Below are 72,089 nucleotides of genomic sequence, written 5' to 3'. Positions count from 1 at the left end.
CATTGCGAGTCTACTGACTGATGTAAGCTCAAACTACACGGTGCTTTGTGTTACAAATGGCAAGAGCGAAGGATGCATGTACGAGCCAGTCTTCCCCACGACAAGAGGATAGAGAAAAAGGAGCTTATTGACTACAGCGCCGGACTACAACAGTGGGGCGGCATGGCTCAGATGGTAGAGTAGCCGGCCAGAAACTTGAGGGTCCCTGGTTTGAATCCAGCTTCCACCATCCTAGTCGCTGCTGTTGTCCTTGGGCAAGACACTTCACCCACCTTGCTCCCAGGTGCCACACACACTGCTTTAAATGTAGCTTAAAAAAATGTAAATAATCCATCCATCCATCCATTTTCTACCACTTGTCCCTTTTGGGGTCGCAGGGGGTGCTGGAGCCTATCTCAGCTGCATTTGGGTTTCAAAAAATATAAAGTGCTTTGAGTCTCTAGAGAAAAAAGTGCTATATCATACCTGCCAACTTTTGAAATCAGAAAAACCTAGTAGCCAGGGTCCAGGGGCCGCAGGCCCCGGTAGGTCCAGGACAAAGTCCTGGTGGGGGGTTCAGGTTCGCCCCCCGACGCAAAATGATTATTAGCATTCAGACAGGTTAAAATGTTGCTAAAACCATCACTTTTCTATCAGTCACAGTGACTTTTCAAAACAAAAATATTACAGCAAAAATCATATGGGTTGATTGACATGTTTATTCTGTAAGCTAACTTCAATAGTTTGAAATTATTTTGACAGTTAATGCCAGTTATCCTGTCAACCTTTCACAAGACTTCAATTTGTGAATTGAAAGTATAAACACTTTTTACAGTAAACAAATAGTAAAACAGTACTAAACAATTCCATTAAAAAAAAAATTGGTGTCATTATTAACTTTCTGTCCAAGCTTGTATAATCTACTGCCTTGTTCAATTGTAAAAAATATTCTGTGCCTAAAATTCACATTTCTATCACAATTATCATACTGTAAACATGGTAAGCTAACTTCATTAAAATTAATAGTCCTGTCAATAGCATGGAATTACTATTCAAATGTAGTTTTTTTTGTAAGCCTTTCAAAAGAATTCAAAATATGAAAAATTAATGAAAATTAATTTGAGCCATCAGACACTTGAAAAGTGGCACATCACATCTCTAATGTAATCATTTGAACTTTTCAACAGAAATAGCACTGCAAAAATATTAAGGACATACTTCTGTATTTTGGTAGTTATGCTGTCAACATTTAACAAGATTTCTTCAACTTGGACTTGAAAGCATAAATAGTATAAACACTTTTAACAGTATAACAGTACTAAACAATTCCAATAGATAACATTGGTGTCATTACCTTTTTGTGGCTAAAATCCATCGCTAATTCCTCCGTGTCCGATCGAAAAAATCTTGTCTGCACAAGGTGCAATTTGCGTAGTTTTCACCCTTTTTGGAACGGATAATTATTCCCGGATAGGCTTTTGAATATTCTTCACGGAATGACTGCAGTTTTCTTTTCGGTTTAAGACTTGTTTGCGATTTTTCTCCGGCTGATTCCATGATCGTTCGCTCGTTTGGAAACAATGGCAACTGGTGCCTCGTGCTTGGCAGCGGTGCTATAAATAGCCTCGCACATGGCATTCGGAATGGCTCGATAGGAAGTTACGGGAAGCAGTGTCGATTGTCATTGTTACGCGATTTCGTGAATAAAACTTTTTTTTAAATATTTTTTTTAACTAATGAAAAAACTTATTTTTTATCACTGCAACCGTAATCCGGAATAGGTTGATGAAAACCGTACTAATTACGGGAAAACCGGAGTAGTTGGCAGGTATGCTATATAGATATAATTCTCTTCACTCGCGCAAAGCATTTTGGGAAATGTTTTACCATATATGGAGATATCCGCTGATGTCACACTTAGGAAAAACGTCACAGGTTGTGCAAATTCCAAACGGCTCGTTTGGAGGAAGTATGAAGGAACGCAAGATTGTTTTATAAATATCTCCTTCGTGTTTTGATTTTACATTTTCGGGACTTATGCAGACTCCAAATACACAAAAGTAAAGTCATACCTGCCAACTACTCCGGTTTTCCCGTAATTAGTACGGTTTTCATCAACCTATTCCAGGTTACGGTTGCAGTGATAAAAAATACGGTTTTTCATTAATTTAAAAAAATATATTTTTTAAAGTTTTATTCACGAAACCGCGTAACAACAATGACAATCGACACTGCTTCCCGTAACTTCCTATCGAGCCATTCCGAATGCCATGCGCGAGGCTATTTATAGCACCGCTGCCAAGCACGAGGCACCAGTTGCCATTGTTTCCAAACGAGCGAACGATCATGGAATCAGCCGGAGAAAAATCGCAAACGAGTCTTAAACCGAAAAGAAAACTGCAGTCATTCCGTGAAGAATATTCAAAAGCCTATCCGGGAATAATTATCCGTTCCAAAAAGGGTGAAAACTAGGCGAATTGCACCTTGTGCAGACAAGATTTTTCGATCGGACACGGAGGAATTAGCGATGTAAAAGACCACGTTGGGACAAAAAAACACAAGTCTAATGCCGTTGCTAAATTTGGATTTTAGCCACAAAAAGGTAATGACACCAATGTTATCTATTGGAATTGTTTAGTACTGTTATACTGTTAAAAGTGTTTATACTATTTATGCTTTCAAGTCCAAGTTGAAGAAATCTTGTTAAATGTTGACAGCATAACTACCAAAATACAGAAGTATGTCCTTAATATTTTTGCAGTGCTATTTCTGTTGAAAAGTTCAAATGATTACATTAGAGATGTGATGTGCCACTTTTCAAGTGTCTGATGGCTTCAATTCATTTTCATTAATTTTTCATATTTTGAATTCTTTTGAAAGGCTTACAAAAAAACTACATTTGAATTGTAATTCAAATGTAGTTTGTAATTTTTTGTGGTACTGCATGAGTGCTGCCAACACTATTGAGCAGTTCATTGATGGAATCATGAATTCCAACATGTATTAATAATAACAATGGACTAAAAAGCTCCTCGGTGGCAAGGCTCCGGGGGTGGATGAGATCCGCCCGGAGTTCCTTAAGGCTCTGGATGCTGTGGGGCTGTCTTGGTTGACAAGACTCTGCAGCATCGCGTGGACATCGGGGGCGGTACCTCTGGATTGGCAGACCGGGGTGGTGGTTCCTCTCTTTAAGAAGGGGAACCGGAGGGTGTGTTCTAACTATCGTGAGATCACACTCCTCAGCCTTCCCGGTAAGGTCTATTCAGGTGTACTGGAGAGGAGGCTACGCCGGATAGTCGAACCTCGGATTCAGGAGGAACAGTGTGGTTTTCGTCCTGGTCGTGGAACTGTGGACCAGCTCTATACTCTCGGCAGGGTCCTTGAGGGTGCATGGGAGTTTGCCCAACCAGTCTACATGTGCTTTGTGGACTTGGAAAAGGCATTCGACCGTGTCCCTCGGGAGGTCCTGTGGGGAGTGCTCAGAGAGTACGGGGTATCGGATTGTCTGATTGTGGCTGTCCGCTCCCTGTATGATCAGTGTCAGAGCTTGGTCCGCATTGCCGGCAGTAGGTCGGACACGTTTCCAGTGAGGGTTGGACTCCGCCAAAGCTGCCCTTTGTCACCCATTCTGTTCATAACTTTTATGGACAGAATTTCTAGGCGCAGTCAAGGCGTTGAGGGGATCCGGTTTGGTGGCTGCAGGATTAGGTCTCTATTTGCAGATGATGTGGTCCTGATGGCTTCATCTGGCCAGGATCTTCAGCTCTCACTGGATCGGTTCGCAGCTGAGTGTGAAGCGACTGGGATGAGAATCAGCACCTCCAAGTCCGAGTCCATGGTTCTCGCCCGGAAAAGGGTGGAGTGCCATCTCCGGGTTGGGGAGGAGACCCTGCCCCAAGTGGAGGAGTTCAAGTACCTAGGAGTCTGGTTCACGAGTGAGGGAAGAGTGGATCGTGAGATCGACAGGCGGATCGGTGCGGCGTCTTCAGTAATGCGGACGCTGTATCGATCCGTTGTGGTGAAGAAGGAGCTGAGCCGGAAGGCAAAGCTCTCAATTTACCGGTCGATCTACGTTCCCATCCTCACCTATGGTCATGAGCTTTGGGTTATGACCGAAAGGATAAGATCACTGGTACAAGCGGCCGAAATGAGTTTCCTCCGCCAGGTGGCGGGGCTCTCCCTTAGAGATAGGGTGAGAAGCTCTGTCATCCGGGGGGAGCTCAAAGTAAAGCCGCTGCTCCTCCACATCGAGAGGAGCCAGATGAGGTGGTTCGGGCATCTGGTCAGGATGCCACCCGAACGCCTCCCTAGGGAGGTGTTTAGGGCACGTGCAACCGGTAGGAGGCCACGGGGAAGACCCAGGACACGTTGGGAAGACTATGTCTCCCGGCTGGCCTGGGAACGCCTCGGGATCCCCCGGGAAGAGCTGGACAAAGTGGCTGGGGAGAGGAAAGTCTGGGCTTCCCTGCTTAGGGTGCTGCCCCCGCGACCCGACCTCGGATAAGCGGAAGAAGATGGATGGATGGATTATATTTATACAACCCTTTCACTGAGATCCCACCATTCATTTGCTCCACATTCACACTTTGATGAAGGTAAGCCACATTTGTAGTCACATCTGCCCTGGGGTAGACAGACTGATTCATTCACATTCATACACCAGTGGGAGCGAGGTGGGTGGAGTGTCTTGCCCAAGCACACAACAGCTGTCACTCGGATGGAGGACGCTGGAATCGACCCTGGAAACCTCAAGTTGCTGGCACGGCCACTCTACAATCAGAGCCACGGCGTGTGACATTCTGAAATATACTGCAACTTTTGTGAGATAACCTATCCAAATAATACGGCGACATACCTCGGAGTCCAACGCCCTCTGTGCTGACAGAGTAAGGGTCTCTGATGCAGTACGAGTGAAACATGGTGCAGTCAACCCCTTCTTTTTGCAGCGCTGACACCACCGCGTCATCCCTCTCCTTTAACCAGGGCTCATACAGGCCATTGGCCAGCACGGTTCTTGCCCCGGTCTCCTTCACCAGCTCTTTAAGCGTGTGCAGAGTGGATCCGACGTGGCACCCCGCTCCGTTTGCCTCACGGAAGATAAGACGGCTGCCGATACGCTCCAGAGATGAACAGAAAGACACCAACCCTTGATGAAGCCAGTATTTACCTGCCAATAGAGTAAAAAGAGGCAGTGAATGTCAACAGTGACACAAAGATTCATAAGGAGTGATTCATTCAACTTACAGGCTCCGCCCATGGCCACGGTGATCCCGGGCCCCTCCTCCTCTTGGGGACTCCAGATGAAGACTGGTATGACAGGTGCACCTACCTCCAAGGAGCTGATGAGAGCAGGGTTGTCACACAGTCTCAAGTCCCTGCGGAACCAAAGCAACACAGGTGGTGTTGCTGATGGAGAGCAGGGCAGACCAACTACCTGCTGGGCGCCTGCTTTCCGCCTTCTGGTTTTAGAACGCTTGGCCTTCTGCTGTGAAACCTTGTCCTCCGTTCCATTGCCGACATTTTTGTCCGTATTCCGCATGGTAGAAACTGTTGGACTCGCGTGCGACATGTTCAGCTCTGCATCCTTCTGATGCTCAGGCTTTCGTGCTTTGCATAGCCCTCCTTCCTTTGTGTGACCACCCGTGGATCCTTCGTCTTTCTGAAGCAGGGTTTCTTGCATTTCAAGTTGTGACACGGTCAGTGCAAGTTCCAGCTCGTCATCTTCCACCTGACAATTAAAAAAACACAAATAAAGTTGATATATGTGAGCATAAACTGTCCAACCTTATGAGATCAATACATCAGCTGACTGTCTACCCTGCAGGATGAATTTTGAGGATCAGACAATTTAGAGTGAAAAGCAAATTTTATTTTCACTCGCATACAAAACATTCTAATTTGGATTGTTTCCCTGGCTTGGAGACTCTCCCGAAGGACACAACAAACTCCCTTCTTGTCTCTCATGGACACACACCTGTTGTTGTTGACTTTGGACTAGCGACTGCACGACATCAAGGCCGTGGAACAGAGACACGCGGCAGGCTTACACACACACATGCATCCACAAAAAATATACGCCACACACACATACCCCACCCCCCCATCCAACGCCCTTGACGCAAATCCCTTAGGGGTGATGGACGGCTGGGCAGTGCCTGAAGAGCTGCAGCCTGCCACCGTAGCCCCCACTCCCTCCCCTCTGTTGCAAGTCTCGAGATGAATGTTGTAATATGTATATGTGCTTCGCTATTGCGGTTTTTTCCAAATCCAGACTGGGCCCAGTCTAGATTGTATTATTTTTACTCATCCTTCCCCCAGCGTTGACCTTTTTCCCCATCTTTCACGGGGCGCCTTGTGGCGACCCATCAGCGTTGCTGTTCTGTAACCCTGTACACTGTTTGTGCGTCTCATCTTGAACGGGTTTGTGCTGAAAACAAAGTTTTGTTGTACTTGTGCAATGACAATAAAGACCTACCTACCTAATGAGAGTGCTGATATAAAAATAATTTAAAAGTTAATGATTGACCCTCTTGATCAGGGGTGCTCATTACGTCGATCGCGATCTACCGGTCGATCTCGGAGGGTGTGTCAGTCGATCACCAGCCAGGCATTAAAAAAATAGTCCTAAAAATGAGCGATCATAAATCTTCACTATGACGTCACTTTGGTCACTTGATTGACATTCACGGCACCCGAGGGTCTTCTGAGATGACGCTGGCTGCTGCCAGCTCATTAAAATTACCGACTGGAAGGCGAGAAACACTTTATTTCAACAGACTCTGGCGCCGTACCTGTCGTCAAAACTCCAAAGACCGACTGCACAGTTGCACAATAAAAGCTCTGCTTCATCCTGCCTGCGCTACCAAAATAAGAGTCTCAGAAAGCTGGCGTGCACAAGCTAGCAAGCTACGGAGTTTGCCGACAATGTATTTCTTGTAAAGTGTATACAAAGGAGTACGGAAGCTGGACAAATAAGATGCCAAAAACCAACCACTTTCATGTGGTATTGGACAGAAAGGAGGACTTTTTTTCTCCTCCATTTGAAAACATGGACGTTATCATCACTACTGTCTGATTCCAATCAATGCAAGTCATCACAATCAGGTAATACACCAACTTATATTCTTGTCTTCATGAAAGAAAGGAATCTATATGTGTTAAACATGCTTGTATTATCTTTAAACACCTTTAAGTTAACAATATTAACTATTTGTGTTAAACATGCTTGTATTATTGTTAACCAACTTTAACTTGTTAACAATATTAACTATATGTGTTAAACATGCTTGCATTATCTTTAAACACCTTTAACTTGTTAACAATATTAACTATATGTATTAAACATACTTGTATTATCATTAAACACCTTTAATTCCTTAAGGCTCTGGATGTTGTGGGGCTGTCTTGGTTGACAAGACTCTGCAACATCGCGTGGACATCGGGGGCGGTACCTCTGGATTGGCAGACCGGGGTGGTGGTTCCTCTCTTTAAGAAGGGGAACCGGAGGGTGTGTTCCAACTATCGTGGGATCACACTCCTCAGCCTTCCCGGTAAGGTCTATTCAGGTGTACTGGAGAGGAGGCTACGCCGGATAGTCGAACCTCGGATTCAGGAGGAACAGTGTGGTTTTCGTCCTGGTCGTGGAACTGTGGACCAGCTCTATACTCTCGGCAGGGTCCTTGAGGGTGCATGGGAGTTTGCCCAACCAGTCTACATGTGCTTTGTGGACTTGGAGAAGGCATTCGACCGTGTACCCCGGGAAGTCCTGTGGGGAGTGCTTAGAGAGTATGGGGTAACGGACTGTCTTATTGTGGCAGTTCGCTCCCTGTATGATCAGTGTCAGAGCTTGGTCCGCATTGCCGGCAGTAAGTCGGACACGTTTCCAGTGAGGGTTGGACTCCGCCAAGGCTGCCCTTTGTCACCCATTCTGTTAATAACTTTTATGGACAGAATTTCTAGGCGCAGTCAGGGCGTTGAGGGGATCTGGTTTGGTGGCTGCAGGATTAGGTCACTGCTATTTGCAGATGATGTGGTCCTGATGGCTTCCTCCGGCCAAGATCTTCAGCTCTCACTGGATCGGTTCGCAGCCGAGTGTGAAGCGACTGGGATGGGAATCAGCACCTCCAAGTCCGAGTCCATGGTTCTCTCCCGGAAAAGGGTGGAGTGCCATCTCCGGGTTGGGGAGGAGATCTTGCCCCAAGTGGAGGAGTTCAAGTACCTCGGAGTCTTGTTCACGAGTGGGGGAAGAGTGGATCGTGAGATCGACAGGCGGATCGGTGCGGCGTCTTCAGTAATGCGGACGCTGTATCGATCCGTTGTGGTGAAGAAGGAGCTGAGCCGGAAGGCAAAGCTCTCGATTTACCGGTCGATCTACGTTCCCATCCTCACCTATGGTCATGAGCTTTGGGTCATGACCGAAAGGACAAGATCACGGGTACAAGCGGCCCAAATGAGTTTCCTCCGCCGAGTGGCGGGGCTCTCCCTTAGAGATAGGGTGAGAAGCTCTGTCATTCGGGGGGAGCTCAAAGTAAAGCCGCTGCTCCTCCACATCGAGAGGAGCCAGATGAGGTGGTTTGGGCATCTGGTCAGGATGCCACCCGAACGCCTCCCTAGGGAGGTGTTTCGGACACGTCCGACCGGTAGGAGGCCACGGGGAAGACCCAGGACACGCTGGGAAGACTATCTCTCCCGGCTGGCCTGGGAACGCCTCGGGATCCCCCGGGAGGAGCTGGACGAAGTGGCTGGGGAGAGGGAAGTCTGGGCTTCCCTGCTTAAGCTGCTGCCCCCGCGACCCGACCTCGGATAAGCGGAAGAAGATGGATGGATGGATGGACCTTTAATGTATTAACAATATTAACTATATGTGTTAAACATGCTTGCATTATCATTAAACACCTTTAACTTGTTAACAAAAACATATATTTCATAAATAAGTAAATATAAATGATATATATGAATGAGGTAGATCCCCACGACTTGATCAATTGAAAAGTAGCTCGCCTGCAGAAAAAGTGTGAGCACCCCTGCTCTTGATTGTATGGAATCTGTGTATTGTGACACCATGTTGTAATTATCATTTTAAGGTTAACTCATCTGCCTAGCAAAATGCTTTAAATGATGAAAAGTACTAGGGTGAAATAATGTCTAAACCACGGATTCACGATATTTACAAATGGTTGGATGGATGTATTAATAACTTGGTACAGGTGTTTTCGCTGGTTAATTAAACCTGTGTGTACAATTAGGCTTAATATAACTAATAATTGTGTTATTTGTAAATACCCATTATAAAAAAAACGGCTTTATTATTACAGTACTATCGTATATTTTGTACAATTAACTAAAAAAATTGTTTATGAAAAAAAAAAAATGTTTTGGCTAATGCAATATGGACACGGGCAGTCAGGTGAGTTGTACAGCAGCCTCTCGTTAACAATGAAGATTAGTATTAACTACATGAATTCACCTAATTGTTTTTCACCTTAACATTTTATTCAGGAGGTATAAGAGCTAATTATTTGTTAAGGTTTTTCACGAAAGACACTTCAAGTAAAGGTGGGAAGTCAGAATTAGCTACAGTTCAGCTAGCGGTTAGCTAAAGGCTGTTTTGAAAACAATTTTACAAAACACTATTTTGTAAAATTGTTCCGAGAAAATGTTTGTTTTATTCAACAGACAATTTATTGTTAATCAACAGCTGTTAAATGTACTTTAAACAACGCCAATACTGACCTGGGTGAAATATTCCTGATAGATGGAGACGAGGGCGGAGTGCAGGGATGTGTTGGCCGATAACAGAGGCTTGATGACGGCTAAAAAGTGCCGTCTGGTCTCCTGGTGCCCCAACACGGACACACACTTCGCAAAGAAAACCTCCGGATCTTCTCGGCCCAGAAGCACTTCTCTCAGAAGCTTTCTCACCACAGCTGTGCCGTCTTCTCCGCCGGTAGGCATTTTCAGCTTTTTGTACCAATAGTCTGTTTCTACAGTGGCTTTAAAGCACACATCAAAAGTGCCGCATGGTCACAGTTCTTGTTACCTAACAGCTGATTGAAACTTACACAAGTCAGTTTTGTAACTTGTAATGAGCCAACGTCACCGCTAGATGGCGCTCAAGCCTAACAAAGCACACCAACAGACATTCATTAGTTAGAAAATAAGGCTCCCAGATTACATACAACATATGATAAATTGCCCTCCCTCTTCTCCTCCCTCTTGGCCATCCCTTAACTACTTTATTTATAAAGCACATTTAAACAACAAAAATGTTTCCAAAGTGCTGCACAAAAATATTAAAAACAAGATTCAAATACTATCCTTAGCGCCACCAATGACTGAATAAAAACAAAATAAATATTAAAGCTGCAAGCAGCATTGGTCGGGCCCGCATATTTGGCAGGTGCTAGTCCTAAATGTCCCAATACTTTTGTCCAGTGATAGTCCTAAGTGTCCCAATACTTTTGTCTACTTTTAGTCTGAAGTGTCCCAAGACTTTTGTCTAGTGTATCTACCTTGTCTGCATTGTGTGGGCACGTTGGTGCTTCCTGCTTTTAAGCAGTCATCTTAAAAAAAACAGCAGCGCAGCAGCATCAGCGCAGCGGGTCTTTGAAGGGTCATAAAATCAAAACCGGAGCAGTTAGGAAAAAAAGCGCTTCTGTCATTGTAATCACAAGGGTTCAATCTCTCTCCTGTGTTAGTTTGAAGGCGAAACGACAAATGCGCTCAGAGGAGATAGTTTTTGAAGGAAGGTGACCGGTTTTTACAAAAAATTTGTTTTGAAGGGGGAATAGCAAACTTCCTGTTGATTTTTGCTGGGGGTTGTCAATTTATGAAATGTAGGTCTAAGTGAGGTTCCCTCCGGGTACTCCGGCTTTCTCCCACTTCCAAAGACATGCACCTGGGGATAAGTTGATTGGCAACACTAAATTGGCCCTAGTGTGTGGATGTGAGTGTGAATGTTGTCTGTCTATTTGTGTTGGCCCTGCGATGAGGTGGCGACTTGTCCAGGGTGTACCCCGCCTTCCGCCCGATTGTAGCTGAGATAGGCTCCAGCGCCCCCCGCGACCCCAATGGGAATAAGCGGTAGAAAATGGATGGATGGATGGAGGTCTAAGTGAGACCTACATTGAGATTTTTGTTTCATGTCTCTCCGACCTTCCCAGTGGGAGTTACAGGCAGTTTTGTCATTTTTTTTCTTCCGAGGAGCAGTTTTTTTTGCGTTTTATTAAAAAATTGCAGTAGAGCGCAATTTTGAGATTTGGGGTTAGGTTTTTTTTTTTAGATCGCAATGTTTGCCAGTCCTGATGTGTGCGTTCAGTTTGGTGAGTTTTGAAGCATGTTAAGGGGGTCAAAATACAGCTCAAAGAGGCAAAAGTTACTGTTTTTAGTACTTTTTTGTCTTGAAGGGGGAATTGCCAACTTCCTGTAGATTTTTGCCCGAGGAAATTAATTAAGGAAAAGTAGGTCTAAGTGAGACCTACATATAGGTTTTTGTTTCATGTCTCTATGACATTCGTACTGGGAGTTAGAGGCAGTTTTCTTTCTAGGGGGCGCTAGAGCGCAATTTTGAATTTTGTGGTTCGGTTTTTTCATTAAAAGGCAATTTTTGGAGGTCCTGATGTGTGTGTTAAATTTGGTGAGTTTTGAAGTATGTTAAGGGGGTCAAATTACAGTGCAAAGCTGCAAAGTGCGGAAGAATAATAATAAAGAATAAAACCTTACAATTTCAATAGGTCCTTATGTCCCATTGCATAAGGACTCCCTTTGGGAGTCCTTATACAATGGGCCATGCGGGCCCTAATAAAACCAAATACATAAACAACCAGATTCAAATACTATCCCTAGCTCCACCAATGACTGAATAAAAAATAAATAAATAAATATAAAAATAAATATCATTAAAAAAATAAATAGAAATACAAATTTAAAAACACAGAGGACCACACAACTCATGTAGCGTTACAAGCCAGAGAATAAAACTGGGTCTTAAGACGAGACTTAAACAGAGGTGGGTAGTAACGCGCTACATTTACTCCGTTACATCTACTTGAGTAACTTTTGGGATAAATTGTACTTCTAAGAGTAGTTTTAATGCAACTTACTTTTACTTTTACTTGAGTATATTTATAGAGAAGAAACGCTACTTTTACTCCGCTACTTTTATCTACATTCAGCTCGCTACTCGCTACTCATTTTTATCGATCTGTTAATGCACGCTTTGTTTGTTTTGGTCTGTCAGACAGACCTTCAAAGTGCCTGCGTTACTGGTGACGTTTGACTCCGTTCCACCAATAAAATGCAGTCACTAGTGACGTTTGACTCCGTTCCACCAATCAGATGCAGTCATTGGTGACGTTGGACCAATCAAACAGAGCTAGGCGGTCACATGACCTGACTTAAACAAGTTGAAAAACTTATTGGGGTGTTACCATTTAGTGGTCAATTGTACGGAATATGTACTGTACTGTGCAATCTACTAATACAAGTTTCAATCAATCAATCAAAAGTGTGAAGGAAAAAAGACACTTTTTTATTTCAACCGTACATCCCGTCACAAGCCTAAAGACTGACTGCACAGTTCCTGTCTTCACAATAAAAGTGCCGCTCCATCGCGCCTGCGCTTTCAAAATAAGAGTCTCCGAAAGCCAGCGCAAACAAGCTAGCAAGCTACGGAATTTGCCGCCAATGTATTTCTTGTAAAGTGTGTGAAAACGAATATGGAAGCTGGACAAATAAGATACCAAAAACCAACCACTTTCATGTGGTATTAGACAGAAAGGAGGAACTTTTTTTCTCCTGCATTTGAAAACGTGGACGTTATCATCACTACTGTCTGATTACAATCAATGCAAGTCATCAGAATCAGGTAATACACCAACTTATATTCTTGTCTTCATGAAAGAAAGGAATCTATATGTGTTAAACATGCATGTATATTCATTAAAACACCTTTAACATGTAAACAAAAACGGCAAAATAAATAAATATAAATGATATACTGTATATATCAATGTATGTATATATATATATATATATATATATATATATATATATATATATATATATATATATGATATGTGTGTGTATGTTACTCATCAGTTACTCAGTACTTGAGAAGTTTTTTCACAACATACTTTTTACTTTTACTCAAGTAAATATTTGGGTGACTACTCATTATTTACTTGAGTAATAAATCTCTAAAGTAACAGTACTCTTACTTGAGTACAATTTCTGGCTACTCTACCCACCTCTGGACTTAAAACACTCCACTGTGGGAGCAGTTTGAACATGGAGGGGCAGAGTGTTCCAGAGCTTAGGGCCGACCACAGAGAAGGCCCCGTCTCCCCTGGTTTTAAGTCTCGTCTTGGGCACCACGAGCTGGAGCTGGCTCTCGGACCTCAGAGCACGCGCGGGAGTGTAAATTTGGATGCGGTACCAGTCCATGCAAAGCTTTGAAACCAAACTGCCATGTTTTAAAATCAATTCTAAAATGACAGGGAGCCAATGCAAAGTCTCAAGAATTTGAGTTTTATATGCTGGCGTTTCCTGGCCCCTGTTAAAAGTCGTGCTGCCCCATTCTGGACTAACTGCAACAGGGAAGAGAGCTTTTTGGCCAATGCCAGCATAAAGTGCATTGCAGTAGTCCAGGCCACTTGAAATAAAAGCATGCACGACTTGTTCAAAAAGGTTAAAAGATAAAAACGGTTTTACTTTTGCTAAAAGACGAAGATGATACAAACACAATTTTAAAATGGCATTGACTTATTAAGTTTAAAATCACTGTCTATAGTGATGCCGAAGCTGGTGACTTTGGGACGCACATCATTTTGCTATGGTCCCGAGTCGAAGAGGGCGGGACCAAAAATTAAAATTTCCGTTTTTCCCTCATTCATTATTAAAAGGCCATCCCTCAACTACTTTATTTCCAGCTTCACAAAATAAAATTAATGGCAGGGGGCCCCCCCACTAGCTAAATGTGATCAAACAAGAGAGCCTTGTTTTCACTTGAATCAATGCCTTCATCTCGACAGGTCCTTTTCAAGTGCACACTGTGATGTAAGGCTGCAAAACAAAAGGCAGGAGACACAGTAACAAGAGGTGAATGTTTAATCACGATATGCGTATTCTGCACAGGGATTGATTTTAATGAGACCGTGCACCCGCTTTTGACTATGTGCCACAGCAGGGGGGCGAAGGCGTTGAGGCTCCTGTGTTGCAAAGTCTTGAGTTCCTGTGAGCCGACCGCTGAAAGGATCATTCACACTCTTGTTTGTGCGTGCTAAAGCATGCTCCAAACATCCACAGAGTGACTCATCCACTGGGCAATATACAATCCATATTATTCAGTATTATGAAGAGAAGTGCGTTGAAAGCTGCGGTATGCGGAGGCAGGGGCCAGACGGAGAAAAGAGGGAGAGAGAATGAGATTGAGAGAGAGGGGGAATCAATAGTGTTTAGACAGAGAAGTGGAGTCTAAGTGTGTGATCAATAGAGAGCAGAGAGGAGAGATTAGCTGCTTTTCTCTCTCAAACTAACACTGACAAATTGGTGAATTGGTGTATCGGCCCCTGGGCTAAATGGATTGACCCGCTGTTTCCATGTTCTGCTGTGTACTGTCAATAAAAATCTCTGTTCTGTTCACTGAAGCTCTCTGTGACGGGAAGGGACGATGCACCGAAAGAGAGAGCAAGTAAGAAATGACAGAAAAGATGAACACAGTTGACAACTGGCCATCTTTGTTGTACTTCGGACACACCAAGGAAAAGGTCTGGTTGCCCTCATTTCAACTTTCTTTACTCACTTAGGCAGTGCAGGAAAATGCAGGTGCCATTAAAACCTCTTTCCCAGCGGGCACAAGACGTTGATACAACGTTGATTGGACCTTTAAAACTGGCTTTGAAACATCCAGCCATCCATTTTCTACCGTTTATCCCTTTTGGGGGGGAGCGCCTATCTCAGCTGCATTCAGGCGGAAGGCGGGGTACACCCTGAAAAGTCGCCACCTCATCACAGGGCCAACACAGATAGACAACATTCACAATCACCGAGGGCCAATTTAGTGTTGCCAATCAACTTATCCCCAGGTGCATGTCTTTGGAGTTGGGAGGAAGCAACATTACAAAATACCGTATATTACCAAATAGTAGCCCGGGCGTTTATTTCACAAAATGGGGTCAGACCCCGGGCGGCTATTAGGACATGGGCGGTTATTTGCACAAGGCTTTTATTTATTTTTGCACCAGCCTGCACCAGGCCATTATTTGGTTACAATGGTTAGTGTCCAGTATTTTTTTTCGTACTAAAAACTTTAAATGTAAAAGCTAATGTAAACATACAAACAAAAAAACAAGACTATCAAAAGACAAGAGATCAACAAGGCCTCAACATGACAGTAGTGCAACAATTGTCAAATAGAATACAAATACTACAAATAAATAAACTTTTTAAATAAAGCAGCCTACCGGGAAAAATAAAATGATGGTACCAAGTACTCAAGTATAAAACCCACCATCAAAACAGAACAATAATACTGTCACTGTCCTTTGCCTTAATGCGGATCATTTTGCGGGACACATGGTGGTTCAGTCCACGAACGTGATGTATCCACTGACACAAATTAGCATCAAGCTCGTCGCTCACTTTCTTCCTACCTCCACCAGATAAGCGAGCCCGTTTTCCATCGATTGCCGACTGAGATTGTAGTTCTCCCTTTTTTTGTTTCCATTCTCGTACACGTTTTGGGTCAACGTTAAACTGCCTGGCCGCTGCCAAACCAGAATTCTGCTCCGCATACTTCACAACCGCTAGCTTGAACTTTAAGTCAAACTTTCTGTTCCTCCCCCTTAAAGTATTCCCGTCCATCAGTTGTGGTGTACCGGTATCCTGTTCATTCAACTCACTGCTGCTGTTGCTTGCCATGTTGAAACTTTTCCTCGTGGGTTTGTTGTTGTCGTTGAGTGTGTGTTACGCTATATGCGGTCACCCATTGCAATATGTTGATTACCCAGAATCCCCACGTAACGTCTGCTGTTACCGTAATGACCAGAATTATTGCACCTTTGCTTTTCCTTTTAGCTTATAAATTGGGTTTAATGAAGTCAATATGATTTTAATCTAAATTATGCAAATAACAGCCCATGGGCGGCTATTTGGACATAGGCGTTTATTAGGAAGAGGCGTTTATTTCACAAAATGGGGTCAGACCCCGGGCGGCTATTAGGACATGGGCGGTTATTTGCACAAGGGCGTTTATTTGGTAATATACGGTAGTTGTATTTGTAAATTGAAACAATGTTGGTTTCTAACGTAGGATCCGCGTTGTTGGTTGGGAAATGACCAAGTTTCAATGGTCAAATCCTCGTCACAACCGGACATTGGGTCGGTGTGGCTCGGTTGGTAAAGGGTCCGTGCCAGCAATTTGAGGGGTTCCAGGTTTGATTCCCGCTTCCGCCTTCCTAGTCACTGCTTTTGTGTCCTCGGGCAAGACACTTTACACACCTTCTCCCAGTTAAATGTAGCTTAAATATGTAGATAATGCGATACACTATGTAAAGCTCTTTGAGTCTTTAGAAAAAAGCACTATATAAATATAATTCCCTTCACTTCAATTTGAATAAACGTCGTCAAAAAGCATGTTGTTTCAACATTATTTGTGTTATAGAATATTGTCTGGGAAAGGTCCAAATTTCAATGGTTTAGTTTAGTTTATTAAGGATCCCCATTAGTCTACACCGCAGTGGAGACTATTCTTCCTGGGGTCCAGGCAAAAAAACATCACACAATCACAAAACAAAAGATTACAATGCAGTATGCAATGATCAAATAATAAAATGTTGTAATACAAAAATAGCAACGACAAAGAACCAAAAAAAACCCACTAACTTTGAGTTTACATAATAATATTCGTACCAAAGATAAAAAGAGCAATATAAAAATATATATATATATTTTTGAAAAAATAAAACAAAGAACCAATGGCCTAAAATATACACATTAGTGTACCAAAGACAAACTAAGTGATGAAAAAGTACCATCCATCCATTTTCTACTGCTTGTCCCATAATCAATAAAATAGTCAATAAGCAATAAAACCAGTCATGACATTAGGTACAATCTAGAACAATCTCTTTCCGCAATACTTCTCCTATTAATCTATTCTTAAAACCCACTATGCTGGTACCAGATATCGTGGAAGTGGATTCCAGTAAGTGATTGCCCTATACATAACAGCCTTTTTCAAAACATCAGTTTTTGGTTTAAGACGGGTGAGAGCACCTCTTAGGGCGAGCCTGGTACCATAGTTGTGACTGTCACTAGTCAAATTAAGGTCAGAACCCGACACTGAATAAACATTGTCAAAAAGCATGTTGTTCCAATGATAAGTATTCCAATGATAAGTTTTGTTGCGCGCGACCAGTCTTCCTCTCAGGGAATAAAACACACTGGTCACTCCCAAGTTCTTTTGAGTGACATATATGTTGAGTAAAAAGGACCCCAGAGACAGAATGGTACAATACCAAGTTTTACTGAAGCTTCAGGAGACCAGTCCTTACAATGCAACCATAGCATTAGCAAGAAGAGGTCTAAATCCAAACCAAAATAGTCAGCTTATGTATAGCGAAAACAGCCCCTCCTGCCCAGAAAGAAATGCGACTGCTACTTCAAAACAGATAAGGAGCTGGCCAAAACAGCTCTGTGAACCGACAAATAGGAGCCCTTAAGACAAAACAAAGAGTTTACTAGCGCACATACGTTTAAAGCAAGGAGGTCACGAGAAGACACACTACATGGAAAAATACTAGCTGATTTAAACATGACTATGGACTCAGAAAGAACACTTAAAAATATCTAATCCGCACAGTTTATAATAGTAATAATGGATTAGAGTTATAGAGCACTTTTCTAGACACTCAAAGCTCTTCACAGAGAACTGAGAACCCATCATTCATTCACTCCACATTCACACATTGGTAGTGAGCTACATTTGTAGCCACGGCTGCCCTGGGGTAGACTGACGGAAGCGCGGCTGCCAATTTGCGACTACGACCACCACCAAACATTCATACACCAGTATGAGTGGCACTGGGAGCTAGGTGGGTGAAGTGTCTTGCCCATGGACACAACGGCCGAGACTAGGGCTATGTCTACACTAAGCCGGATAACCCCTTAAACAAATACTTATTTAGCCTAAGCCCCGTTTCAGCCACACTAAACTATCGTTTAAGGTCCCCCTCCTTGGATAGTTTTTTACACGGGTAAGTGCGCCGTGTAGTTCTTGAATCTCCGGCTCTTAGCTTTGTATGGACTCATTGATCGTTTACAAACTGAGTTCGGAGAGGAAGTGACGTTAGAAAGACCGCACCCCACACAGGAAGTGACGTCAGAAAGAACGCTCCACAGCCAGTTTCATAATAAAGCGGTTTTGTAACTCTTGGAGCTAACCACTGGAAATATGAAGGCGAGTCATCCAGACATGCCCGTGTTTCTCCTTCCTCTACATGTACAGACGCTTGTGGAAAACACACACAAATACCTTTAAAAGAAAACGATTGCAGCTATTTGGGATACAACACTTCTCAGACGGCAAGAGAACTTTCGAATGTCAAAGTCAGCTGTGATTCTACTTACCGAAAAACTTTGTCCATTTGTCGAAGGAGAGACAACGAGAATGCGGGCTCCCGTGGATGTGATTTAAAAAAAAAAAAAAAAGGTAGCGTGTGCTTTGTATTACCTGGCCGTCGAGAGAAGACTACGGAAAACGGCGAATGCTTTTGGACTGGCAAAGGAGACTATGTCAGTTATTGTCCGCCATGTATGTCGCGGACTCAACGTCTAGATCCAGAGTATATAAAGTCACCAAAAACAAATGGACAATGAAGGTGAAGGCAAAAGAGTGAGGAGTGTGCTGACCAGATATCTACATCCCGATTGATTGTTGTAAAATGTTCTTTGTCACATTGTCTACTTTCACGTGTTTATTTAAGATTTGGTTGATTTATGATGGCTCAGGTGTGATTCACTACAATAGAGCCCCACAGCACACTGAATTCCAGTTCATTGAAATACTACAACACTGGATATTGTTCAGATAAGTTAAATTTAAGAACTTGCACACAAAGCAACACTGGATGTGCGCATTTTCCGCGCATGCGTATTAGGTCGCGTTGCGCCGGCGGACGGAGGGGGCAGTGGGTCTTACACGGTGGCATTGTTGTGTGGGTGGACACGGATCAGGTGTTAGGTAGGATTTACCCTGGATAAACTTATCCGTCTTAGTGTAAACGGGGCCTAGAATGGCGGAAGCTGTAATCAAACCTGGAACCCTGAACCCTTTACCATGAATTGATTAACGTGGACCCCGACTTGAACAAGTTGAAAAACTTATTGGGGTGTTACCATTTAGTGGTCAATTGCATGGAATATGTGCTGTACTGTGCAATCTACTAATAAAAGTTTCAATCAATCAAAACCCTCAAGTTGCTGGCACGGCCACTCTAGCATCTAAGCCACACAGTCCTAAGTCCTCTGTTTCAGTTGCTCAACGTCAGGACATAATTCAACAACGTTGTTTCAATGTCTTGTGCCTGCTGGGCAGAGGTGGGTAGAGTAGCCAGAAATTGTACTCAAGTAAGAGTACTGTTACTTTAGAGATTTATTGCTCAAGTAAAAGTAAGGAGTAGTCACCCAAATATTTACTTGAGTAAAAGTAAAAAGTATGTTGTGAAAAAACTACTCAAGTACTGAGTAACTGATGAGTAACATACACACACATATCATATATATATATATATATATATATATATATATATATATATATATATATATATATATATATACATACATACATACATATACATTGATATATACAGTATATCATTTATATGTATTTATTTTGCTGTTTTTGTTTACATGTTAAAGGTGTTTTAATGAATATACATGCATGTTTACCACATATAGATTCCTTTCTTTCATGAAGACTAGAATATAAGTTGGTGTATTACCTGATTCTGATGACTTGCATTGATTGTAATCAGACAGTAGTGATGATAGCGTCCACGTTTTCAAATGGAGGAGAAAAAAAGTTCCTCCTTTCTGTCTAATACCACATGAAAGTGGTTGGTTTTTGGCATTTTATTTATCCAGCTTCCATATTCGTTTTTATACACTTTACAAGAAATACATTGGCGGCAAACTCCGTAGCTTGCTAGCTTGTTTGCGCTGGCTTTCGGAGACTCTTGTTTTGAAAGCGCAGGCGCGATGGAGCGGCACTTTTATTGTGAAGACAGGAACTGTGCAGTCAGTCTTTAGGCTTTTGACGGGATGTACGGTTGAAATAAAAAAGGGTCTTTTTTACTTCACACTTTTGATTGATTGATTGAAATTTTTATTAGTAGATTGCACAGTACAGTACATATTCCGTACAATTGACCACTAAATGGTAACACCCCAATACGTTTTTCAACTTGTTTAAGTCAGGTCATGTGACCACCTGGCTCTGTTTGATTGGTCCAACGTCACCAGTGACTGCATCTGATTGGTGGAACGGAGTGAACGTCACCAGTGACTGTATTTGTTGAAACGCAGGCACTATGAAGGTCTGTCTGACAGACCAAAACAAACAAAGCGTGCATTAACAGATCGATAAAAATTAGTAGCGAGTAGCGAGCTGAATGTAGATAAAAGTAGCAGAGTAAAAGTAGCGTTTCTTCTCAATAAATATACTCAAGTAAAAGTATGTTGCATTAAAACTACTCTTAGAAGTACAATTTATCCCAAAAGTTACTCAAGTAGATGTAACGGAGTAAATGTAGCGCGTTACTACCCACCTCTGCTGCTGGGTTTCTTGTCCAAATGTCCACACCTCTGCCTCATTAAACGATAAAGGTGCACTCACATGAGCATCCTCCCAAATCCTGCTCTGAAACCGTAATAACCAACATCTCAGGGAAAATTAATGGAAAGACAGATTAAAAACTAAGTGAGAAGAAACGGGCCACTGGTGTAGCTATTTGCAACTCATAAATCATTGTGACACACCTATGTGGATGTATACACACGCATGGACACACACACACACACACACACATGCATGTACTGTAATTAACCAGAGGCTATTTACTCTCTCCTGCTGTAAATTAGACATGCAGACACAGTTATTACATTACGGGGGGATCTGCCATGCAGAATACTAACAGGAGGAGGGTGGTACACACAACAAGCGGCACGTACAAACATAAACACATACACGAGAAAGAGCGTACGGAAGAATCATAGACTTGACGGGAGTGAAAATGAAGCCGCAGCCCAGAGAATAGGGGCCCCCAGCTCTTTGTTCCCTGCTGCATTTCATTATCTGAAACGCCAGCCAACACATACGACGCACCTCCCCCTTCCCTAAAGCTGTCTGCTTCCACTCCACGCACCAAAAAAAAAAAAAAAACGAGAGGAAAATAAAGATACTGCGTCAGATCCCTTCACGGGCATCTGGGCTTGGTCTGCATGGTCATCGTGAGCACATCGACCACAACAGTCGCCCTTAAAACCTCAGTTGCTTATTTCAAGCCATGCTAGATGAGAACTTGATTAAAGCAAGTGTCGATACTCTTGTCTAAGGTAGCTTGTCTCCAATTAGTTCATGAACTTCTTTATTTTCCTCCTCCTGCTATTTGTGTCCTCTGCTTTCCCTCGCCGTCCCTCCGTTTTCCCACGGTGATCGATAGCTCATTACAATCATTGACCGAGGCTCATCAGCACCTGTTAAGATGTGGTGAGACAGCGGTGGTGCATACGAGTGTTGTGTGTTGCATGCTTATTGATGAACACAAGATTGGCCTGCAGCGAGTTGAGGTGTGACATTTTTGTTATTCACTTTCACCAGCGAGGCTACCTGGCTTGCAGCAGCTTCATGGTCTGTGGGCTGAGGGAACATCTTACTATGCAACTCACGTGGGTGCCTTGGTTTGTTGCTATGGTGATTGCCAAGGGAGCCCGAGTATTATAGGTGTTTATTGTAGACAAGCGCCAGGCTACTTGTGTCTACCAGGACACGCTTCAATTTACCACACAGTTTTAGACCACACATTAAGTGGAACACAGCCGCAGAGGGACAAAGGGAAAAGACAAGAAACCCGCCACAGTCAAGTGTGCGATAGATTATTCAGTATTCATATTCCTGGAAGACAGACCCTGTTCAAACACTCAGTTGTTGGTTTAATGCGTCTCTGCAGGATTTGTTTTGGCAAGGACAGACTGTTAGCAGACGAAAGCAAACAGAGGAAAAGAATGCAATGCCCTGAGACATTTAGAAACTAAAGAGTCGAGAACAGATCAAATAAAAAGGTCCGCTGTGGATTCATTCACAGGGTGTGGTCGTAAAGAAGAGGACATTTGGCGTAAGAATGTGAAATTTGAAGAGAAAAGGGCTGAATACAAACGAGGGCTGAAAAGAGAACTCGTCCCTCAGCCCATGCATAAATTACACACATCATTTACATATTCATTATGTTTTGTGTACTAATGAGAGTATTTGCTTAATGGCTTCGCCACCACTGGCAGCTTTTGTCTGTCACAAGAGAGGAAAACGGAGAAAAGGCAGGGGACAAAGGTCACTTGAAGTAAAGTGGGCGAGATCAATTGTACACAGTCAGTTTTACTAATAATCCGATCAATTGCGTGTGCACGTCGGTGTCCAACCTGCACAAAGACTTGGGAAGTGATGCACCCTTGATCGGGCGGGGGGTTGGTAAAAGTTAATTAAAACAACACCAGCTAAATTCCAAACTCAGGGCTCACTTCATTTCTCTCCTCTTGTCTCAGTGGAATAAGTCAGCGCTGCAGTAATTACACACAGCCCGGGCTATCTGGGCATTCCTTCAGGTGCCAGAAAGTCTCCCAAGTCCCAAGTCCACCGCATCTGAGAAATGAAAAGTTGAGGGTGTGTTTATACTCTTCAAACACGGCATATTTCAAACGCACCTAACGACTCCCAAAGTAGATGAGGAAGAGAGAGGGTATGTAAACGTGGTGGCGGGGGGGAAGGGCAACGATGGGATGAGCTACAAATGAGAGCGATGGCGGCGGCAGGTTGGCACCGTGCCATCCAGTCAGGGCTTGAGCGGGGGCGGGCATGGGCGAAGGGGCGAGGAGAATAAGACAGGCAAAGCGTAACAGACCTTCATACTGCCACCCTGATGCCACCTTGGCACAGGCACAGCGTGGGCGGCGGGGGAAAAGAAAAGACGACAATAGCTGGAGAGCGTATGTGAGCGAGATGGGCAGACTCGGCAGAAGAAAAGAAACATCGAAGGACGTCGAAGATCCAAAGAAAATGTCATATTCCAAGATGTGAATTACCGCTAATCTCACGAGACAGAGAACACCAGCGAAAAATGCGGTCAATCCACCTATGCCAACGAACGCGTGCCAGCCGCCCGGCGCCGTGCCAGTTTCCTTGGCATAGCCCGCAACCAACGGACATCTGTGCCAATACAGGCGGATTTACCTCTGACGTCTCCCTCGTTAGTCGCAGTTTATTTGGACAAAGACGACAACGGGTGCCAAGGCAATGGTTGCCAGCGCCCTTATGTTGGCATCATCTGCGAGGCGGCGAGGACGCGGCTCGGAAAATGGCACGCGGCCAAGCCTACTTAGCGCAAACATTTGTAAACAGCAATCCCCATATGGTGAGCAAGGCATTCTTAGACACCTCCACTGTTTGCAGAGATGGCATGCCCTCAAGGGAGGGACCCAGGAACAGAGATGGCAGCGTGCCAAACGCTAACTGGGAAATATTTACAAGCGCTAGGAGAAGCTGTACAAAACAGTCGTAAAAAAGCAGAAGGTTAGAGTCGGAGACAATTGCATCTGGGGACAAACTACATTCCTGGGATGCCCAACTTTGCTCTGTGCCAATACCAGAAGGAGGCATCTGCCCATTCCAAAGACGGAAGGTTACCCCATGCTGTTGTGGAAAAGACCTGACGAGAAAAGGAAGGCGGAAATGCGCATTAACGATGAAGAAAAGATGGATAATTTTCAGCGAAATGAAGAAGAGTGGGAATGTGTGGACAAGTATGATGGAGCGTCGCTTTCTTGCACATGCACACCTGGGATCTTCTTAAAGGGATAGGCACTCAAAGGGAGGGACGTCTCCAGAGTGTCAAGCCACTGCTGCGTCAGGGGCGGGCAACTGTCTGGGCATCGGATCTGCAGCTAATTAACAGCCGCACACTAATTCCAACAGCCGATCATAATTAGTGATTTAATCGCTCGTCAAGGCTTTTCTCCCCCCCGCCCCCTCTCTAAATTGTGCATGCTATTTGGAAGCGTGCGGATAAGCTGAGGAATGCCGGAACTCCCTCTCCCCTCCTCCTCATCCTGCTTTCCTTCTTCCTTGGCTCCAGACTCCGGTGGGATCTTAATTAAGCTTGGGCTTCATTATGCAAATGGAGTACAATAAACGACAGCAGATCTGAAACTGGATCCAGACTGAAACGGAACAGTGGGAGGGGACGACCAGAAATGGGAAAATGTGCATCTGTGTGATTGTATTTTCTTCTAGCTCAGTGTTTTTCAGCCTTTTTTCAGGCAAGGCACAGTTTTTTTCATTAAAAAATCCGGAGGCAGAAAACGTAAAAAAATGAAACTCCACCAGGTCGTCGTACCTTATTTTCAGTTTGTTGGTGTTTTCCTGTGTAGTGCTTTAGTTCTTGTCTTGCGCTGTTATTTTGGTGGCCCTTCCTGTGTTGTTGGTGTTTTCCTGTAGCAGTTTCATGTCTTCCTTTGAGCACTATTCCGCGCACCCGCTTTGTTAAAATGAAAAGTTAAAGTACCAATGATTGTCACACACACACTAGGTGTGGCCAAATTATTCTCCGTGTTAGCAAACAAGGCTATTTACGTTGTTGCTGTCCTTCTTTGTTGATTGTCACGTCATGTACGGATTTACTTTGTGGACGTCGTAAGTTTTTGCCGTCATCCAGCATTCTGTTTCGGTTGACTTTGTAGCCAGTTAAGTTTTACTTTCGTTTTGCATAGCCATTGCCCTTTCTTTTCCTTTTCGTTCATTTTTGGTTTAAGCATTACATACCTTTTTACCTGCACGCTGCCTCCCGCTGCGTTCTGCATATCGGGATCACAACAAACCAATCTCACCCGACACATTCCGACTTTTACAAAGCAATTAACTACCTGCTGCCACCTACTGACATGGAGTATTACGTGGTTACCCTGCCGATTTTTACACAGCACAGACACTAAGCAACGGCGCATTATTTGCAGATTATAATTAATGAATTGCAAAAAATATTTTTTGGACCAATTAGGTGAAATTGAATAATTTCCCACGGCACACCAGACAATATCTCACAGCACTAGTGTGCCGCGGCCAGAGGTGGGTAGAGTAGCCAGAAATTGTACTCAAGTAAGAGTACTGTTACTTTAGAGATTTATTACTCAAGTAAAAGTAAGGAGTAGTCACCCAAATATTTACTTGAGTAAAAGTAAAAAGTATGTTGTGAAAAAACTACTCAAGTACTGAGTAACTGATGAGTAACATACACACACATATATATATATATATATATATATATATATATATATATATATATATATATACACACACATTTATATATATATATATATATATATATATACACACACACACATATATATATATATATATATATATATATACACACATATATATATATATATATACACACATATATATATATATATATACACACATTTATATATATATATACATATATATATATATATACATTGATATATACAGTATATAATTTATATTTATTTATTTTGCCGTTTTTGTTTACATGTTAAAGGTGTTTTAATGAATATACATGCATGTTTAACACATATAGATTCCTTTCTTTCATGAAGACAAGAATATAAGTTGGTGTATTACCTGATTCTGATGACTTGCATTGATTGTAATCAGACAGTAGTGATGATAGCGTCCACATTTTCAAATGGAGGAGAAAAAAAGTTCCTCCTTTCTGTCTAATACCACATGAAAGTGGTTGGTTTTTGGCATCTTATTTGTCCAGCTTCCATATTCGTTTTTATACACTTTACAAGAAATACATTGGCGGCAAACGCCGTAGCTTGCTAGCTTGTTTGCGCTGGCATTTCGGAGACTCTTGTTTTGAAAGCGCAGGCGCGATGGAGCGGCACTTTTATTGTGAAGACAGGAACTGTGCAGTCGGTCTTTAGGCTTTTGACGGGATGTACGGTTGAAATAAAAAAGGGTCTTTTTTCCTTCACACTTTTCATTGATTGATTGAAACTTGTATTCGTAGATTGCACAGTACAGTACATATTCCGTACAATTGACCACTAAATGGTAACACCCCAAGTCAGGTCATGTGACCGCCTGGCTCTGTTTTATTGGTCCAACGTCACCAGTGACTGCATCTGATTGGTGGAACGGAGTGAACGTCACCAGTGACTGTATTTGTTGAAACGCAGGCACTATGAAGGTCTGTCTGACAGACCAAAACAAACAAAGCGTGCATTAACAGATCGATAAAAATTAGTAGCGAGTAGCGAGCTGAATGTAGATAAAAGTAGCGGAGTAAAAGTAGCGTTCCTTCTCTATAAATACACTTAAGTAAAAGTAAAAGTATGTTGCATTAAAACTACTCTTAGAAGTACAATTTATCCCAAAAGTTACTCAAGTAGATGTAACGGAGTAAATGTAGCACGTTACTACCCACCTCTGGCCGCGGCATAGTGGTTGAAACACTGATCTAGTGTGTGCATGCCGTTTAACAGCCGACCATTGGAAAGAAATGATGAAACGGCTGAATATGCAGAAGGTGCTTTCTCACATTGGAAATTCATAAGCAAAGGGTGACAGTGAATCCCTTAATATCACAAGTTGGCCGTTGTTATGGCTAAGCAGTGAGACGGGAGCGATAGAGAGAGGAGACAGACGGAAACACTGACGGTGGCGGCAGCGTAGTAGCTAATGTCATTTCAGTTTAATCATCGCATGGGATCATGGGGTTCATGAAAATTCATTTGCATATCATTAAATAGAGAGAGGTTATTTGGCGTGGGCAGCCAAAATGGGATTGGATGAAGACGGGGGAAAAAAATGGCAAATGGAGGCGCTTGTTATTAAGCAGCAATGTTTTATAGTCTGCCAGCCGATTCATTTAATTTGGAGGTAATTAAAATGTGTCAGACTCAATCAATCATTCCAACAGGCATGCTATCAATATTTCTGTCTGAAAAAAAGAATGACTGACATTCTCCAATAACTGACCTTCAGTCCTTCATTTTACTGTGAGTTTGACCCATTGGGCGCCGTCTAAAATAGCCAAACATCCATAATAATAACGACGTGTCGAGTCAAGGCGTCAATCTGCGACGCCCCGCTCTGCACGTCTTTTTGACCTGAACAGTAAGCCGCCGCTGGTGCCTGCATTGCTCATTTGCATAAATGCTATAATTAGACCACCTTTTCACATGCAGAGCAGTTTGACAACATGGCAATCAAGCCCCTAACACACACGTACTGAAGATGACACACACGCGCACACACACACTCCGCCGTGACCACCCCGTATCATGCCGAGTCTGTTGTCTGTGAGCAGGGAGTGTAAAGATTAACATAATCCAGCTAATAAGTGTGAGTAATATTCACACAGTGACACGTGGCGCAGGACATTGTCCTGCTGATGCGTATTTGTATCTCATTATAGATGTAAAGTACTATGGGTGGGGGTGGCATGAGTGGGGGATTGTATGGCATCACAAAAGAAGTGTAGGGCCTAAACGGAAAGACGCCAGGAAAATAAGCATAAGCTTCAATATCTTCATAGCATGTTTTACATTTGTGGTGTGCAAACTAGTTTTAATGACTTTGCAGTGTTTCTCTGCACACAATATGTTTATTACTATACATTTTACTACCTTTCACTCAATCAAAATGGTATTTTATGTAGCCATACTTTATGATACTGACCCTAGTTACAAGCAGAGGTGGGTAGTAACGCGCTACATTTACTCCGTTACATCTACTTGAGTAACTTTTGGGATAAATTGTACTTCTAAGAGTAGTTTTAATGCAACATACTTTTACTTTTACTTGAGTATATTTATAGAGAAGAAACGCTACTTTTACTCCGCTACTTTTATCTACATTCAGCTCGCTACTCGCTACTAATTTTTATCGATCTGTTAATGCACGCTTTGTTTGTTTTGGTCCGTCAGACAGACCTTCATAGTGCCTGCGTTTCAACAAATACAGTCACTGGTGACGTTCACTCCGTTCCACCAATCAGATGCAGTCACTGGTGACGTTGGACCAATCAAACAGAGCCAGGTGGTCACATGATCTGACTTAAACAAGTTGAAAAACGTATTCGGGTGTTACCATTTAGTGATCAATCATACGGAATATGTACTGTACTGTGCAATCTACTAATAAAAGTTTCAATCAATCAATCAATCAATCAAAAGTGTGAAGGAAAAAAGACCCTTTTTTATTTCAACCGTACATCCCGTCAAAAGCCTAAACACTGACTGCACAGTTCCTGTCTTCACAATAAAAGTGCCGCTCCATCGCGCCTGCGCTTTCAAAATAAGAGTCTCCGAAAGCCAGCGCAAACAAGCTAGCAAGCTAGCAAGCGACGGAGTTTGCCGCCAATGTATTTCTTGTAAAGTGTATAAAAACGAATATGGAAGCTGGACAAATAAGAAGCCAAAAAGCAACCACTTTCATGTGGTATTAGACAGAAAGGAGGAACTTTTTTTCTCCTCCATTTGAAAACGTGGACGTTATCATCACTACTGTCTGATTACAATCAATGCAAGTCATCAGAATCAGGTAAAACACCAACTTATATTCTTGTCTTCATGAAAGAAAGGAATCTATATGTGTTAAACATGCATGTATATTCATTAAAACACCTTTAACATGTAAACAAAAACGGCAAAATAAATAAATATAAATTATATACTGTATATATCAATGTATGTGTATATATATATATATATATATATATATATATATATATGTGTATATATATATATATATGTGTGTATATATATATATATATATATATATATATATATATATATGTGTGTATATGTTACTCATCAGTTACTCAGTACTTGAGTAGTTTTTTCACAACATACTTTTTACTTTTACTCAAGTAAATATTTGGGTGACTACTCCTTACTTTTACTTGAGTAATAAATCTCTAAAGTAACAGTACTCTTACTTGAGTACAATTTCTGGCTACTCTACCCACCTCTGGTTACAAGATTAAATTGTACTTAATATCGCGGTCGTCGATTTTATTCTAGAATCCCACAAAATCCGAGGAAGGTTTGCACCGATTCTTTTACTCATTAGCCTGAACACACACACACACACAAAAAAACAGAAAGCAAAAGCGTTTGCAGCAGAACGCAGGAAATATAAATAGTGTATTTGCGTTTGAGGCCTGGCTCTGCCACATGATTGATTGGGATGGTGTGGCTACCATTAAAAAGTCATTTAAAAGATGGATAGGGACCACATTTCCAAATAAAAACCACTTTATACCTGATGAAGTGCTGAACAAACTCTCTTTCTGAGACAGTTACTGATGACTAGGAGTGCGACTGAGTGTTATGCAAGCACCAGCTCAGTAACAACTGGAGAAGGAACCACAATCAGCATGTTGGAAAGTGTGATTGTGTTAGTACATTTAAAGCAGGGGGCGGACCGCCATTTTACTAGCCCTAGGGTGGAAAAAAAGATGCTGCAATATTAGAGGTGTCGAGATGAACGTTCAAACAATTTTTCATTGTTACGGGTTCTGAAATTGTTTTTAGAATTGCACACGGAGGGAATATCCGCCCTTGATTTAAAGCATAATGTCGTTTTTTGTTCAAGAGGTAGTCAGTGTATGTCCCAAACAGGCCTCCTTAGACACTTACTTACATGGACATGAAGGCAAAAGTGCAACTTCATCCTGCACCTTTTTTTCCAAAAAAGCAAATCGTGCAAACATATTTCTGCTCTGTCTCTTTAATTCAGGCTTCTACCACGGCAGCATGCTTTGGGCTTCATGCATAAACATGAGCTGGCCTTTCAGCTCTCTCCTCACATAACCAATCTAAATCTAAATGAGCCCCCACTACAGATTCACCAGCAGGCAATGACATTACACCCCTCCCCACACACACACACTCATACAACACAGCCCAACCCCCTCGTACCTTACCCAGCTTCCCCCAGCGACACATATACACCAGCAGGCAATAATTTCACGCCATTCCTCAAAGCCCCCCACACTCATACCCCTTTTTGCTGCAACCCCACCAGCTGCACAGTGCTCATTTGATTAAGAAGGGGGAGGACAGGGAGAAGGAAAAATGGTGGGGGATCACTTTATCAGGATGACTTTCTAAGATGGCTATCATCAGCTGCAAAGCAATCTTAAGCTCTCTTCTGTGTTTGCTTTACTTTTTGTTCCCCCTGCATATCCATTTTGTCTGCGAGTCGTACGGTTGGTGCAAAGCTCTGTAATGGACGAATAAATGGTTTGTTGATGGGGCTCAAAATGCAGTTATCAGTTCGTGCTGCACACCGTCAACGCAGGGCCTTCGAGTTTCAGTTTTGACTCTCTTGTAAAGAAGAACGCCAACAATTGGATAAAAAGCCAACCACTCTTTGAAAATCTGCTTATCCTAAATGTGCTGTAGTGAGCATTTTTTTCCCTCCCAGTCATAAAACGTACATTATCATCATCAGCAGGAGCAGCGGTGTAATTCATCCAAAGTCGTTAATATTCCTCATATCATTTAGTCACAAAGGAAACTCATCTGGCTGAATGTCACAGATGTAATTAATGAAGTGACCCTAGAGGTCATGCCTCCATTCACCAAAGAGCTTCCACGCTTTGGCGTGTTACACACACACACGATTACACATGAAAAGCATTCAAGCCAGACATCCAGCACCACGGATAAAAGCTACCTGCAATATGAAGATTATTTATTAAGAAGATTTTAAAAAAAATAAACCGTGACATCGCACAACATATAAAAAAGGGATGAGACCAAAGCATGCACCAAAGCAGACTTTATTTAGCTCAGTGGAATATGGGAGCGGTAAAGAAGAGTAACACACCAGTGGGGAAGGGAATATTATAGAGACACACTAAACCACTGGAGCAGGACATTAGGACAGGTGCACATCACACGTATCTTTTTGGTCATCACTATGGCAACAACATATCCAGAAAAAAAACAAGAGTTTTACCTACAATAAGGTTCACAGAGTCCCTTCACCATAGAAGACTCCCAATATGTACATCTTACAGTCACCAAGATCAAGAAAGACACATGAAATAAAAATAATCCGTGTACAAAAACGGTCTTTGTGGTTTTTGGAATGCACATTTCTGTACAGAAGAAAGCTCATTGGTATTGTCGTAAACATTGGTTAGTTTTGAGAACAAAACAAGACGGCGTTAAGTCAGTCCACATCCTTTGGAAAGCTGTTTTAGCTAGAAAAATGGAGTAGAGACATCGAAGGACGGAAAAACCTACATCTTATTAGTTCTGGGGCTGAACGACTTCAAACAGCGAGACGTTTTAACATTTGACAAGTAAATGCAGCAAACACGTTTAGCTGAAAATTGAAGGCTTTTTTCTTGCATGAAAAAAAATGATTAAAACCACTTTTATCCTCTCTGAATTAGGCCAATTAACAGAATACTGAAATAACCGATTTGATGGAGTTTAGCCCCATACACAAAATAAAAACAGGAGCAGTTTATCCATGGTAACATCACAGCTATCATTATTATTACAGTTTGTAGTCATTAAAGCCTAGTGATAAAGCGATCAGAGCATGCATCTTCCTACAGTATCATTAGAAACTACAGTACATTAGCAGCAAACTGGACATCCTTTAGGGCTGGAGTTTTCACACCGTGGTAAAAAAAACAAAAAACTAAACAGAACAACAGCAAAATTGCTCAAGAAAAGTAAAACTCTTCAACCGCTATATTACAGACTGCCATGGCTCTAGTTTGGGGTTTTGGTTACAGAGTACTCCAGTGTGCTTATGAGAGGCAGAAAACAGTAGCTTAGATATAGAGACTCCTCCTTCTTTAAAAAAAAAAAAAACAGCAAAACATCGTCAAGTACACAGTAGCGCTTATTTTTGTAGGTCATATGGTAAAGTATCATCACGTCTTTGGATTTTTGTCTTAAAGCATTAATTATTGTTTAGCTATTATTGTTATATTATTATTACAACTGCTTGCAAATAAAAAGGAGGAGGAAAATAGTTCAAAGGAGGAAGGGGAAAATAAATTAAGTGTACAAAAATAACATTGATAACATCCATTATTAGTGTTTTTGCTCTGCTCAGCGCAGAAGCTCCTTGTCTGTGTGTACAAACAGGGGCTATGTCTCAAACATCCAATGAAGTCTTGAGTCAACCATACAAAAGCTAAATACTGTACATTTACCCCTCACACTATTAAACACTTTAGTTTCAATAAGGTTAACAATCTATTTGAGGTGAAAAGCTCAGATCTTTGATATACAGAGATGTTTTTGTTGATGTCTTGTAATACTTAGTTCAAACTTAAAACCATGACACTTCTGTTTGGAAACCAGAAGGTATTCGGTTCACATTTGAGGTGAAGCCATATTGAGCCGCTGACCTGAGCATAGAAAGCTTTAGATTCATCACACAACATTGGTAAGCCATTGGTATATCCAAAGAGAACAGAAAGGCAGTTCGTCTTTACCTGAACATATCAAAGCTGTCACAATCATGACACTATTACCGAAGCAAGACAGTTTATCTCAGTTCATAAGCTTTATATTAAGAAACTATTACTAGACACACAATGTAAATTAGAGTTTGGTTAAAGTTATCATATACAGTATTATGGTTGAGTGCTATAAAAAATAGTTTGCCCCTTTTAGGACAAACTGGCCTTTCTGCTCTGTGCTATTTGGGCTATCATCCACAAAAGGAACTTAGAAGGTGTCCATGTACAACAGAAGACTCATCATTGGCTTGTGGTGGGTGGCGCTGCACTCTAGCACTGTATCAGTCTTTTCCTGTGCCAGGTGCAGATCTCACCCTTCACTGTACAGACGTCAGCTCTGCAGTTTGTCGCTGAAAACAAACACCATGAAACGATAGACGTGTAAAATTTTGGTTACGAGCTTTGGAATCTGAGTCAGTCTTTACAAAAGCTCAACACAAATACCTCCGTCTATTTCGGGCTATTCTTTTGTTTCCTCCTCATTTTCCATTTTTAACTGCTTTGTTTGTTTTTCTTCAAGTTTATCTTTTGGAACTCTCTATTTACACTAATATCTCTTGTTTTTGTTCCAACCTTGCAAAGACCAGCAATACATGCTACACAGCTAGTCGTCAAGCATTGTCCGCAGGAGGGCCCACTGTGAGTCTGTCATGAGGACCAAGAGGTAGACTGCAGGTCTCGCCGGGCAGTGAGGTCATATACTTTGAGAATGCTCTTTGGCCTCTGTGGCATTGTTTTTTTTTCCATGGTGGAGTTTGGTTGTAGAGCAGGAATTGGGGAAACAAGGAAAGACAGGCAGAGTATGAAAGAGCAATACAAAATGAGAACGGTTTGGGCTCTATTACGTTCAGCTGAAATGGTTTTCTTTGGGCCCCTGTCGCTCTGCATCTTTGGGGTGCTCAGGGAACAGGTTTGGCAAAAAAAGTGAAGTTTCGGCAAGAGTCTTGGGGACATAACTGAAGAATGTAAAGGGACCCCAGTCTGCCTATTTTAGGCTCTGTCTCTCTCCCCTGCACCGGCAGTCAATTCCGCCTGCTCTCTTTCTGCAGAGTCAGAGCTAATGGATCTGGCTCTTTTCTCCTTTGCTCTAGCATTCTGGAACCATACCTGAAAACATATGTTGAATGATACATTTCAGATATCACAGTTAAGGGTTTTAGAGAATGTTATTTGTTTCTTTGATCTTGAATTTTCAATACCTGTACAACCCGGTGAGGGAGTCCCAATTCCTGCCCTAGTGCTTCACACTCATGTCGATTTGGTGTACGGTGGTTCTTGTAAAAGTCTCTAAGCTGGAGCACTTGGAAGTGGCTCATCTGTGTCCTTTGGCGTTGCTGCTGATGATGGTGCGGCTGCAGAGTCTCACCCCAGTCCGGGCTTGGACCCCCAGATCCCACAGAACTAGGGGACGCTTCATCAGCTATATTTAAACCCTCATCATATTGGTATTCATCATCTTCCTCAAAGTCACCGTACTCCCCTGGGTTGGTCAGATCATTGGATGAAGATGAAATTATAACTGGTTGCTTTATTGTTTGCTCTTTGTTGTTGATGGCAATGCCCATGTTTGGTACAAGGTTACAGGAGACTGATGGGCCTGGTTTATCCATGACAGAGGACAAAGCCATTCCAATGGGCATGCTGGACCCATTACTTATCGATAAGTTGTAACCTGCTCTTTCAGCCTCTGCCCAGTGCCGTGATCTCATATGGGCATCCAGAGCACTCTTTACCTTAAAGAGAGCCCTGCAGAATGGACAGCGCAGGTGGTTCAAACCCAAGCTAAAAGTAGATCCTGGCCCCATTGACCTGAACTGTCCTTTTCTTTCTCTTGCCCGCGTGTTCTGAAACCAGACCTGATGAGGAAAGAACAGCATATTTAAAATTCAGGATGTACAAATAAATATTGCGGTTTCTGTGAAATAATTCATCTATGTTCTTGATACCTGAACCACTCTTCTTGCGAGGCCCACATCTTGTGCAATGCCCTCCAGGACTCCTCTTGTGGGGTTGGAATCTAAGCTGTAACGCTGATACAAGATTTCAAGCTGCTCAGGGGTGATGGTGGTTCTCTGGCGCTTGTCCCTTCTATGCTCTTCCTCGCTCTCTCTGCCACATCTTTGAATATCAAAATTGGCCTCTGACATTAGCTTTGAGTTATGTTTCAAGGATGTGAAGGAACTCTGAGAGAGGTCAGAGAATGAGTTCTTCACTTGTGTACTGTTTAAGTGCGAAATCATGGAATTTGTGGCATTTGAGTGCAACTGGGTCATTGCACCTGAAAGCAATTGGTTGGCCATCAGGGAGTGGTTGGAATGAAGCATCATGTAGGGCATTGTTCTGTCTGGGAACCCAGAGTGAAGAAGTTGGACTTGTGACTGAGCCGCTAGGAGGTGCCTTGTCTGATGCTCCTGCCACATCTGGAATGACGGCAAGGACATTGGGCATACACTGCACTGAAACTGGTTTGGTGGTGGAATTTGGTTCAGTGACTGTGTCTCGGTGGATTGGCGGGAGGGGGCCTCAGGATGCCGAGTTACTTCCAACTCGGAAAGTGAAGGTTTGCTTGATGTTGTATCTGCAGGTTTTTCGATGGCTGGATTGAAGGAGGAACTGTGGATGCGCTCTTGGTTTGAATCAGACATTGAGTGCCTGCTATTTACCGTGTTTTGTGTGGGGGAGGAAGCCTGGGGCTCAGATTTTTCAGCTGAATTTTCTGGCTGATGTTGGACCAGATTCTCGGCTTCTGGAGAGGACACCGTTTGAGAGGCCTGTACTTTTTCCTCGGGCTGGATATTCACATCTGTAATTTGTTTTTCAACATTTTTGTTAGTCTCCGAAGTAGAGGTTTTATTTCCTTGTTTCTTGAGAGGTGTTGTTTCATCTTTGCCAAAGGAATGCTCGCTCTCTGTATGACTAGCAGAAGAAGAATCAAAGGTAGGAGAGTCAGGTTGGGAATAATATTCATATGTCAGATCCATGGAATTTTCATTGTGAGAATCAGTTTGCTGTTCATCGCCACAGCTGTTATCATCATTATCATTCCTGTAGCACCCGTCTCTCTGTCTAAGAATGTCAAGCTGGCTTGGCCCTTCTATTCCATCATCGGCTTCTCGGTCCTGGCTTTTTCTGGCTCTCTGCCTGGCATTTTGAAACCATACAACGATGACTCTGTTGGGGAGAGACAACAGGGAAGACAGCCTATCATATTCTTCTTCCCTAGGATAGGGAGTTGCCTCAAACACCCTCTGTAGTGTCTCCAGCTGGTTCTCTGTAAAGCGTGTTCTAGAAGATCGTCTCCCCCTGTGGGTTTCTTCCCTTTGGATGTCAATGGACTGGGGCATGTCTTGCAGTTTTGGAGATGGTGAGGACTGGGACAGTGTTAGAGACTGATTTTGTAAGATTTCCTCTCTGTTCTCCTCAAGGGCTATGGTTGGGGGGTTATTGAAATTGTAAGGGGAGTCCTTGTCTCGCTGGCGCTCTTTAAATAGGGTGTTGCGAAACCAGTGTTTGATCACTTTGTGAGGTAGACTAGACAGACTGGATACCTTGTTTATATCATCATCACTGGGGAGGCTGTTGATATCAAAATGTTTTCTAAGAATAGTCAGCTGGTCCTCAGAGATTCGTGTGCGGGTTCTCTTACCCTGCTGTTGCTCTATTAATGCTGGACTGACTTGGGGCTGCTGCCCTGTTTGAATGGAGCTTGTCTGGGCTGATTGACCCAGCATCCCAGTATTAACTTGGTGTGGCTGGCCTAGCAAAGATGGGCTAAGCTGAGATGGTTGGGAAACAATTGAAGGACTATTAGGTCCCTGTTTCCCATGCAGTACTGGATTAAGTTGAGGCTGGTAGATTTTTACCAACTCTGGGTTTATACTTGATTCTAACCAGGTTTGAGGCTGTAAGGCCTGCATTACAGGAATAAGAGGGAGATCTATCGGGAAAGGAATCTGATGTAGCGGAAGCTTCGATAAAGAAAGTTGGGTAATTGGAAGCTGGGGCATAGGCAGAGGGATCATAGGTATGTTTGGTAAGGGAATAGGCACGGCCTTTGTGTTTTCAGAAGTAACCGTAGAAGATGTTGAAGTAAGGGTTGACTCCTTATGTGGTAATATCTGAGGCTGAGAAAACGAAAGCGAAGGGGAGGGTGGAGATGCAGTTGTCAGGTCTTCAGGTGTAGCACATGTTTTTGTGTCAGAATCGGAAAATGAAGGTTGAGGTGATGTTTTAATTTGAGGCTGATCCGGTTCAGATACAGTTTCTGATTCTAAAGATGTAGCTGGAAATGCAACTTGTGTACTCGTAGATACATCCTCTTCTGATATTGCCTTTTTTAAGGGGTACAATTGGTCATATTGCAGTCTGTATTCTTTGGAAAATCTCTCCAGTGCAGCAGTAGGAAGAAGTAGTCTGTGGATGTATTCTTGGTGACTTTTTAAAATCATAGCATCTGAAAAAAACTTACCACAATCTCTACATTTTTCTCCACTTCCACAACATCCTTTCTTTTTGTTTCCCAGTTCATCAACTCCACTATTATCCCTTGTGAAACTCTGTAAGTCTTTAACTTCACTTGTGTTATCCTGACTTTTTATTACTGCCTGTTTTTGTTCCACGGAATACAATTCCATTTTACGGATATTAGCGCACTCTCTTTTCAAATGTATCATTTGGGTTGCTATGTGGTGCTGGTTTCTATGTCGACTTTGTATATATTGCAATGCCAACTCGTAGCCATAACTCTGTAGCAAAGCCCTAAGAGCTTCCCCATTGACAGCGGCGTATGGCACTCTAGGTGGGGGGCACTGCAATCCAGGGAGGTTAACTGAAGTGGAATCTTTCTCCTGTGTTTGACCATCTTTTTTAACAACTGAAACAGACATTTCTTCTTTTTTCTCTTCAAGCTTGACACATTCTTTTTCTTTTGGGCTATTGGAAGATCCATTGCAGCCATTTTCAACTCTGGTGTTGAAGTCCATATTTTCCGTTGGTATATCATCAGAAATTGAACTTTGACTTGTTTTCTCATCTGTTTGTGGATTGACCTCTTTTTTAGCCTCTACCTTCGTGTGCTCTCTCACTGTGGACTTGGCTGCCTCAGCTTGGGTGTGTTCCAGGGTCTTTGTGGCCAAATCTGGGTTAAGTTTCATGTCTCCAGGGAAGTAAAAAGGCAGAAGAAGCTGTTGCTGCAGAGAAAGCATGTTGTCTGGTGTCAGAGGGAAGTGCTGAAGGAGATTCTCTGGTCCAATGGGAAGGTGCTGCATCATTTGGGCCTGGAGCAACGCCGTGTGCTGCAACTGAGCTTGGGCCTGGGCCTGAGCCAGTTGCTGCTGTTGCATTAGTAGTAGTTGGTTTCTTGATGCTATCAGTTCTGCCACTCTCTTTTTAGCTTGTTGTCCGTCAGTTGAAACTGTCAGTTGGGCCTCAGCTACAAATCCTGTTGATGAACTCGCTATATCTGGCTTCTTGGTGAAAGGTAAATTCTTAGATGTTTCCTTGGCCAAAGTAGTAGTAGGCGTGGCAGGTACTGAAGCTATGACATTAGACACGGATATCTGTGGACCTGGGTTCTGTGCAGCACGGGCTCTTGTTTGGTGAAGAACAGAGCGTAAATGTATGTCCAGTGTGGAGCTCTGGCTATAACCCACTCCACATAGTTTACATCGATAGGGCCGAGGATCTTGTCCACGGGTAGCCTCTGGGGAAGAAACACCCGTGTTTGATTCCTGCAGAGCTCGCCTTGCCCGGTGAAGATGGGACACAGAATTGTAGTGAACCAGAAGAATTGTTTTCTGAGTAAAAGATTCTGAACATACAGTGCACTTATAGGGCCTTGATGGATCCAAATAGCGGTCCATTGTTGGGTTGGAGCTCTTTCTGATAGGAGAGCTGAAACTAGGTTCGAGTGGGATTTCATCAGTTGTTACTTTTTCTAGCTCAATTAAATCACCTCCACAAGTTTCACCGATCCTGTCTTTCTCTTTAGTTTTGAATTCCTCTTTTTGTTCATTTCCTCCAGTCTCAGGTATGTCCTTTACAGCCTCCATTTCTTCCTCCCTCTCTTCTTCCTCTGCCTCTGCTGCTTCTTGGCCAGCTTGAGGAGATAAACTCATATTTTGTTGAACTGATTCACTCTTATAGTGTTCTATGTATTGTACAGAATGAGGCAGTGAGCCTGTATTCTGAGTGTTGTCCTGCTGCAAGTGTGTATTCTGCATATGTCTCTGCAAGGCCTCCTGACTGCGACACTGTCTGGAACAGATGGGGCACTCTGTCGCCGCCCTCATGGCATGGTACTGCCAGTGCAGCTGTAGCTTCTCTTGAGTAGGGAATGCCAGACTGCACCTGCTGCAACGAAACCGGTAACCATGGCGATCAGAAAGAGAAGGGGGGTCGGCGGTTGGTGAGGTGGGAGGGGTGTGAGTCAGGGATTGAGGAGCCAGTCTTCCATTGGAAGGGTGAGTGGCGTTGTCTTCCAGGGGTGGGGTGAGTAGAGCTGTGACATCTTTGGGTGCGGCTACATTTTCCTCAGTCTTCTCCCCTGAAATGCCTGCGAAGCGCATAATAGCAATGGTTTTAGAACAATGATTGTCGTAGTATAATTGATGTTTACTCCTTCGAAACATACTTTTGTTTTTTGGTGAATCATCCGAGGTAAATGAATCGGTTGTATCGGAATGTTCTTTCTTGTTATCCGTGATATTTTCTTTTTTTACAGTGTCCTCCGTGTACAGGTGTGATGGTAGTTCGGTCTCTAGCTGAAGTTGTTCCGATGATGGTGTGACCTGAAAAAAAAAAAATGTCTTCATTTAGAAAGAGTAGGGCCTAAAAAAATCCTAAGTAAAAGGGTATCTCAAATGCTTTTTCTTTAACCAACTTTATGAATAAAGCATGTTTAATTGTACAGCTTAATAGCAGGCAAATTGCAAGATGTACTGTATAAACCTGAAGAGGCTTCTACACCCCCCTGTCCTAATATCATGAAACATTCAAGAGTGAATCTTTAAGTGAATTGTTTTATCTTTCCCGTGTCTGCACAGCGCTATATGCAGCAAGGCACATCAACTTGGTAATAAGTGTATATGGCTGAGATATGTGGCTCTGCCCTTCAGCGCCAATGACGCCCTCCCTACATGCCCCAAGGGTTTAATAAAACTTTACTGAGCTGAATAATGAATTTTATTTAAAATCATTCTTCATATAGAAAACCTCCATCTTCGCAGCTTCAAGCACTAAGCAAAAAATGCACGGCTAAAGATGAGATTTGCATGACAAGAGTTTTCTCCATGTAACAGCTTCATAAGGAGGAGAGAAGAACCCATCACCACACACAGACTGCAGAGAAAACTGAAGGTCAGGCTTAATCTAGAGAGCGTAATTGGAAAGCAAGGTACATAATGGCCATCATCACCTCAGTCTGAATTAATGAACCTCAATTACTATTAGAGCGAGGGAGGAGGAGAGAGGACGGGTGTGGGTGTGTTGGGGGGGGGGCCCTAACGGGTAAAAGAAAAATGAAAAATAGAGACCAGGCAGAGGGAGGGGGTATGTGATGGGCAATAAACAAAAAAAAACAATGTTGGAAAAAGCCAGCAGGGGAGGGGGTAACGCATCAGAAAATGAGGGACAGAAAGGGAGGAGCAGGGACGGAGATTGCAGAATTGGAATGATAGTAGTAGCTGGGGGGGTGGGGGGGGGTACAGCAGAGGGGAGAAAGGGTGAAAAGCAGTACGTGAAGTGGAGGCAAAGAGAGCAAGAGACAAAGGCCACTTAGCATACGGGCCAGGAAGATGGAGGATGGTTGATGTGGATAGATGACCGGTCTTTGTTAGCTGGAGAGACACAGTAAAAAGCACGGGGCCCCCTTTTTAGCTTGACTGCACTTCTGGTAATAGAGGGCTACTTAAACATGCATTATAAAAAAAACCCACTGGCTTTCCCCTCACTTCTGCAGTCAAATCGGCCCTCCTCCACTTAGAAAAAAGCACACACACACGGATTGTTCGTCTGCATCAAAGATGATAGTGGGGAACTCCTTAAACATGCAGCCTTTCTCTCTGGGGCCTTTAATGGAATTGTCTTCCTATATTTCATCCCCTATCTCTTTGCCTTCTGATTTTTTTGAGCACTTAGCTCAATAAACTCAAATCAAAAAATATACACACTTTGTGTTGACTTACCGTGCTGATGAGCTTGTCGACACAGTCCTGCGCCACACTGTGCACATGTGTGAGATGCGGTCGAAGATGTGTGTACGGGATTTGAACCTGGCACAAAGGGCACTGGACAGTCTGAAAATAGTCAAAAGTTATTTTGCAAAGCAGCAATTTAGCAGAAATACATCTGGGTCCGCTGCTCACCTGCTGGTTCTCGCTTTGCTGGTGCTTTCGGGGTCGTTTGCTTATGATGGAGTTTTCCACTTCCCCGCATCCAGATGCTTGGCGCTTGACTGAGAGTGATTCCATCTTGTCTGTCTCCTCCACCATTTTTTCTTCTTCAAAAACATACACGGTCCTATAAATAATGTTTTCCGTATTGCATCATACTGAAAGCATACCTGTCTCCATATCCATCTGCTTAACTCCCAAGTTGTCTTTGGTTTGATCCAAAGGACCAGTGGTGACCTCAGTGGAATTTTCCATATCCTCATTAAGTTCTCCTGAGATAGGACAATACACATCAGTATGGTATGCATTTTTATACTGATCATACTCTAATATATTCTTCTCTAGCTGACCCCACTGAAAACGATGGTGTGTGAGGACCCCGCTTCATTCCTCTTGCTGGCTTCGATACCCTATTGATCATGTATTGATTCTCCATTAGATACTCCTCCAAAGGTGGAGTAGAGCTATACCCTAGACTTGGAACCCATCTGTTTGCCTTGATAAGTCTTAATTAAGGGAATCGAATATATGAAAGAAGCGTTAGATTATTGTTCAGACTAAAGAGGTGACTGTAGACCTAAACATAACCCAGTGTGCTACCTTGCGCACATGTCACTATCATTACTAACCACAACCTCCCCCATTCTTGTCCAGGGGATTTGTATCGGTTCATTGATTAGCCAGGCGGTGCTAGTTAGCTGTCGACAGGCGCGATCGGGGATATAACAAGGATGTGTATCGACTGAGCAATTTCACTCGATCAATAGTTCGGCGACAGCCATTACTCATTTTCTCACTTTTCATCTTAATCCCTGGGCCTTGTTTCTCACGTCAGATGTATCTTTTTGTCTAAAACACATCAGGGTTTCCCCGCGCACCGCCACAGCATTTTTATTGCCGCGGTACCTTGAAAATAAGGGTTTTGTTTTACGTAAAAACAAATTAAAGTAATATATTGTATTGTAGCCCCCCCCCTAGAAGAAGTCACACAAAGTCGGACGCTATTTTTAACTTTTATTGCCAATCTTATGATAGCAAACGACACTGTTCCAACAGGTTTTACCTCCCGTGCAAACACTTTGGTCTTTGTGCTTCCCCAGACACACAACACTTTTTCATTTTCCGCCAATACCCTTTCAGGTTTGTGGTCATGGGAAAAATTGACTTCAAATCAAAACCACACAAACATGAAATATTACCACCAGCAGGTCGTTACAGCATACCTGCCAACTACTCCGGTTTTCCCGTAATTAGTACGGTTTTCATCAACCTATTCCGGGTTACGGTTGCAGTGATAAAAAACACCGTTTTTCATTAATTAAAAAAAAAACAATTTTTTTAAGTTCTATTCACGAAATCGCGTAACAACAATGACAATCGACACTGCTTCCCGTAACTTCCTATCGAGCCATTCCGAATGCCATGCGCGAGGCTATTTATAGCACCGCTGCCAAGCACGAGGCACCAGTTGCCATTGTTTCCAAACGAGCGAACGATCATGGAATCAGCCGGAGAAAAATCGCAAACGAGTTTTAAACCGAAAAGAAAACTGCAGTCATTCCGTGAAGAATATTCAAAAGCCTATCCGGGAATAATTATCCGTTCCAAAAAGGGTGAAAACTACGCGAATTGCACCTTGTGCAGACAAGATTTTTCGATCGAACACGGAGGAATTAGCGATGTAAAAGACCACGTTGGGACAAAAAAACACAAGTCTAATGCCGTTGCCGTTGGATTTTAGCCACAAAAAGGTAATGACACCAATGTTATCTATTGGAATTGTTTAGTACTGTTATACTGTTAAAAGTGTTTATACTATTTATGCTTTCAAGTCCAAGTTGAAGAAATCTTGTTAAATGTTGACAGCATAACTACCAAAATACAGAAGTATGTCCTTAATATTTTTGCAGTGCTATTTCTGTTGAAAAGTTCAAATGATTACATTAGAGATGTGATGTGCCACTTTTCAAGTGTCTGATGGCTTGAATTCATTTTCATTACTTTTTCATATTTTGAATTCTTTTGAAAGGCTTACAAAAAAACTACATTTGAATTGTAATTCCATGCTATTGACAGGACTATTAATTTTAATGAAGTTAGCTTACCATGTTTACAGTATGATAATTGTGATAGAAATGTGAATTTTAGGCACAGAATATTTTTTACAATTGAACAAGGCAGTAGATTATACAAGCTTGGACAGAAAGTTAATAATGACACCAATTTCTTTTTTAATGGAATTGTTTAGTACTGTTTTACCATTTGTTTACTGTAAAAAGTGTTTATACTGTTTATACTTTCAATTAACAAATTGAAGTCTTGTGAAAGGTTGACAGGATAACTGGCATTAACTGTCAAAATAATTTCAAACTATTGAAGTTAGCTTACAGAATAAACATGTCAATCAACCCATATGATTTTTGCTGTAATATTTTTGTTTTGAAAAGTCACTGTGACTGATAGAAAAGTGATGGTTTTAGCAACATTTTAACCTGTCTGAATGCAATCAATCATTTTGCGTCGGGGGGCAAACCCCCCACCAGGACTTTGTCCTGGACCTACCGGGGCCTGCGGCCCCTGGACCCTGGCTACTAGGTTTTTCTGATTTCAAAAGTTGGCAGGTATGTTACAGTATTAATAGATATATATATATATATATATTTATAGCCTATTATTTTTGCACTATTGACGAGTAATGCACCGAAAACTCGGCTACCGAAAAAAAACTGATCATCAAAAACAGCGCTGCCGAAACCAATGTAAACAGGACGCACGCCATTGTCTGGAGCGTTGTCGACGTAACTTTAATATATTCCAGATATACCCACGGACATCTACAAACTGTCCAAATAATAAGAGGACAGTGGCTGCTTTTAAGGAAAAAAAGTCTAAGTGGCGCAGCAGCGTGCAGCAAGTGTGACGTCATGCTCGCCTCTTTCGTCAGAGTCTCTAAACACGAGTGCATTTTATAACACTCGTCCACTGGTCATTTTTTATGAAAAAGTCATTAAAAGTCTCTCGACACTTGAAAATTTCTCAAAGTCCATCATCGTACAATAAGCAGCAACAATTGAAAATATGGCAAAACGATATAAAAATATGTTAATGCTAATTAATGATAAAATATTTGTTTTAAAATGTATGCGTACAGTTTCTTGAGCTTCTTTAAAGAAAGTCATATAACTGATTATGCAAAATTATGTGATGACGTCATGGTGACCACGCCCCCACCACCACAGGTACTTTGGCAATCGAGCGAAACCCTACACTTCCACGGTTCATAATCTCACCTGTGACCTCCTCAGGGATTTTTCTGATGGTGAAAATTGCTGCGAGCTCCTCTCCACCCATTGGCTGCAGCTGTAGCAATCCCTCCCTCTGCTGATGGGTTGGGGTTTGACTGTGTTTCAATACTTCTAGCTTAGAGGAGGAGGAGTGGTTGCATAGGAGACAATGGAATAGCCATGAACCGCCATCAACCTCGCCATCGAACTGCTGCAGAAACTGAAAGTGAAGTCATGAAGTGGTAGATTACGTTATCGCTCATCTCAAGATCCAGGAGCTTTTTGCACAGTGCACACAAATCGGTACTTACTCTGTAAACCCGGACGCTGGACTCGTGGTGGGATGTTTGGGAATGTCCTTGCAGCTTTTCTAAACTACTTGTCACAAATTCGCACAGGTTGCACCTCAGCTGGATTGGGTGACCCTTCGCTATCAAGGCGGCGCCTTCCTGACCCCGTTCACCCCCTTCTTGTAGGTGAGCTGCAAGCTGGTAGCGGGTTCGGTGTCTGTCAGTCTGGCAGTGCAATGAAAAGTTAGCCCTCAGCGGGGTGGTATAGCCACAGAGCCTGCAGTGGCAGCCACCAGCGATCAGGGAGCACCATTCAGACTGGGGCAGGGAGCGAGGGGTGTTCAGATGGTGCTCCATGGACTCGATGCTGTCAGTGGTAAAGCAGGAGCAGACGAGGCATTGGAGCACACCTTGGGAGAGAGGTCCAGTAGGAGACAGACATGCAACTGGCGGAGGAGAAGGGGAAGGGGACGGGGAAGGGGTCAGCGTCGAGCCAAGAGTGACCGGCTGTTCTGCAACTTGTTGCGTCAGCCGCATGTTCAAGAGTTCCCCACCTGAAACACGAAAACAAACTGAGCTCGGTTTTACAAAAGCAGCAAACTGTATTATGCGTGTCTTACCTGTGCTTTGTAAGTGTTTTAGATGGGGAGCAAGGCTCCTGCAATGGGACAAGTAGTACCCTCTCTGCAGCCGCAGCATGTTATGTGTGTGTTTCTCACTGGTTGTGTGTATGCGTAGGTTGCGGGCAATGCTTGTCTCGTAGTCGCATACATCACACCGCCAACGCTTGCCATTGGAGGGAGAGTGTGCAGGTGGTGTGAGCTTGGCTGGCTGTGTAGCGGGCGTTGGAATTGTAAGTGGAAGCTTGTATGCCTGCTCATCCATCACCGTGCCATTGGAAGAGCTACTGTTGTTGCTAATGTGGGAAGTATTTATCTGACCATTGGAGAGTCCCCCGTTTTGTACATTATTTAGGTGTTTGTCTGACTGCATGTGTATGCTGAGGTTTCCTTTCGACGAGGTAGCGTAGTCACATACCTCACAGCGATAGGGCTTGTAGCCGCAGGCATAGGTTTCGCCCCGAGCCAAGCGGGGATGGGGTTTCCCTGAACTGCAGTATCCACACACACCTCGTGTTGCACTGCCACAAACACACTTCCCACCAGAGGCAGCACACACACACTGACCGCCTGTCTCTGGATGTTTCTCCTTCATGTGGACTTGCAGTGTATGCTGAGACTTGTAGTGCCAGTTACACTTGGGGCATTTCAGTGTCTTACAGGAATTACGCGAGTGCATTGCAGTCATTTGACTAGTCAGGGAATTTGGAGAGAGCTCTTGGTTAAGGTTTTTGGGGACAGCTTCTTTCTGTTCCCCTTCGTTGTCTCTGTCATCATCCATGTCTGTCTCAAGCTGGCTGTCATTTGGTTCTGGAGCTTTGGCACCATCTCCATTGGAAATGGAAGAGTAAGGAACCCCTGCCGGCCCATCTTCCTCAGCAGGTGCGCTGGCCTCCTCCATACCTGCCAAGGGGAAAGCTGGAGTCGACTGCTGGGAGTTAAAGCTCTGAGGAAACACAGAAATCCAGTCCTGATCTCCATTAATGTCGTCCCTCTCGCCCAACGGGACAGAAGAAGAGTAGGGTGGACAAGTGAAGTGCTTTGGAGAGGTGGAAAGAAAAGGGGAGTTTCTTGGAGAGGTGGAGGAAGTCTGGGAGGACTTTAGAGAGGCGGCTGTTTTGCTATTGAGCGTGCCATTGGCCTTTGCAGTGCTGGAAAAAGCGCTTTGCTGGCTCTGTTGAGGTAATAAAGAACATTTGGATTTGGTTTGGCTTTGGTTTGAGATGGCCTCCTCCTCCTCCTCCTCTCCTCCGTTGCTGCTGTTGCTGTGGGCATTTGGGAGACCCTCTGTATCCGGCTTCACTCCAGTGCCGACCTCATTTCGCCCTGACACAGGTCCCTCCTGTAAGTTTCCCTTCATCCACCTCTTTTGACATGCTCCATCTTCTTCTGAATGACCATTCTCCTTACCCCCTACCTGGGCCTCTCCTCCACCCCTGGACCCCTCTGCGCCCTCCTCCTCCTGCTTCTCACGCAGAGTCGGGGGCTCTTTGGCAAGGGTCCTGGCTGAGGTACGAGAGGCTGACCCCTGCTCAGGAATGAGCGGCGAGGTCACGAGAGAGAGAGATAAAGCTTGGGCACTGAGGTCAGCATCTCTTTCCTCTCCTCCCCCTCCATCCCCTCCTCCTCCTCCCTCACCGATGTCCATATCGGGGGCTACAGCTGCCACACATTACCACCACACCTGTATAAGAAAGTCATAGAGAAAAAGAGAGAAGGGCACAAGAAAAGGAAGAGAATTCAATAAATGAGTCCTGTAAATAATATTGCATAACAATGGAGACAATTGATTAAAGGCCTTGGATAGCATCTGTTCAATACAGCTTTCAGGGTGTGTAACACAGAGGCCGGTTTCTCAGGGGTTAGCGTTAGCCCTTAATGGGAAAATCAATAGTATAAGCGCCAAACTAGGTAGAGGAATGTGGGTAAGGGCTGTGCAGGAGGTCTATAATATTCCTCGGGGGATAGGATTAAATAAAGAACTGAACACTCTGGAGCTAAAGGGCTTCCGGTAAATTGCCACACGAAGATAAAAGCACTGCTTTAAAGCAATTGTATCATTTTGCCTGGGTCACAAATGAGCTTGGAGATTTTCAAGCGGAGCAAGGGATCTGTAGTTAGCCAAACAAACAAACCTGAATACAACATTTACTTAGCACATAAGCTAACAGGTCTAATCCAATATAACACAACTTCACTGTAGCATTACGATGCACCTCTGCCTTTACTATTCCATGACTTTGAGTGCATACCATCGAAAAAGTCATTTGTGATGCCACATTACACATTACTCATTTCAATTCAAAAAGCAAAAAAATGACAATAAATAGTCGTGTCTCTCCTGTGAATGCCAAACGAGACCAATGCATCTGTCTCTCTCTCTCTGTCCCGCAATTTAATTAGTGACCTTTTTTAGAAATCAAGGCGCAACCTCAATTCACCTTCCACCTTCTGCCCCAAGAGCCCTCCTCCTCCTCCTTCACCTCTTGCAACATCCAAAGTGGCTGTCCCTGCAGCTTCAAGATATATGACTCACATCCACGCTCTGATAGCGCTTTAATGCACTGTGTTTGTGTCACAGGCCACAGACCCTTGCCCACTGCAGTGGTATTTTTTTAAGTGTTCTGTGGGACACCGCTCGGGGTGTTGAGGTCTGCCAACAGTCAACAGCTGAACAGTCTCTAATCTGATAAAGATTTTCATTTACACTGCGATCGATAGCCTCGAACCATCAGCAATGCAACTATTTATACGAGCATTCCGGGCCTTGTATTGATCACAAATACGGGAAAGCAGCTTTTATTGTGTGTGTGTGTGCGTATACGCCCTGGTGTGTGTGCACCTAAATATCACCCTGAATATCATAAACACATGCATTTTTTGGTCATTTTAATACGTGAAGAAAATGTTCACACCAATCTAATTCTAATGCCAATGATTACACTTGAAATAATACACAATTTTTGTGCAGATCTGATTTTTACTGGAAACAAAAAAGTGTGTAAGGGGTGGAAAGAAAGTGAGAATTATATATTTAAAAAGTTATTTCTTTATCAATAGTCATGTTTAAAGCAGCATATATTTTCCCATGTGTAGTGGTTAGAGTGTCCGCCCTGAGATGAGTAGGTTGTGAGTTCAAACCCCCAGCCGAGTCATACCAAAGACTATAAAAATGGGACCCATTGCCTCCCTGTTTGGCACTCAGCATCAAGGGTTGGAATTGGGGGTTAAATCACCAAAAATTATTCCCGGGCGCGGCACCGCTGCTGCCCACTGCTCCCCTCACCTCCCAGGGGGTGAATAAGGGGATGGGTCAAATGCAGAGGACAAATTTCACCACACTTAGTGTGTATGACAATCATTGGTACTTTAACCTTAACTTAACTTAATGTTCACTGGTAAACTCTGTTTCACCTTGAAGGCGCTGGAATGTGTATTGGGAGTATAATGTACTCCCTTTTTACCTGATCCGTTTACAACAATAAGGCTGTATTTCTTTCTGGGCGGGAGGGGGCTGTTTTTATACTAAATAAGCTGACTCTTACTGTTTGATTTTCAGACCGCTTCTTGATGCTGCTATTACCGCGTTGTAAGGCTGATCTCCTAAAGCTTTAGTAAAATTTGGTATTATTGCTATTCTGTCTTGGTGGTCCTTCTTACTCAACATATATGTCATCCGAAAGAATTTGGGATTGACCAGTGTCTTTTATTCTCTGAGAGGAAGACTGGTCGGATGCAACAAAAGCTACGAGTGAGTGTGGGAGAGGGGCAAGAAAGAGGACAGTTGTTTAGCTCTACGTGGCTGTAAATCTATGTTGTACTTTTATTACCGAGCGTGGACCGGGATCATATGGGTTATTTGGGGACAATGGTGCTGCTGTCTGAACGTAGACTAGAGCAGTATTTTTCGACCTTTTTTGAGCCAAGGCACATTTTTTTTCATTGAAAATAATCCAGCAGAAAATGTTAAAAATGAAACTCAATAGGCTATATTGACAATATAAAGTCGTTCTCATCAAATACCTGACACAATTGTTAGATATGACTTCAAACCATAACTATCCATGCATCAATAATTATCTTGTCTCAAAGTAGACTCACAAAGCAATGATCTACCTGCTGCCACCTACTGATATGGAGGAGTATTACTCGGTCACTCTGCTGATCCCTTGACAGCACCGACACTTCACAACGGCACATTACTTGCGGATTATAATTATTGGTTTACAAAAAATATTTTTCAGAACAATTAGGTGAAATTGCATCATTTCGCATGGCACACACCAGACAATATCTCACGGTACACTAGTGTGCCGCGGCACAGTGGCTGAAAAACACTGCGTCAACCAACACATTTCACACAGAAATGAGGCTGTTTTCAAGAAGAAGTACGTCATGCCTGAATATAATATCACAACAATCTTATGGTTATTGTTATGGTTATCTTTCTTGAACCTTGCCCACACTCGGGACCACTCGTCTGTGCATCGGTTGGGGACATCTCTGCGCTGCTGACCTGTCTCCGCTCGGGATGGATCCACTATGGACTGGACTCTCACACTATTATGTTAGATCCACTATGGACTGGACTCTCACACTATTATGTTAGATCCACTATGGACTGGACTCTCACACTATTATGTTAGATCCACTATGGACTGGACTCTCACACTATTATGTTAGATCCACTATGGAATAGACTCTCACAATATTATGCTAGATCCGCTCGACATCCATTGCAACGGTCGCCCAGGGGCGGGGGTCCCCACATCTGCGGTCCCCTCCAAGGTTTGTCATTGTCCCATTGGGTTGAGTTTTTCCTTGCCCTGATGTGGGATCTGAGTTGAGGATGTCTTTGTGGCTTGTGCAGCCCTTTGAGACACTCGTGATTTAGGGCTATGTAAGTAAACATTGATTGATTGTCAGTACTATCAGGAAACAAAGACTACAACCAACTCTAGCAATGGTTGGTATAATATCACAACAATTATATGGTATGTCAGTACTATCAGAAAACAAAGACTAAAACCAACTACAACCAACTCTAGCAATGGTTGGTATAATATCAGAAAAATCATATGGTTATTGTCAGTAATATTAGGAAACAAAGACTAAAACCAACTACAACCAACTCTAGTAATGGTTGGTATAATATCACAACATTCATATGGTATGTCAGCACTATCAGAAAACAAAGACTAAAACCAACTCTAGCAATGGTTGGTATAATATCACAACAATCATATGGTATGTCAGTACTATCAGAAAACAAAAATTAAAACCAACTACAACCAACTCTAGCAATGGTTGGTATAATATCAGAAAAATCATATGGTTATTGTCAGTAATATTAGGAAACAAAGACTAAAACCAACTACAATCAACTCTAGTAATGGTTGGTATAATATCACAACATTCATATGGTATGTCAGTACTATCAGAAAACAAAGACTAAAACCAACTCGCAATGGTTGGTATAATATCAGAAAAAGCATATGGTTATTGTCAGTAATATTAGGAAACAAAGACTAAAACCAACTACAATCAACTCTAGCAATGGTTGGTATAATATCACAACAATCATATGGTATGTCAGCACTATCAGAAAACAAAGACTAAAACCAACTCTAGCAATGGTTGGTATAATATCACAACAATCATATGGTATGTCAGCACTATCAGAAAACAAAGACTAAAACCAACTCTAGCAATGGTTGGTATAATATCACAACAATCATATGGTATGTCAGTACTATCAGAAAACAAAAATTAAAACCAACTACAACCAACTCTAGCAATGGTTGGTATAATATCAGAAAACTCATATGGTTATTGTCAGTAATATTAGGAAACAAAGACTAAAACCAACTACAATCAACTCTAGTAATGGTTGGTATAATATCACAACATTCATATGGTATGTCAGTACTATCAGAAAACAAAGACTAAAACCAACTCGCAATGGTTGGTATAATATCAGAAAAAGCATATGGTTATTGTCAGTAATATTAGGAAACAAAGACTAAAACCAACTACAATCAACTCTAGCAATGGTTGGTATAATATCACAACAATCATATGGTATGTCAGCACTATCAGAAAACAAAGACTAAAACCAACTCTAGCAATGGTTGGTATAATATCACAACAATCATATGGTATGTCAGCACTATCAGAAAACAAAGACTAAAACCAACTCTAGCAATGGTTGGTATAATATCACAACAATCATATGGTATGTCAGTACTATCAGAAAACAAAGACTAAAACCAACTCTAGCAATGGTTGGTATAATATCACAACAATCATATGGTATGTCAGCACTATCAGAAAACAAAGACTAAAACCAACTCTAGCAATGGTTGGTATAATATCACAACAATCATATGGTATGTCAGCACTATCAGAAAACAAAGACTAAAACCAACTACAGCAATGGTTGGTATAATATCACAACAATCATATGGTATGTCAGTACTGTCAGAAAACAAAGACTAAAACCAACTCTAGCAATGGTTGGTATAATATCACAACAATCATATGGTATGTCAGCACTATCAGAAAACAAAGACTAAAACCAACTCTAGCAATGGTTGGTATAATATCACAACAATCATATGGTATGTCAGTACTATCAGAAAACAAAGACTAAAACCAACTCTAGCAATGGTTGGTATAATATCACAACAATCATATGGTATGTCAGCACTATCAGAAAACAAAGACTAAAACCAACTCTAGCAATGGTTGGTATAATATCACAACAATCATATGGTATGTCAGCTCTATCAGAAAACAAAGACTAAAACCAACTCTAGCAATGGTCGGTATAATATCACAACAATCATATGGTATGTCAGCACTATCAGAAAACAAAGACTAAAACCAACTCTAGCAATGGTTGGTATAATATCACAACAATCATATGGTATGTCAGTACTATCAGAAAACAAAGACTAAAGCCAACTCTAGCAATGGTTGGTATAATATCACAACAATCATATGGTATGTCAGTACTATCAGAAAACAAAGACTAAAACCAACTCTAGCAATGGTTGGTATAATATCACAACAATCATATGGTATGTCAGTATTATCAGAAAACAAAGACTAAAACCAACTCTAGCAATGGTTGGTATAATATAACAACAATCATATGGTATGTCAGCACTATCAGAAAACAAAGACTAAAACCAACTCTAGCAATGGTTGGTATAATATCACAACAATCATATGGTATGTCAGTATTATCAGAAAACAAAGACTAAAACCAACTCTAGCAATGGTTGGTATAATATCACAACAATCATATGGTATGTCAGTATTATTTATTATTTATTTATTTTCGACCCAACTCTCTCCTTTGAGTCACACATTAAGAGTGTTACTAAAACGGCCTTCTTTCATCTCCGCAATATCGCTAAAATTCGTTCTATTTTATCCACTAGCGACGCTGAGATAATTATTCATGCGTTCGTTACGTCTCGTCTCGATTACTGTAACGTATTATTTTCGGGTCTCCCTATGTCTAGCATTAAAAAATTACAGTTGGTACAAAATGCGGCTGCTAGACTTTTGACAAGAACAAGAAAGTTTGATCATATTATGCCTATACCTTTATATACATATATACATATCTATACTGGCTCACCTGCACTGGCTTCCTGTGCACTTAAGATGTGACTTTAAGGTTTTACTACTTACGTATAAAATACTACACGGTCTAGCTCCGTCCTATCTTGTCGATTGCATTGTACCATATGTCCCGGCAAGAAATCTGCGTTCAAAGAACTCTGGCTTATTAGTGATTCCCAGAGCCCAAAAAAAGTCTGCAGGCTATAGAGCGTTTTCTATTGGGGCTCCAGTACTATGGAATGTTCTAGCAGTAACAATTAGAGATGCTACCTCAGTAGAAGCATTTAAGTCCCATCTTAAAACTCATTTGTATACTCTAGCCTTTAAATAGCCCCCCTGTTAGACCAGTTGATCTGCCGTTTCTTTTCTTTTCTCCTCTGCTCCCCTTTTCCTTGAGGGGGGGGGGGGCACAGGTCCGGTGGCCATGGATGAAGTGCTGGCTGTCCAGAGTCGGGACCCGGGGTGGACCGCTCGCCTGTGCATCGGCTGAGAACATCTCTGCGCTGCTGACCCGTCTCCGCTCGGGATGGTGTCCTGCTGGCCCCACTATGGACTGGACTCTTACTATTATGTTGGATCCACTATGGACTGGACTCTCACAATATTATGTCAGACCCACTCGACATCCATTGCTTTCGGTCTCCCCTAGGGGGGGGGGGGGGGGGGGGGTTACCCACATATGCGGTCCTCTCCAAGGTTTCTCATAGTCATTCACATCGACGTCCCACTGGGGTGAGTTTTTCCCTTGCCCTTATGTGGGCTTTGTACCGAGGATGTCGTTGTGGCTTGTGCAGCCCTTTGAGACACTTGTGATTTAGGGCTATATAAATAAACATTGATTGATTGATATTATCAGAAAACAAAGACTAAAACCAACTCTAGCAATGGTCGGTATAATATCACAACAATCATATGGTATGTCAGTACTATCAGAAAACAAAGACTAAAACCAACTACGACCAACTCCAGCAATGCTTAGCAGCATAATGTACGGCCAGAACTGAAGAGGAGACATGTTACCAAGGTGTAGGCTACTGTTTCAAACATTTCAAACGTTTTATTAGTTTGCCAACAATATATATTTTTTACCTTTTAGGTGGATTTGCATCATTTCCCACGGCACACCAGACAACATAGCAGGTAAAAACACACACACACACACACACACACACACACACATAAAAGGAGGCTTGGTTGTGAGCTCCATGCAGAGGCAAGAGATAGCGAGTCTTCTCCCCGCGTGAGAGTGTTGTCAAGCGGCCGACTTTGCCTTTGTTTACACCGCCGCCCCACGCACGCCGTGACAGTTAACAGGTGACTCCATGCACCAGCGAAACCCCCCCAAAAAACATAAAAACAACCGTCATTTTGGAAAGGAGCGGATCACTTACATTTCTGCAGCGGCTGCGGCACCGGTCTCTGCGGGCTGTTGTCGTCCACAAAAACAACCGTGGGGAAAGATCACGCATTCCTTTTTTTTTCTTCTTCTTTTCTTTTTTTTCTTTTTTGCAATGGAGAAGGCGGAGGAAGAGAGGAGGAGAGCGCAGCCAAGTTGTTTAGCAAACAACAGTGTAATTAAAGCTACATGCACACGCACTCACGCGCGGTGGAGGTGCGGCGTGGGTTCGTCGAGAGGGGGGGGCGGGGGGAGGACGGAGGGGTTCTGTGCGAGCTCCGGAGGTAGAATGACTTCTGATCACTGTGGGGGGAGAGAGAAGAAAAAACACTTGGCTCTTTATTCCTGCTAATTACTTTCCCCTTGGAAGAAGGAAAAAAAATGGCTGAGGCGGCGGCCGGTGCGCATGCGCGTCATTGCGCAGACGCCCGCTAATTAGCCGGTTTGGATCAATAGGATTCCGCGAGAGAGGGGAGGAGGGAGGGAGGGAGGAGGGGGCGTGGACGGCGTGGAAATGCTAGGAAAAGTTGACACACAAAACAGCGAAAAGGCGCATTAGTGCGTGTTTTCGTGGAATATCACCAATGCAAAAAAAAAAATGCGTGGAAGGGGGTATTTTCTCTTGCACATTTTATTTAACAAATAAACCCAAAAGAAGAAAAATACAACATTTTGCTTCCTTATTTACATGTCACATTACTTTGATCCGACACAATGCGGCATCACTGCGAACAATCACAACTAACAGGCCCGGCCCTAACCAATCTGGCGCCCTAGGCAAGATTTTAGGTGGCGCCCCCCCACATCGGCAGTGAAGTGTATATACTCACAAGAAACCGAATAGCTTTGTCTTTGACCTTTTTTTTTTTACTTACAACTATACCTAATATATAAAGGGGTGGAAAAGTGACTATTACCTGCAGGGCAAACATTAGCTAACCAGAAGGCAATAACAATGTAAACAAAAAACACCTGCTTAAAATATATAATACAAATGTCCCTGAGGAATGTAGGTGGGAGTACTGTAATTACCTAACGTTACATTATTATTTTCCATACCAATTTAGCCCCCTCCACAATATTAACCCGACGTTAAAACAGAACTAGCTATTTATTGATTAGCAATTGCCGACTCATGTAACATTAGCTTAATGCTAAAAAGCCAGGTTACTATCACATTCTGTAACAGACAAATAATTTCATGTAGGCTAACGTTACCTACCTGCTAACTCTGTCTTTTCTCGTTTCTCCTCCTCTTCTTTTCTCTTTTTTCTTCCCTGGGCACCTGACAGTTTTGGCCGTTTTGACATCTTGTGTTGATTTTTTTGATGTGGTGACGTCCAAAAAGAGTCATGATACGGGAAGGGAGGGGGAGGATGTTGTAACAAATAATATTTCTATTAAATAGGCTTTACTTTGCATTTTAATTAACGTGGGATTATTTTTTGTATTTAGAAATAATAGTACCAACTTTTTTTCTCTCTTTTTTTTTTTTCTCTCCAACATTTGTGGCACTGGCGTGGCGCCCCCTGATGGACGGCGCCCTTAGCATTTGCCTATACGGCCTATGCCACGGGCCGGCCCTGGCAACTAACAATATATTTTTTTATAATTGTTACCTGCAATCGCTAAAATATGACAGTTTTTTTTTCTATTAACACCATGAATAAATCAGACATTTATAATTGACGTATATATTATTACCTGTAAAATAATAATAATAATACAACGTTAATCCATTCCAATTAAATGATGGAATGGATTAAGTAAAGAAGTGAAACATTGTACTGATATGATCCAGTTTAAGAGGTTGTTCAAAATAATAGTGCTTACAGAGTACAAAAAAAGAAGAATTATGAGAAATACTTTCAACCTTATTGAAAATAAGATATTCTTCATCTCAGTATGTTAATAATGACTGAATTAATTAATTAATTACATATTACAAAACTGTTGTATACTAATTCATAGATGTTATTTTATTATATAAAAAGGTCAGTAAATGATTCTATATATTTGTAAACGCTTTGAAGTGGGAAAGGGGTAGGATTAAATAAGCTTTGCTTCTTCCTACTCCTTTTCGGGCATGATGTCAAATGAAATGATATGAAATTGTGTGATGTATTATGATGTAAGTGTGTTCATGTTCCAAATAAACTAAAGAAAGAAAGAAAGAAAGAAACGTTCTAACCTTGATGTGTGTAAAAAAAAAAAAAAAATCATCCCGCCAGACCTTTAACTTTTTCTGTTTATATAAACTGATATGTGTTATTTTAAAGTGTGAATGTCCATCCATATGTCTGTCATAACAAATGACCTTTTTTTTCCCTTCTTCTTCTTCTCCGGCCATCCTTTGCACCTCGCCTCCATTGTCATGATAATACTATTGTCATTTTAACCTTGTTTTAACATTGTTATGATAATACCATTGTCCATTTTTAACGCTCGATCTGCAATCTGCCCCATCGTATATGCAGTTTATTTTCCAAACGTAATTTAAATATGCGCTTATTTGTCAACTCTGGCGACGGTGACGTCATCGTTGAAAAATAGCAAAATAAGATGATAATCATGTGTGAGTCAGGACAATACAGTATGGATGTGTCACATGAATATTAATACGATATATGCTGATTTGGCAAGGTATACACTCACAATTTTATGTTTTTTTCCCCCCCTTTCATTTATTATTACGCCATTAAGTATTTAGAGAATTGATTCGTAGGCCAATTAAAAATGTCTTCAATGGCTTGACCCGCGTTTATTGTTCATCCAATAATTGTTTTACGATTTTAAAACGCTGCGAGTGATGGCGTGCCTGGCATGTGCCACCATGCAGCTTTCATCAACATCAATCACCGCTGCTCTTTTTATGCTTTTTTTTCTTGTTCTTGTTGTCGTGGATGCACTTAAAAAGGCAATTTAATGTATTTCCTGTCAGAGGACATGACTGAGAATTTTACAAGTGTGTGTGTGTGTGTGTGTGTGTGTGTGTGTGTGTGTGTGTTTAAATAAAGCCTGTCTATAATCAATTCATATTGATTAAATCACATTTATATGCCACTCATATTATTCTGTTTTTTTTTTTTTTTACCTTTCCATCAGTGTTGTTCTGCTCTTTAACTGGCAAGCAACATTATTATTATTATTATAAGTCAAAATGGACTCACAACCATGTGATTTCTCCCAGCCAATCAAGGAAGACATGGTAAGAGCATACAATGCTGTGTATTTATTCAAAGGAAATGATGTTATATGGCTATCTGGAATTATTTTGGACGACAAACATTTTTTTTAAGCGTATTACAGTCATTTTGATGGATTATTGAAACAAATGCAAAGCAGTGAATAATCACCATTGCATTATGATCTCCGCTCTGTTGGTTTTTACTTGCATTCCAAAAAAAAAAAAATACACTCGGGCAATTTCATCTAATCAGATCATAAAATATGAAATGATCGTAAAGTTTACATTGCGCTTCAGTGGTATGATGCTATCTTTTTTTTTTTTTTTGTTAAATTATTGCAGCACTGATTATTAAATTGTTCATTTATATTTGTGTCTGCAGTTGCATTTTAGTGTTCTTACCAATAAACATACATGCGCACACATATGAATTTGAGACTTGTAGTTCATTTACTGTTTTTTTTTAACGTATAAAACATTTCCATTGCATGGAGTCAGTTTTTTACAATTTATTTGCTTACACTGCAAAATCTAAGTAAGATGAAATATGTCAAATAAGGGTGATATTTGCTTATTTTCTGTCTGATAAGATCATTCTTCTCACTAAGCAGATTTTATGTTAGAGTGTTTTACTTGTTTGAAGTGTTTTGCTCCTAAATGATCTCAGTAAGATATTACAGCTTGTTGCTGAGATGTGATGACCTATATTGAGTAAAACATGCTTGAAACTAGAATATCAAGTGTTGCAAAGCTGTGTCATCAACACTCACAAGTATAAAACTACTATTGTAAAGTAACAATTTCTTACTTCAAGCATGAAAAAATAATAATCCTGATGCTGAGCGCATATCATTATGTCAAGATAATGGCACTAGCATTTACTTCATTTAAGAATATTTTTCAACATATTGAGCAAAAAGGTAAAAAAAAAAAAAAATTCTACCAGAAAAGTGCACTTGTTATTAGTGAGAATATACTTATTTTAAGCTATTTTGGGGTTCATTGAAGTTAGCTAATTTTACCTGTTTTGGAAAGTCTTGACAAGCCAAATTTTCTTGTTCTATTGGCAGATAATTTTGCTTAGTTCAAATAAAATACCCCCAATTTTTGTATTTTTTTTTCTTGTTCTTGAACACTGACTTTTTGCAGTTCAGATCATAAAATATCAAATGATCATAAAGTTTACATTTAAATGCTATCATTTTATTATTTTTTTGTTAAATTATTGCAGCACAGATGATTAAATTGTTCATTTATATTTGTGTCTGCAGTTGCATTTTAGTGTTATTGTCAATAAATATACATGCACACACATATGAATGTGAGACTTGTAGTTCATTTACCCTTTTTTTAACTTATAAAACATTTCCATTGCATGGAGTCAGTTTTTTACAATTTATTTGCTTATTGAGGGTATTTTGTCTTGGAATATATTTTGGATGTTGCTATATTTACTTATCAAGTATGCATAAGCGGGCCTACTCTCCGTGCCCTGCAGGTGAATGCCCGGGGTTGTTGTTTTCTACGTAATGTACAGTTAGCCCTTCCACCGATTTACCCTGTCAGCACTAATGGGGCAATTATACCTCAGGCGGAAAGATTGGAAATGTATCTTCATGACGTTTGTATGACAAAATGTTAAGGAAGCAGCTGAGCGTTGGTGGGACCTTCTCGGTGTCAATCTCTTACGGCCCTGCACACGGTGTAATACATCATGTGTACCAAGAGAGGCTGGGGTCTTCCTGCTTGGGTAGGACAAGACCTGGTCCAGTCCACGTTGACCTCTCACTTCATTCAATCTTTGTCTTTGCTCAGACACCAGCCCTCGTCCTTCCTCCATCCCCAAGGAGGCAATAACCTCCCCGTAGCAAGTGCTTCCCGGTGAGCTGTTGTCATAGTAACTTGTGGGCCGGTCGACATGACAACCCCACCGTGGTCCAGAGATAGATGATAGGCCATGCAGAAGCGGGGAGCAGGGGGGCGGGGGGGATAGGCCTATACCCCATTAATTTGGTTTGCCTGGTTCTGATTCAAAATGTGTTTTTTTTTGAGCCCTCACCTCAAGGGCGAGGTTCATTCAGCATCAACCTGCTTTACATTTATACAAGTATTTCCCCCAACAACGTCTGCCTGCGGGCAGCGTGGTTATCTGCTTATTCGCGGACATTGTTGAAAGATAAACATATTTTCAAACCTTTATTGTCTGCTGGATAAGAATATGTTTTAATTTAACGCTGTCAACTGCTTAAAGATATTCCCCTGTGGCGCATTTTTGAATACATTTTTTTTTTTTCTCTTGTTAAATCTGAATACCGTATATTTGAACCCTAATTTACCTGGATTTATGGCGCAATATATCGCCGCTTTAACCATAAACTATACAAATTCCATACAAGACTTATACGTGACCCATTTTTTATACCTTGTGTTTATTACGGCCGTTTCATTTTTCATGCCGCGGCGAGAAGCAGGCGCTCCTCTGGACGAGCGAGAGCCAGATGATGAATGCAAACCAGATCTAGAGGCGGAGGTGTTCCGCTCAACCCGACCTTTGACCTCCGCAGATGTGAGGCGGACGACGTGGAGGTATTTTTTGGCTGTTTTTCCTTTAAGAATGGATGTTTATCAACAAGGCTGAAGCCTGGGAATACACGCGTTAGTTTTATTGACTACAATAGGTCCAAGTATGCATTTGTGTATTGGAACAAATGGAATAACTACAGAATCACAAAATGAGCTCCTTTTTAATCAGCATTTTGTCAGTATTATGTATAAATGACATCTCACACTATGTTCTGTTTTTCATTTTACATTACCTTATGAAATAATGATATTATTTAAGAAATCATAATGATTCCACATATTCTGGCAGGGGTGTCAAACTCGCTTTCATTGAGGGCTGTATTGTAGTTAATATCGATGAATATAAATGTATAATCACCTCATGTTGTTCTTACACAATTACCTATGCATTTGATTTTTTTTCCTAACAAATTGATGGATAATTTCATAAATAAATTACATTCATTGTACCAACGTACATATACTGTACATATACATACATGCACTCATGCATATAATCACGTTTCATCAAACATATATTAATGCATACCTGCCAACTTTTGAAATCAGAAAAACCTAGTAGCCAGGGTCCAGGGGTTGCAGGCCCCGGTAGGTCCAGGACAAAGTCCTGGTGGGGGGGTTCAGGCTTCGCCCCCCCGACGCAAAATGATTGATTGCATTCAGACAGGTTAAAATGTTGCTAAAACCATCACTTTTCTATCAGTCACAGTGACTTTTCAAAACAAAAATATTACAGCAAAAATCATATGGGTTGATTGACATGTTTATTCTGTAAGCTAACTTCAATAGTTTGAAATTATTTTGACAGTTAATGCCAGTTATCCTGTCAACCTTTCACAAGACTTCAATTTGTTCATTGAAAGTATAAACACTTTTTACAGTAAACAAATGGTAAAACAGTACTAAACAATTCCATTAAAAAAGAAATTGGTGTCATTATTAACTTTCTGTCCAAGCTTGTATAATCTACTGCCTTGTTCAATTGTAAAAAATATTCTGTGCCTAAAATTCACATTTCTATCACAATTATCATACTGTAAACATGGTAAGCTAACTTCATTCAAATGAATAGTCCTGTCAATAGCATGGAATTACAATTCAAATGTAGTTTTTTTGTAAGCCTTTCAAAAGAATTCAAAATATGAAAAATTAATGACAATTAATTGAAGCCATCAGACACTTGAAAAGTGGCACATCACATCTCTAATGTAATCATTTGAACTTTTCAACAGAAATAGCACTGCAAAGATATTAAGGACATACTTCTGTATTTTGGTAGTTATGCTGTCAACATTTAACAAGATTTCTTCAACTTGGACTTGAAAGCATAAATAGTATAAACACTTTTAACAGTATAACAGTACTAAACAATTCCAATAGATAACATTGGTGTCATTACCTTTTTGTGGCTAAAATCCAAATTTAGCAACGGCATTAGACTTGTGTTTTTTTGTCCCAACGTGGTCTTTTACATCGCTAATTCCTCCGTGTCCGATCGAAAAATCTTGTCTGCACAAGGTGCAATTCGCGTAGTTTTCACCCTTTTTGGAAGGGATAATTATTCCCGGATAGGCTTTTGAATATTCTTCACGGAATGACTGCAGTTTTCTTTTCGGTTTAAGACTCGTTTGCGATTTTTCTCCGGCTGATTCCATGATCGTTCGCTCGTTTGGAAACAATGGCAACTGGTGCCTCGTGCTTGGCAGCGGTGCTATAAATAGCCTCGCGCATGGCATTCGGAATGGCTCGATAGGAAGTTACGGGAAGCAGTGTCGATTGTCATTGTTGTTACGCGATTTCGTGAATAAAACTTAAAAAAAAAATAAATAAATGTAATTCATGAAAAACCGTATTTTTTATCACTGCAACCGTAACCCGGAATAGGTTGATGAAAACCGTACTAATTACGGGAAAACCGGAGTAGTTGGCAGGTATGTTAATGTTGTTGCCCTAGGGCAGGGGTCGGCAACCCAAAATGTTGAAAGAGCCATATTGGACCAAAAATACAAAAACAAATCTGTCTGGAGCCACAAAAAATTAAAAGCCATATTACATACAGATAGTGTGTCATGAGATATAAATTGAATTAAGATGACTTAAAGGAAACTAAATGAGCTCAAATATAGCTACAAATGAGGCATAATGATGCAATATGTACATATAGCTAGCCTAAATAGCATGTTAGCATCGATTAGCTTGCAGTCATGCAGTGACCAAATATGCCCGATTAGCACTCCACACAAGTCAATAACATCAACAAAACTCACCTTTGTGCATTCACACACAACGTTAAAAGTGTGGTGGACAAAATGAGAAAGAAAAAAGTGGCATAAAACACGTCCTAGAAAGTCGGAGAAAGTTATACATGTAAACAAACTACGGTGAGTTCAAGGACGGCCAAAATTAGTGGGACAAAACGGCGCTCGCCAAATACTGGAATCAGTGAAGCATGTTTAATACAAACAGTGTGCTTTATAACAATTAGGGAGGTTTGTGTCATGTTTGTCCTCCTACACAAACCATATTAACACAAAAAATATATTTTTTTGCCCTCATCTTTTTCCATTTTTTATACATTTTTGAAAAAGCTCCAGAGAGCCACCAGGGCGGCGCTAAAGAGCCGCATGCGGCTCTAGAGCCGCGGGTTGCCGACCCCCGCCCTAGAGCAATTATTTTGACTCGGGGGGCCACATTTAGAGAAAAAAATGTGTTGGGGGCCGGTATACGGTATCTATTTTTAGGAACACTAATACAAAACCTCACAATAATGTCTGATTGAATGCTAAAAACGTTATGACAGACCGCCTCAAAAAACATAATGGAATTTTACATTTTTTCTATGAACGATAAAACACTGAATATTGACAAAATATGAATGTCACACCTTCTTTCGATCGACATATTTTACAATCAAGTGAAACGCAACAAAAATGCAACAAACAGTGAAATATGAACGCGAAGGGTACAAAATAAACACACCTACAATCTGATATATCTGATATATCACTAAGCTTTAGAACTTTGTTGTGAAAATCTCCTTCCGTGTCTGTGGAAACGCTTCCCGCCCACACTGCGGATGACCATAGTAACTAATTAGATGACCATAGTAACTAATTAGATGACCATAGTAACTAGTATATCATCCATAAGCACAGATTCCAAGCATGTAAATACTTAGTATAGTTGAAGACTTGCGGTCATTAGAAAAGATGAGTGCACATCATAATGACAGCTACACTTTACATCTTAAATATCTAAAACAATTATTTGGGAATGTCCGGCGGGCCAGATTGAAAAGCTTAACGGGCCTTAATTTGCCCAGGTCTGCCCTAGAGTAAACTGGGTAACACATGGCACACTGACGGTGTTACTATAACAATCTACAAGGTTAATATAGTTGGCTTCTCTTTCTTCCCCTCCATTTATCTGCTTTCTTTTGTATCTCATGTTATCATGACATATATGTATTGTTGCATTTGAAACAATTGTATTGTTGATAATAGAGGTAATTATTATTATTATTATTCATTATCAATAGTGATATTTCTATTGGTATTTGTATTGATCCATTTGTAGTGTAATAATGTACATTGTCATTTCTGTATTATTATTTATTTCACTATCACTTTTACTATCATATTTGTACATATCCTATTTGCTGATGTTGTTCTATTGTTGTGTTTGCTGTTGTTGTTGTTGTTGTCTCTCTGTCTAATCCCCCTCTTGTGCCCACAATTTCCCCCTCTGTCTTCCTTTTTTTTCTATTTCCATCCCCTCCGGTCCGGCTGCACCAAATGATAATATAAATATATTTAATAAAGTCAAATACAAATAAGGCAACAAGAGAAAGAGAAATATCCTACACTTGTCTTTTGTAAAGTACATTTGTACAGCCGATATGGGCATTTACATTCACTGTATGACAGTAGCACTATACATAATCATAATACCTGGGCGTCCAGTGAGGGGCATTTTGTACTCCCTCGTCCCAGAAAGAATGCTTAGCGAAAATCTTTTATTGCCTCAAATTGAAAGTAAACAGGTTTTTTAAAAAGAAAGTAATATTTTATCTGAGTCTTTAAATGAGTTTGCTCGTTGATGATTTTGTTTGGTTTTATATTGTGTAGTTATATTTATATGGTCATTATTATTCTGTGACTGTAAATTGTTTGCTTGTTTTCTTATTGATGCTTTTATTTATTTATTTATTTTTTCTTTATTGTGTAGTTATAATTATATGCTTTTACTTGTAATTGTATTGAGTTGTGCACCCCAGGAAGACTAGAGGGGTTGTTGTGGCAACCAGCTAATGGGGATGCTTAATAAAAAAATAAAAATGTACCTGAAAAGCTGGACAGGACTAAAAAAAATAAAAATTGATGGATAATTTGTTTTGAAATCATAAGCCAAAATGACAAGAAAATATTTAGATGTGTATTTCTATTCTTACAAAACAATGCATATATTTGTTGCATGATCAGATAATATCAAAGTGTAAAAGATGTGCAATTTTATGCAGTACGTATATTTTTTTTGTACTTTAGTGACGCGTGTTATTTCAAAGGCTTTCGCTGGCCACATAAAATGAAACCTTGAGTTTGACACCTGCGCTGTATTTGCACAAGACGCCTGAACAATTCATTCAAATTGAACCGCACGCGTGCAAAAATGGAATCACCTGTATCACTATTCTGCCTGGACCAGCAGACATGATAACGTTCTCTACAGACTGGCAGAATAGTCTGGGCAGTTGTGGCTTGCAGCGTGGTGCATCAAACTGAAAGATGTGTGTAATATTTTTGCCTTGCTAATGTTGCCAAATAAGATAAGCAAACAACTCTCAGGTATTCTGGCATGCAACAGTCAGACCACACACACAACAATCAACATATTTGTAAATGAATATCTGTCTGACAGTACGATACTTTTTTCCTCTAACCTTTCCTGTAAAGCCATATGGGCAAATAATAATAATGATAATAATATTGTTGATCTAGATCAGGGGTGCTCACACTTTTTCTGCAGGCGAGCTACTTTTCAATTGATCAAGTCGTGGGGATCTACCTCATTCATATATATCATTTATATTTACTTATTTATGAAATATATGTTTTTGTTAACAAGTTAAGGGTGTTTAATGATAATGCAAGCATGTTTAACACATATAGTTAATATTGTTAACAGGTTAAAGGTGTTTAATGATAATACAAGCATGTTTAACATATAGTTAATGTTGTTAATAAGTTAAAGGTGTTTAATCATAATAAAAGTATGTTTAATACATATAGTTAATATTGTTAACATGTTAAGGATGTTTAAAGATAATGCAAGCATGTTTAACACATATAGTTAATATTGTTAACAAGTTAAAGGTGTTTAATGATAATACAAGCATGTTTAACACATAGTTAATAAGTTAAAGATGTTTAAAGATAATACAAGCATGTTTAACACATATAGATTCCTTTCTTTCATGAAGACAAGAATATAAGTTGGTGTATTACCTAATTGTGATGACTTGCACTGATTGGAATCAGACAGTAGTGATGATAATGTCCGCATTTTTGAATGGAGGAGAAAAAAAGTCCTCCTTTCTGTCCAATACCACATGAAAGTGGTTGGTTTTTGGCATCTTATTTGTCCAGCTTCCGTACTCCTCTGTATACACTTTACAAAAAATACATTGTCGGCAAACTCCGTAGCTTGCTAGCTTGTTTGCGCTGGCTTTCTGAGACTCTTATTTTGTTAGCGCAACTGTGCAGTCGGTCTTTGGAGTTTTGACGACAGGTACGGCGCCAGAGTCCGTTGAAATAAAGTGTTTCTCGCCTTCCAGTCGGTCATTTTAATGAGCTGGCAGCAGCCAGCGTCATCTCAGAAGACCCTCGGGTGCCGTGAATGTCAATCAAGTGACCAAAGTGACGTCATAGTGAAGATTTATGATCGCTCATTTTTAGGACTATTTTTTTAATGCCTGGCTGGTGATCGACTGACACACCCTCCGAGATCGACCGGTAGATCGCGATCGACGTAATGAGCACCCCTGATCTAGATGCATGTATCTGCTGCACACTGCAAAAACTGAAATCTAAGTAAGATGAAATATCTCAAATAAGGGTGATATTTGCTTATTTTCTGTCTGATAAGATAATTCTTCTCACTAAGCAGCTTTTATGTTAGAGTGTTTTACTTGTTTTAAGTGTTTTGGTCCTAAATGATCTCAGTAAGATATTACAGCTTGTTGCTGAGATTTGATGACCTATGTTGAGTAAAACATGCTTGAAAAATAGAATATCAAGTGTTGCAAAGCTGTCATCAACACTCACAAGTATAAAACTGCTTTTTTAAAGTAAACATTTCTTATTTCAAGCATGAAAAAAAAAATCCTGTCATTATGTCAAGATAATGGCACTAGCATTTACTTCATTTAAGAATATTTTTCAACATATTGAGCAAAAATGTCTCTTTTTTTTTTTCTACCAAGAAAAGTGCACTTGTTATTAGTGAGAATATACTTATTTTAAGCTATTTTTTGGTTCATTGAAGTTAGCTAATTTGACTTGTTTTGGAAAGTCTTGACAAGCTGAATGTTCTTGTTCTATTGGCAGATCATTTTGCTTAGTTCAAATAAAATACCCCTCATTTTTGTATTTTTTTTTCTTGTTTTTGAACACTGACTTTTTGCAGTGTACAGATTTACTCTGCAAATGGGAGTTTTGGGATAGTTCTCCTGTTGCATTATTTGTTTTGGAAATTATGAGATATTTTATCATATTTACTGTTCGGCACAGAGGGGGAATTTTGTGCCAGGATCCCTGTTGAGGTAGTTGTTGTTACTACTGTTGTACTGTATTTCAATAACAATGCAGGTGAACCTAATGTTGGGCCCGGCATGTGTCCAGTTTGATTATGATTTAGTCTCACTCTTCATTTGGCCTCCTGGTTGGTGAGGTCCTTTACTTATTGGTTGGGATATGTTCCGTGATGTGTTTGCTTCATTCCATTTTTTTTTTGTTGCCCCCCCCCCCGCCTTTGACAGATGTATTTCCCCTTGGGGATCAATAAAGTGTATCGTCTCATTTCGTCTCATCTCATCTCATCATCCCCGGCAACGGCCTCCTGCAGGGGCACATTAATAATATCAGCAGTAGGATGTAGATGAGTGTGCCTCGATGTTTGAATCCAATCACATGGGCCATCAATTGAGAGATGACAGCCGGGTAGACAGATGCATAGACGGACAGGAAAGATGCATCTTGTGTTGTTATTGTCTTATACAGTCTTCCATATATCTCACCTATTGGATAGTGCCAGTAAACGTGAGCAACAGCGACGCACAGTGGTCAAAAGCTGTAACTACAGAAGAGTTACAGTGGCGTTGTCAGAAGTACATTAATTATCGTATTTGTATGATCATGTAATAAATATGTACAACGTACGAGCAATAATTCAAAAAAAATCCTATGATGGGCGATAATTTGAGACCTTTAAACACAAACAGGACACATTGTGTACTGGTGCAGTACATTGTCTCAACCAGGTGGGGGCGCTGTTTAGCTTTTTTCAAACAGTCCCGTTCGTTGATTGATTGATTGAAACTTGTATTAGTAGATTGCACAGTACAGTACATATTCCGTACAATTGACCACTAAATGGTAACATCTCAATAAGTTTTTCAACTTGTTTAAGTCGAGGTCCACGTAAATCAATTCATGGTAAAAGGTGAGTTAAAGCAGTGTTTTTCAACCTTTTTTGAGCCAAGGCACATTTTTTTCATTGATAAAATGCGGAGGCACACCACCAGCAGAAATCATTAAAAACTGAAACTCAGCAGCTGATATTGACAATAAAAAGTTGCTGTCGCAATTGTTGGATATGACTTTAAAGCATAACCAAGCATGCATCACTACAGCTCTTGTCTCAAAGTAGGTGTACTGTCACCACCTGTCACATCACACCCTGACTTATTTTGACTTTTTTAGTGTTTTAGTTCTTGTCTTGCGCTCCTATTTTGGTGGCTTTTTCTCTTTTTTTGGTATTTTCCTGTAGCAATTTCATGTCTTCCTCTGAGCGATATGTCCCGCATTTTCTTTGTTTTAGCAATCAAGAATATTTCAGTTGTTTTTATCCTTCTTTGTGGGGACATTGTTGATTGTCATGTTGGGATGTACTTTGTGGACGCCGTCTTTGCTCCACAGTAAGTCTTTGCTGTCGTCCAGCATTCTGTTTTTGTTTACTTTGTAGCCAGTTCAGTTTTAGTTTCGTTCTGCATAGCCTTCCCTAAGCTTCAATGCCTTTTCTTAGGGGCACTCGCCTTTTGTTTATTTTTTTATTTTTGGTTTAAGCATTAGACACCTTTTTACCTGCACCCTGCCTCCCGCTGTTTCCCACATCTACAAAGCAATTAGCTACCTGCTGCCACCTACTGATATGGAAGAGTATTACACTACTGAGCTCTAGACAGCACCGACACTCAACAACAACACATAATTTGCAGACTATAATTACTGGTTTGCAAAAAATATTTTTAACCCAAATAGGTGAAATTAGATAATCTCCCACGGCCATACTTGCCAACCCTCCCGGATTTTCCGGGAGACTCACGAAATTCAGCGCCTCTCCCGAAAACCGCCCGGGACAAATTTTCTCCCGAAAATCTCTCGAAATTCAGGCGGAGCTGGAGGCCACGCCCCCTCCAGCTCCATGCGGACCTGAGTGACGTGTTGACAGCCTGTTGTACATGCATATGTGACCCACCCATAATGTGTCACATTTTTGTGTTGATTTATTTATTTTATTTTGTGGTTTGAATTCGTTTTTGGAGCTGTCATTACACATTTATCAGTATTCACATTGGTCAGTAGGGGGCAGTAGGGCGTTTCTTCCCAATTGAATGCTATCACCTGCAGACCGGAAGTGTCTTGTCATTCTGATGAGAGCGACCAGTCTGTGAACAATTGAAACGTCCTGTGTGCTTTTTCCTCCTGTATAACAGGTTAGTTTTGGTGAATCAACTCACTGAATAATATCCATGTGATCTTTATAAGTTTAAGTACACATTCTGATGGTGGAGCCTAACTCTAAAGTGTTTGTGAGTTGTAGTTTGTATTTGTGAATGAATCCAGTGCACAGCTGCAGTAATCAATACAAAATGGCGACGTGAGTACGCAATGTTTATATAGGAACTTCTGATCCAAATTCAGACTCCCAAATTAGAGCTCCCGTTTACTTATTGATTTTATAATGTATATTTGTATAATGTGTGTGTTCTGAAATAGTGACAGAGAATAGAACAAGGATGGACAATTCAACCATTAACTCAACAATGAGTAGATGAGTGTTATGTGTGTATATGTGTATATAAATGAACACTGAAATTCAAGTATTTATTTTATTTATGTATATATATATATATATATATATATATATATATACGCCCCCAACCACGCCCCCCGCCCCACACCCGACCACGGCCCCGCCCTCACCCCCCACCTCCCGAAATCGGAGGTCTCAAGGTTGGCAAGTATGCCCACGGCACACCAGACTGTATCTCACGGCACACTAATGTGCCGCGGCACAGTGGTTGAAAAACACTGAGTTAAAAGGTACAATTCAATTTTAAGCTACTTTATATCAGTGGTAATTTTTTTTTACTATACAAATGGTCCTGAGTAACGTCCTGTAATTTAGGTGTTTATAAATATTGTTTTCACCATAATAGGTTAATTTGTCATTTCGCGTCTGGCAACCTCACGTCGGCCACCGTAGACCTTCGCGGAAGTAACAAATATCCGCCATGATTTGTTTAGGTAGCGAGACTCACTAATGTTGAAGAGTGTGTTGTGTTATAACTTATAAGTAGTGCGACTACATCAATGGACGATGAATGGGAAGAGGAGGTTCGTCCTTTTGTCCACGTATATGTGCTTTTTAACTAGTGCAACGTTTGTAACGTGCAGCTAACAATGCTAGTTGCCTCACATTTGTGTGTTGATGTTGTTGTTTACTGTTTGTGTGCAGGAGCAGCTTGTTGTTGTGGAGCTCTCTGGAGTCATAAACAACGATATTATGTCCAAACCTGGGGCTACTTGCAAGATACTGGTGCGTTTGGACTATTCTCTTTATATTCATAGCACCAATCTGATTGACTTTTTACTGTTTTTTCAAAGGATATTGACAGTGAGCAGCCTATGATGCAACTGGGCCAGAATGTGTTTGCAGGACAATATGAAGGTAAAGAGTTCACTTGATTAAAACTAGGCTTACAACATCTCAGTAGAGCAGTGGTTCTCAAACTTTTTTTTGTCATCCCCCACTTTGGACAAGGGGGAATTTTCAAGCCCCACCTGCCCCCATCGCCCCAACAGTACGCTAATGCCAAGCTTTAACATTTTCAAATTTATTGAACATCAAGTTGTATACATTCAAACTCAATAACATAAAATAACATCAAGTTCAATAATAAATAAAATAACTGTGCAGCTGTGGTATAACTTGCATCAAGTTCAATAATAAATACAATAACTTCCATCAAGTTCAATAATAAATAAAACAAAAGTGTTATAACTTGCATCAAGTTCAATAATAAATCAAAAAAAGTGTTATAACTTGCATCAAGTTCAATAATAAATCAAAAAAAGTGTTATAACTTGCATCAAGTTCAATAATAAATAAAACAAAAGTGTTATAACTTGCATCAAGTTCAATAATAAATCAAAAAAAGTGTTATAACTTGCATCAAGTTCAATAATAAATAAAAAAAAGTGTTATAACTTGCATCAAGTTCAATAATAAATCAAAAAAAGTGTTATAACTTGCATCAAGTTCAATAATAAATAAAACAAAAGTGTTATAACTTGCATCAAGTTCAATAATAAATCAAAAAGTGTTATAACTTGCATCACGTTCAATAATAAATCAAAAAGTGTTATAACTTGCATCACGTTCAATAATAAATCAAAAAAAGTGTTATAACTTGCATCAAGTTCAATAATAAATCAAATAAAAGTGTTATAACTTGCATCAAGTTCAATAATAAATCAAAAAAAGTGTTATAACTTGCATCAAGTTCAATAATAAATAAAACAAAAGTGTTATAACTTGCATCAAGTTCAATAATAAATCAAATAACTTGCATCAAGTTCAATAATAAATCAAATAACTTGCATCAAGTTCAATAATACATCAAAAAAAGTGTTATAACTTGCATCAAGTTCAATAATAAATAAAACAAAAGTGTTATAACTTGCATCAAGTTCAATATTAATAAAAAAAAAAAAGTGTTATAACTTGCATCAAGTTCAATAATAAATCAAATAACTTGCATCAAGTTCAATAATAAATAAAATAAAAGTGCCACTTTGCAATCTTTGCAAAAAAAAAAAGGAGGAGCTATGCATTTGGCAAGACAGGGCAAGTGACAGTTTCCCCAGGAGAGCCACCTTGCTTCACTGTGAAACAGCACGGCTGTATGATCAGCTCCCATTTCCTCACACAGTGCAGAGAACAGTCGCACTTTCAGTGGTCGTGTTTTGATCAAATTTACCGCGCTCACAACATCTGTTAAAACCTCATTGAGTTCGGGGCTGAGCTATGTCTGTCAAACTCTCGCTCCTACCGAGAAATTTAAAGCCTACAGTAAAAATAAGTACCGGTAATTTCCATTTATTTATATAGCGGATTTCACAGACAGAATCACAAAGTGATTTACAGTGTGTATAGAAAATGAAAGCATAGTAAAAAAAAAAATCTAAGAATATAATAATAAAAAAAAAAATGTTAAGTGAAATTTCCTCCCGTTCCCCGCGCCCCACCTGTCATTTCTCTATTCCCCACCAGTGGAGCGCGCCCCACACTTTGAGAAACGCTGCAGTAGAGTGATGTCAGTCAACAAAATACAGTAATACCCCAGC

General features: G+C 41.1%; 3 protein-coding genes across 8 annotated transcripts in view; 1 reads left to right on the top strand and 2 right to left on the bottom strand.

Annotated features, from left to right (window-relative positions):
• The window catches only part of LOC133612760 (deoxyribodipyrimidine photo-lyase), an 18,138-nt gene extending 8,088 nt beyond the window's left edge, over window positions 1-10,050 (bottom strand). The window contains exons 1-3 of the mRNA XM_061970446.2: window positions 9,712-10,050; window positions 5,224-5,707; window positions 4,835-5,146 (exon numbers count right to left, since the gene is read on the bottom strand). Of these exons, the coding sequence (XP_061826430.2) occupies window positions 4,835-5,146; window positions 5,224-5,707; window positions 9,712-9,933 (1,018 nt within the window). The 5' untranslated portion in view covers window positions 9,934-10,050. The remainder of the gene's footprint in view (window positions 1-4,834; window positions 5,147-5,223; window positions 5,708-9,711) is intronic.
• Window positions 10,051-31,069: 21,019 nt separating this feature from the next.
• Window positions 31,070-54,807, bottom strand: LOC133612762 (zinc finger homeobox protein 3-like). The gene is made up of 11 exons (XM_061970450.2): window positions 54,406-54,807; window positions 45,380-47,063; window positions 44,781-45,313; window positions 44,476-44,689; window positions 41,356-41,457; window positions 41,159-41,292; window positions 40,979-41,089; window positions 39,427-39,583; window positions 34,742-39,348; window positions 33,995-34,651; window positions 31,070-33,902 (listed from the first exon to the last, which is right to left on the bottom strand). The coding sequence occupies exons 2-11, from the start codon at window positions 47,025-47,027 to the stop codon at window positions 33,786-33,788; spliced, it is 8,280 nt and encodes a 2,759-aa protein (XP_061826434.2). The 5' UTR covers window positions 47,028-47,063; window positions 54,406-54,807; the 3' UTR covers window positions 31,070-33,785.
• A 15,124-nt stretch (window positions 54,808-69,931) lies between these two features.
• The window catches only part of gtf3c6 (general transcription factor IIIC, polypeptide 6, alpha), an 11,040-nt gene continuing 8,882 nt past the window's right edge, over window positions 69,932-72,089 (top strand). For all 6 annotated transcript variants that reach the window (XM_061969360.2, XM_061969359.2, XM_061969358.2 and 3 more), the window contains exons 1-3: window positions 69,932-70,076; window positions 70,198-70,278; window positions 70,347-70,410. In XM_061969360.2, the coding sequence (XP_061825344.1) occupies window positions 70,053-70,076; window positions 70,198-70,278; window positions 70,347-70,410 (169 nt within the window). In that variant the 5' untranslated portion in view covers window positions 69,932-70,052. The remainder of the gene's footprint in view (window positions 70,077-70,197; window positions 70,279-70,346; window positions 70,411-72,089) is intronic.

The sequence above is a fragment of the Nerophis lumbriciformis genome, linkage group LG10 (genome assembly GCF_033978685.3).
Source record: "Nerophis lumbriciformis linkage group LG10, RoL_Nlum_v2.1, whole genome shotgun sequence".
Lineage (NCBI taxonomy): Eukaryota > Metazoa > Chordata > Actinopteri > Syngnathiformes > Syngnathidae > Nerophis > Nerophis lumbriciformis.
This window is presented reverse-complemented; position numbering and strand designations above follow the sequence as displayed.

Excerpts from the sequence above, each read along its gene's own strand:
- LOC133612762 (XM_061970450.2), bottom strand. The coding sequence starts at position 47,027 with ATGGACATCGGTGAGGGAGGAGGAGGAGGGGATGGAGGGGGAGGAGAG. Across the intron at positions 45,314-45,379 it reads AAAACACTTACAAAGCACAG|GTGGGGAACTCTTGAACATG; the intron begins GTAAGACACGCA and ends TTCGTGTTTCAG. Across the intron at positions 39,584-40,978 it reads TCGACAAGCTCATCAGCACG|GTCACACCATCATCGGAACA; the intron begins GTAAGTCAACAC and ends TTTTTTTTTCAG.